Source organism: Schistocerca nitens, chromosome 1, assembly GCF_023898315.1.
Source record: "Schistocerca nitens isolate TAMUIC-IGC-003100 chromosome 1, iqSchNite1.1, whole genome shotgun sequence".
NCBI classification, from domain to species: Eukaryota; Metazoa; Arthropoda; class Insecta; order Orthoptera; family Acrididae; genus Schistocerca; species Schistocerca nitens.
The window spans coordinates 590,432,445-590,504,533 of record NC_064614.1 but is presented as its reverse complement, the minus strand read 5'-3'; the positions used below and the strand labels follow the sequence as shown (position 1 = coordinate 590,504,533).

Here is a 72,089-nt window from a genome sequence, read left to right as displayed (position 1 = left end):
TTTTTGTGAACCTTAGCACAGCCGCTAAATTGGGAAATTGGGGTGTAGAAACAGTTTTGCATGTGGCTAAGTTGAAAGTAACTGGGGATGCCAGAGCGTACATTACAAGCCATGAAGAGTTAAGGGATGTTCAGACATTTGAAGTATACAGAAAAGGGTTGCTGGAAAGGTATTGAAGGAAAAATACGTCTAAATATTATTGGGAACAATTGAATAGAATGTATCAAAGGAATGGGGAATCAATAGATGCTTTTGTAGATCGAATTCGAAAAATTAATGTTAATACCTGTGAGCTAATGGATTCCGATATGATTAATGAATCCATTCTGCAGGAAACTGAGCAGAGGGCACTAGACGCATTTTCACGGGGAATGCAACCCGAAACCCCCCACAAGATTAGGATGGAATTCCATGAAACTCTCAATGAGGCAGCCGGAATCGCTGTGGTGTTAGAGGAAGTTGAAGCAGTAACAAGGACGCAGGACAGGAATGCAGTGTTTACTGCAGAAATAAAATGTTTCAGATGTGGCCGGATGGGACACATTAGACGCGATTCCAATGAAGTGCAGTGCAGGAAACGCAGACGCTGGGGTCATCGGGAGCGTAATTGCAATGGGTCCTGGCAGAATCCTGATAGGAAACCGCAAGGTGGGCTTCACCCCCCTCAGTTAAACGGGGCAGGGGGTGGTGTGTCCACTGTGCAACACCCCCCATAAGGATTAATGCTAGTGCAGAATCAGTGGCAGACTTTTTTCTGATCGGCTTGGTGAGGGGCAGACCGTCCAAATATTTATTGGATGCCGGGTCTCAGGTATCCGTGGCGAGTAGAAATGTACTCGGTAAAGTAGAATTAAAACCACCACACTGGGTGCTAAGTGGCATGGGTAGGGGACAGGTGAAGTCACTCGGATCTGCGGTGGTAAACGTCCGTGTGGAAATGAGGAAATTCCAGGTGAAGGTAGAAGTTCTTCCAGTTCTTGGCAGCAGCTATGATGTCATACTCGTATTGGATTTCCTGGTTGCGCATCACGCAAAAGTTAACCTGGAACGGTGTACAGTAGAGCTGGACGGAATATAATTTCGCCTAGGTTCTGCCACCGAAAAACCATTACAGTCGCAAGGAACCGCCCAAACGTCGGGTGGGCCATGTAAACTGCGTACAAGGTCCCTTAGGGTTAACTTGCAGGATACTATACTGAAGGGTGCAGGGAAAATAATCTGGCAGATGTTGGAGTTAGCGTGCTGGTAAATTTGTTGTGTGTCGTTGAACCTTCGTCTGAGAATGAGCCGCTGGATAAAACGAAGTGTTTTACGCGCCGTAGGGTGTCCTATGTGTGGGAGATAGAAGGAAAAAAGGTTGTGCCTGTAAGTAAGTAATTTTGGCCTTGAAGAGGTGCAGTTAGCGCCAGGCACCATAATAGCGAATCTGGAGATAATAGGGGAAGATGAACTGGATAAGGATTTTGCAGCAGATTACACAATGCCGGGAGAGTCTGTCAACTGGTCCGCACTGAGGGGTAAAGTACCACATTTAGAAGGGCAGGACAGAGAAGTCATGGACAACCTTTTGACGGAATATAAAGACTTATTTAATTCTCATGGTCCACTGCCCGCCACACCATTAGTTCAGCATTACATCCCCAACTAGGAATGAAGCACCGGTGTATAAATGTTCATATCGTGTTCCAAAAAGTTTACAGCCTGTCATGGAAGAATTTATTAATCAACAGCTTAGGGATAGGATAATAGAAACCAGTAGTAGTCCCTGGTCCGCTCCTGTCGTAATTACAATATAAAAAATCACAGTCTGAACTTTCCTCATAATCACTCTTGTTAGTATAGGATGCTTGATCCTTCTTTTTTCCATTTATCTCCAGGCCCTTTCCTTTCTTTTTTGAATTCTTAATCTTATTCTCTTTTGCAAATAGTTTTTTCTTTACTCTTTCTTCTTTGGCAAAGTTCTTTTCCTCTTTTTCCTTAATAATGGCTTCTAATTCTTTTTTGTGCGGCGAATCAGTTGAAACAATGGTCTTCCCTCTCTTCCGATTCGCCGTTTTCGTGCTTTCGTTAACTTTTGGCAAGGACCTCAGAGTTTGAGGTGAAATATGAAATGAGGAGGCCATGTTGTCAGTTGTCATCCAAGAGACCCAGGACTAGAACAATTAGCCTCAATAACTTTGTCATTCTTAGGCGGCATTCATTGTTACAATTCGCTGAAACCTCGCCAGCTTAATCAACCAACCCATTGGTGTCGTCTTTTTTCTGGTGTGCTAGGTGAAGGTAATTTCAGTTGTTCAGCTCCAGACATAATAACCTCTTTATCTGACAATCTATCAAGTCCGATGTCAATTGTGTCTGCCGGGAGGAAATCTGCATCGGTGAATATGGATGGGTCCGTGGGCCACATTCCAGTAGCTTTCTAAACCTTTAATAACGGTTTTCATTGTTGCACTTTTTATGAAAACTAAACGAAAAAGTGTTGAAATTTGAAAGAGAGTTACGACTTTCTCTGGGTTGCTTCGTAGCCATTTTCGAAGCTCATCACTATAATGAAGACTTAAAGGCTTCATAAAAGAAACATCAAGCGGTTCAAGTCTGTGTGAGCAATGTGGTGGTAAACATAGCAACGAAACGCCACTGTCCCCGCGTAGTCTATAAAGTCAATGTTCTTGGTATGTCTTGAGTGGCCATCTAATATAAAAAGAACTGGGAAGTCTTTTGATACTTTAGAAAATTCCACAAATTTTCGAAACTATACAAAGAATGGTCATCCATCTGGTGCTGTGGATCCCAGCCCAACCTCCTGGTGGCAGTACTAACTCAAATTATTTCTGCTTCTTCTTTCGTAGAAAAATAAGCATTGGAGGCATGTAAGCTCCGCTTGTTGACATACAAATGAGGCAGATTACAGTTTCGCCCCTTTCTGCAGATGTTAACGATCCTACTTGACGTTTCCCCTTCAAGCTATGATTTTTGATTGTTTTTTAGGGTTAACCGAAACGTCTGTTTCATCACAATTAAATATTTAAGAAGCCATTAGTTTGTGTTTGTCAATTACATTTGTTTGTAACGAAAAAGCCTATCGACAGCTACTTTATTAAAACCCATGGCTCTTGCACCAGATGTTGCTTCAGGTTTGCGAACAGAAAAAGTAGGATGTCTTTTAAGGAATTCGTTGGCCCAATCTTCGCCTGCAATTTCATTTTTAAATCTGTGAACAATGGTATTTTTTACAGCCAACTAATAAGCTAGGTTACGCAAGTCTTTGATTGTTAAGTCGAATAATGTAGCCTCCATCTCCACACTTTTTAAGTACTTAACGACCTCAAGTTCCTGTTCTTCTGTAAATACGTTTTTAAACTTTCCGGCCATTTTATCAATTTCGTAGTGAGGGTTTTCCCTTCTTTTTTTAACATACCTTTCCAGAGTAGTCTGTGGAACGTCAAATTGGTTTGAAGCCCTAAAAATACCCATAATGGCCAGAATTAACTGCCTCATGGCCTCAGTAGACCATGGCTGCCTATTTGTTTTTCTCTTATATACATGAACCATCTGAAATCTAAAGCAAAATAGATGCTCACCCTGCAGGACCTCTGGACAGTGACACACATTTTCTGTCACCTTGCTGAGCTCTTCACCCATCCCACCTTTGCCCAGCACTCATCTATCAGAATAATTTGGGATGTACACCATTATATTATGTCTAAGCATCGCACTTCATACCATCGTCACAAATTGACCCACAAGGTGGCCATGTCGCCATCACCCATAGAAAGACGCACTGTTCACACCCAGGCCAGTGTTTTAACTTCTGACATCATCAAAGATGTCAGTCCTTCAACGATAACCACCAGGGAAGCATCAGTTGCTACCACAACACACCAACTGCCAATAACTATGAACCAATGTGACAAAGAGCCCTTATTCTAGTGCAGATTGATGCAACCAAATGCCTCCAGACATTTACTAATGCCTAGGTAGCAGTTGCTGAACTACCAAAAACTATTGCATCATAGTTGAAGCAACGTTCTGAAGTTTCACTACTTCTACCAGCTCCAATATGCAGTTTGAACATAGGCAAAATTAGACATCTACCTGATATGGTAGATATGGTACTCCGATATGGATACTGAAGGCATCTGCCATCAACTGCTAGAATTCCGACAACTCTTGTATGACAAGAATGTCGATATGGCAACCAAGACCATCCCCTCATTACAAGACTGACCACCAAAAGGACAGACTGGCAGGTTTTTCACCACCATGTGATGGACCACCTAAATGAGATACAGCCTGATAAAAATATTAATGTGATAATATAGCAAACGCCTTCAGGAATACAGTCACTAATGCACTGTCATCACCAATGCCACTGCCAAGATCTGAGTGGCTTCCAGTAGGACAACCTTCGAAAATCCTGGCCATGGTATGTAATAGGCATCACATGCAGTCCAGTTCTCAAGATACATGTGAAACTTTTGAAAACACAAATTAAGGCTGCACACACTTATTCTTGCACCCAGTGCTGGCAGCGCAAGTCCTCTTCTATAACAAGATGCAACAACGTTAAGGGACATGTGAATTTTCTCCTGCACCTGGTCTCAGTTGTTTCTGCCTAAAACTACTGCAGGGCACATATGAATACTGAAAGAGGAAGCTAACAGCTTGCTGATGTTTTCAAAAGGCATTTATGTCCCACTGAAGGTCCTCAAATTCGCCAACATATGGACCAAACAGAAGAGAGAGCTGCAATCTACTTCGCTGCTGATGCATATGTAGCAGATGAGCCTCATGTAGATCTAGTAATTGAAGAGGAGCTCCGCTCCTGTATCATACACATACATAAAACATGATGACATCAGAAGCACAACATTCCAGGACATAACTCAAGAAACAACAAAAATAACAGCTGGTATTTTCAACAGAACAATGACCAACAGGACACTAACAAATTCGTGGAAGCATCCGTTTGCTGTTGCAATCATGCAAGAATAGGGTCAAATCAAAGAACTCATCAGCCCATATTCTTCCTTCTGACACTCAGTAATGTCTTAGAAAGAGTCTTTGTGGATGGAATTTGGCTCCTGTTTACTGAGGTTAATGCATTGCCTAAAAAATAATCTGGATTTCGCAAAGGCCACTCAAGTTCACAGCAGCTACTCAGAGTAGCCAAAGAAATCATGACAGCCTACAATAACAGAGAATACTACAGAACCATCTTTTTGGACATAACAAAAGTATTTTATGGTGCTTGGAGTCAACGACTGCTGTATAAACTATACATGTTAGGGATCTCAAGGTCTTAAATGAATTTAATAGTAAACTATCATCAGGAATGGACAGTCATCGTTAGAATGGGTTAGTCAACTTCCTCCATCAGAAGAATATCAGCTGGAGTGCCACAAGGTTCAGCGCTTATCCTCATTCTGAATTCCACTTGTATGGGTGACCTACCACTGATGCCAAGAGGAATGACAGCCATTTATACAAACAAAATAGATCTTCTCCCAAAAGAAGGTCGCCACCACCATCTGAAAAACACCTTGTTGGGAACTAGAGATGGTCAACTCGGTGGTGAATCAGCTTTCAGGGTAAAAGAAGCCAAGTCATCGTATTTACCAAAATGCTATGGCCAGACCTTTTGGCTATCCAACTATTTGGATAGCCCATATAATGGAAGGGACTGCCAAATGCCTTGGCACTATCCTAAACAGCAAGTTGACTTGGCATGAAGTAGTGCTAGAAGTCTGTTGAACAGGACAATCATTAGGAACATTTTATCCATTATTCAATAGGATACAATTGGGCCTGACGAGTTTTTTACTTTAAATTTGCCCTGTCAAGGATTTTGGAAGTGCAGAGTGGGGCAATTTGGACAACGCACATTTGCAGAGGCAATGACCCTTATCATGGTCCCAGAATTTTCTTGCCTAGTACCTACATGAATCTGCAGAAACACACAATGAATATGGACGAAATGGAACCGAACAAAGATGTAAAAACAATCAAAGATAATATTCACATGGCTAACCACATATCGATATCATTAAATGGGTTTCACTAGCTTAATACCCCCACTTCAAAACATTTAAATGATTTTCTTAAAAACTACCTAGACCGTACAGTTCAGTAAATGTTTTTCTTTTCTTAATCTTTTTGTCATTATATCTGCAGGGATATCAGCTGCATGTAAGTAAAGAGTTTTTACAACTTCATTGGGCACACCTTCCCCTATATAATGATGTCAGACATCAATGTGCTTCGACCTTTAATGATTTGGAGGATCAACAGGCAAATTCATGGCACTCTGATTATCATTAAACAATGTGATACACTTAGTATGGCTTTTCAGTTCACGTAACAAGTTCCTTAAATAAATGTCCTCCTGATAGGATTCAAGAAGAGCCATATACTTAGTCCCTGTGTTAGAAAGAGCAACAGTCTTTTGCTTAGCACTCTGCCATGACACTACAGAATCACATAGCTTAAAAATAAAACCAGTGTATGCTTTTCTGTCTAAAGGACAATTTGATCTGCATCTATATAAGACATAATTCTAAATCTTCATTCCTAAACTTTAGAACATATTTCTTAGTTTCCTTCAGATGTTTCAAAATTCACTTAGCACATATCCAATGATTCAATGTTTTTTAGTATAACGACTATTGAACTGGTTTAAGTAGCTCACACTGAAAGAGACATTAGGTCTTGTATGTACTGATAAATACATTAAGCTGCCTATTAGGGCTTGACAAAGTACATCATCAGTTTTGGTTTCTTTTTCATTTAGAAAATCAAGTTTAGTTTCAATAGGAGTGTTTACAGTTTTGCAGTATTAAACCTTCTCAATAATTGATCAATATAGTTCTCTTGACTTAAAGCTAACACTCCTTTAACTTTATCATATTTGATTTCCATCCCCCAACAATTTTTAGCCTTCCATAAATCCTTTACTTCAAACACTGAATGTAACTTACTTTTCAAAAATTCAGTGTCACTTGCGTCATTTGAAAAAATATAAAAGCCATCAACATGCAAAACTCTCATAGTAACTAAGCCTTTATCTTTATGTTTTGTAAACGAGCAAGGGTGTAAGTCAGATCTTTTGTAACATGATTTACTCTTTGATTCCACACTCCGGATCATTGCTTTAAACCATACATAGCCCTTTTTAACTTCAAAACTTTCCTTTTATCATTACAAAGATTTAATCCTTAGGGTTGTTGTAGGAAAATATCCTCTTTGAGAATACCATTTAAAAAAGCAGTCTTAACATCAAGATATGTTGTTTTCAACTCTAGTTCAATGGACCAAGCTGTTAGAAGGCTAAGTGTTGAAGGCCTTACCACAGGAGAAAAGGTCTCGTCATAATCAACTTCAGGTTTCTGAGTGTTCCTCTTGCCACTAGTCTGGCACAATGCTGCACTTCACCTTCACTGTTGACTGAACGCCCACTTAAACTGCACTATACTTGCACTTTCTGGAAGATTTACCTCTCCACAAGCATTGTTGTCTTTAAAAGTTTGTATCTCTTCACCCATAGCACGTTTCCATTCTTCTGCATCAGGTCTGCTAAGGCCCTCCTGCATAGTTGTTGGGTCCTCAACTTGATCTGAAGTTCCAGCAGAAAAATAAATCTCATCACCATCAATTCTTTTATTTGGTTTGAGCTGCCTTTGTGATCTTCTAATACTTTTTACTTCATCTTCTTGTGTAACACATTTTTTATCTCTAAGGTAACTGCTTCTTTTGAGACATCATGCTAGTCCTTTCTTAGTACAGTATCAGACATCTCATTTTCTTCATCATCCCCCACCGAAATGGTGATTTCTTCAGGACTCTTATTTAAGTTTTTGCATCATTAATATTTTCTATTATAGTCACATCTCAACTTATCATTACATAATTTGTTTCAGGGTCATATAGTCTATAGCCTTTGTAGTATTGCTATATCTCACTAAGATCATTTCTTTTACCTGTTTATCCAATTTGTTCTCTTGAATTTGAGAATATGCACCATGGCCGCTTCCAATCTGAGACGATTAATGTTGGGTTTTTGCCAGTCCTTAGTTCATAGGGTGCGCTATTCCCTAAATTTGAACTCATATTTTGCAAATATACTGTACTATTTTATCAAGTTTACCATCAAATTCAAATAGTAAACATCTTGCCTTTTCTACAACAGTTCTATTCAGCCTTTCTGCCAAACCGTTTTGTTCTGGTGTATAGCTGTTGGATAACTGATGTAGAATAGCATGTTTTTTCAACAAACTGTCGAAATTCACACAACAGAATTCTTTTCCATTATCTGTTCTTACTGTTTTGATTTTCCTTTCTTGCTGATTCTCCACGGTTTTCTGATATTCTTGAAATTTTCCTTAAATTTCGTTCTTTGTCTTCAGAAAATACACAAAACCCATTCGGGTGTAATCATCTTCCAAAACGAGAAAAAACTTTGCCCCACCTACTGAGATAATTTCCATTGGTCCATACAGGTCTGAATGTACTACTTCAACTGATTTAGAGGCTCTAGTGCCTCCAAGTAGAAAAGGCTGTCTTATTTGATTCATTCATTGCTACTACACAGTTTTGCTTGCTAATGTTAATGTTAACGTCTTCACATATCATTTCTTCTACAGCACCGTTTTTCCTCATTTTAATTATATCCTTTGAATTTAGGTGACCTTATCTTCTATGCCAATCAGACGGTATAATCATTCACAAAAAATGACTTCTTCTGTCAATAGATAGCTTGTACACACAGTTAATCAGATCTAAAGTTGAAACTAGTTCATTATGCTTGTTATAAATATTACACTGATCACTATTAAATTCAACAAAATTTCCTTGTTCAATCAACCTGTCCACAGAGAGAAAATCTGTAGTTAGTTCTGAAGCACACACATTTTTACAGTAAAATCAAAAGAGTTCTTTCTGACTGCTGTTGTTAAATCAACGGCTCCAGACCACAACACTGGGATTTCTGTGTGATTTGCAGCCATCATTTTTTGCATGTTAACATCATTTACTTTGTTTTTCATCCAGTCTTCATTTTCCGTAAGATGCTCACTAGCACCCGAATCAACATACCAGTCACTCTGTCAAAAGAACCACTTATAAACACTGCACTGAAAACATTTGAAGTTTTGTTTTGCCTTGTTTCATTGTCATTGTTAGTGCACTTACTTTTAAAATGTCCTGGTTCTTTGCATTTATAGCGAACAGTGTCCTTCCTGTTTTGATTTTCCACTGTATTTCCATTTCAGTGAGAAAACTTTGGTTTACTTTGCCAACTTTTGGCTCTAAAAGCACCATCAGTCGTTGTGACCTCTTTTTCCACGTCAAGAAACTTACTTTTGATTGCATCCACTGTGAATGGAGTTCCTGAATGTTCAATTGCCATTACCAAAAGGAATATTTTTTTTTGGCAATCCTGCTGGCAATAAGGAACCAACCCATTCATCATTAATAGCAAAACCTGTTCCACGTAATTTCTGACCATTATCTACTATCTGGTTCACATAAGTCGTCAGTGAATCACATTTTCCTAGATGTGTTGATATCAGCGTTCTCAATAAATTTATGCTTCTCGCAAAACCAGAGTCATCAAACATTGATTTCAGTTTCTTCCACAAGCTCACTGTTGTTTTTGCTTCTCTTATGTGCACATTTAAAGATGGATTAATCGTAAGAATTATATTCGCTTTGGCCTTCGAATCTTCTGGTAAAACTACTTCTGAGACATATTTCGCTAATCCGAGAATATGAGTATTTTCACTGCCGAATGCCCAATCTCCATAGTTCTCATGGCCTCTCAGCTTCATCAAATTAATTAGATAATTCTTGGCCATATTTGTCGGCTCGAACAATTCTTCTCTGTGAACAGCAGCGCACACTGGACTTTGAATCACGACATGTGGGCTTTTATCAGCGGTTCCTGATAATAATATCGGTTATCTGGGTACCTTGGCCTGTAACCTGTAGAGGTTCTGTGGATGTTGAGAACATGACGAACATGCACACATTCGGTGATTTATTATAACATTGGTACACTTTACTACATGTTAGCGCACACACACAATGAATATGGACGAAATGGAACTGAACAGAACAGTGTGTAGGTACAAAGATGTAAAAACAGTCAAAGACAATACACACATAGCTCGCCACATATCAATATCATTTAAATGGGTTTGACCAGCTTAACAACATTCTGAAAAGATTCAAGAGGAATACTAGTCACTGTACCAGAGAACAAGAGGAACCAAAAATCCACTTATCCAGCTAGTAGGTTAGTCAAATGATGAAGGATACCTACCACCAGAGGTGACCACTAGTCTTGTGGTCAAGAACATAAAGCTACCACATGAATGTAAAGCTCTTTTCATCTTCATTTACCATATGACAGAAACACATGAGAATTCAATAAATGAAAAATCACCACAAGACACAAGCAAGGAATGTCACAAGGTGGAAACAGCATCCACCATTAAGAATAATAAAAAGAAAAGCCAATAACATAGATAAAAGATTTGTTACCACATAACTGTACAATTGTATGTAGGTATTTCTCTTTACGTACAGCCGAGTGTACTTAATCAGTGTATTATTGCAGATTTCTTGAAGTGTACTGGTATTTCACCTGTCTCATTTATCTTGCAATCCAAGTTGAGATGACGATGTGGTCTGTCATCCTACTTTGCATTCTCATCTCAGTATTAATAGGTTGCTACAGAAATAATGAAGGAGAGGAGTAATAAGGTAGAATCATATGTAGATGTATGCAAAATTTATTTCACTTAGTTTGGTGAAAACAGAATCGTAGTCCGATTGAAGATTCATGAAATATTTGAATTTTAATTTCGCTCGATCATCCGAATCCACATGAGCCAGCAATGAGTGTGGATAGGAACTGTCGAGGAGACAAGGCGCAGGTGCCAACAAAAACACAAGTCAACTTGACATGAAATCTAATTATGCCATCGAAAAGTTTAGAAGTCCGGCGGAGGAATGCTAACTGTGACATAAATAAAAATACTGCACAGTTTGCAGGAAGAGACACCCATTCACTATAACCTGGTGGAAGAATCAAAGGACCCAATGATAGGAAGAGGAAAACCAGCACATGGAACCCGCTCACGGTAGCTGAGTGGTCAATGCGACAGAATGTCAATCCTAAGGGCCCGGGTTCGATTCCCGGCTGGGTCGGAGATTTTCTCCACTCAGGGACTGGGTGTTTCTTAGTCCTGATCATCATAATTTCATACCCATCGACGCGCAAGACGCCGAAGTGGCTCAGATCGAAAAGACTTGCACCCCACGAGTGGTTTACGCGATGGGAGGCCCTAGTCAAACGACATTTTTAGGAAGTAGGAAGAAATTCTGGCATGCAGATAGTGCACAGCAGCACATCTGTTTACATAAGCTGGACATATTCTAAACAGCCATAGTCTAAACACAGCTGTTTAGAATACGTCAAGCTTATGTGCACAGATGTGCTACTGTGAACTGTTTTTTTGTGATATAACAGTCATCTGTGAGTGGTATATATAATAAAGGTATGTCCATGGCCGTTTGCACAAGATGTTTTATGTTTTTCAATATTTTAGTTATGATAAAATCCTTATGATGTGCTGATTTTTATCCACATGACAACTTGACGTGAGGTCCAACGTAAAATGAACACATTTCACAACAACAAAAAGATTTTTAAGACCTGAAAATGACACCAAAGTCTGTTGAAACTGGTTGCCTTAAATAAAGAAATATTTTATGCGATCCATACTGCTGAATGTTTTTAACAAGTAAAACAACAGGAATTTCAGCAAAGTGTAACACAACAACATAAGGGTATACGGCAACAGTTTACACAACAAAATCAAGAAATTAACGATTCCAAGTTCAGGTCTACAGTTCAGTGAGGTGAGTAAAACTATACGTACTGAATTATAGGGCGAACCATCCGAGAAGTTGACAGAGCTCGGTGAACAACTGAAACAAGAAATAATTACTGACATGTCCTGCAATATAAATACGGTAGCGGAAAAACTATCATCTGTAGACGAGAAACAGGAACAACTTGCAGGTGAGTTACAAAACCTTAGTGAAGCAAATTCTCAAATTCAGGAGACGGAATCCCAAGAGGATGCATTGGTAGCGGTCTTGCGGTTCCAGACTGCAGCGCCTTTAACCGCACGGCCACTTCGGCTGGCAGCAAGCTGCAAGACGTATGCCAAAGCTTACCTGCAAAAGTACAAAAGTTAAGTCGAAGCGTAGACCAGTTAAGTACAGAGTCAGAATTTGCCAGGAAACAGAGAGATGATGTAATGGAAATAACTGAAAAAGCTGAAGCTGGGATGCTGGATAAGGGCAGCATCCTTGCTGAAAAGGTAGTGTGAGAGTGCAAAATTTATGTAGATACTGTAGAAGAAGCTCTAAAAGGGAAAGAAAGTCAACGTCTAGCTAAAATAGACTAGGCTTTAAAGGAAGCAGAGGAAAGGTTATGAAGCAATATTGCTAAAACTACTGACATTTCAAAACAGCATTTGACAGAAAACAAACCCATGCTTTTAGAGAAGTTAGATACCTTCCCTGGTTACCCACAATACGGGGCTAGCCTGTCGAAGGAAAATAGCGAAGGTTGCAGAATGCAGCAACACTTGCTGACAGCTGTAGCTGTCGAAGAGCAGTTGCCATGCGCTACGCCACAAGAGAACATAAATACGCCTGTCACTGATAGCGCAGCGTGTCTGTCAACATTACTTACAGATGAGGGATTACTTAGGCAGCGACAATTTCCTGTATTTATCTCTGAGGGTAAAAGAACACACCCCGTGGCCTTTACCAGAGCATTTCGAAATGTTTTACCTCGTACCTGGACCAAAGCCCAGAAAATTAGATTTGTAGTTTGATACGCACAGGGTAACGTTCTGCTATGGGTTACAGACAAGGTGGAACGTTGCCACTATTATGAACAGTCTGAGAGAGACTTTCTGGATAAATATTGGTCTGAGGCCGTACAAGAGAGTCTCAGACGTGAAGTATTCAACCTAGCTCCGCTCAATAGTAAATATGAAAGCTTAAGAGACTGTTTTGATGAATATTTGAACAAAACTAGATACTTGACAAACCCGGTATCTCAAGTAGATGTGCTGAAAATTTTAAAGAGCCGTCTGCCTGCACACATTAGAGAAAAATTCATTACCATTCCGCACACGATAACGAATACCTTCTATCTGTACTTGACTCAATAGATTTGATGTACGAAGAGAGACCAGAACAACCCAAGCTTGTTAATACGCCGATAGCACGACAGAGATTTACGGACCAACAAGTAAACAATGGATTCGTAGTACAACATGGGTGGCAACCTTAATCCACACAGACCTATGGTATGGTAACGTTAATTACAATGACAATGGAGATAGCCTTAAATTTAAAAGCAGATATAAAAGAAACAGGAAAAAATTAGTAAAAGCAACTATAATGGGAAATCAGCATATGGCCAGAATGAAAATATGTACAGATACAAGCTACCAGCAATTATCAGCCGATCACTTGGCAAACGCAGATCAGTAACAGACAACCGAATAATCCATAGACAGCGGAATTCGGCCAGCAAAATAACGCACATATGCTGAATAACGCGCAGAGGCAAAGATAAATCCAGTCGAGAGGCTCACAGGATACTAACTGGCGTAATCAAACTCCAAAGACCCATATAGTGGAAGTTACGTCTATCTCAGACGTTAATGTCATTGCATCGCAGAAAAATTTGAACCAGTCATGGTAGGCCCCATTCTCTGACCTTGGAGGAGAGTGGTCGCACAAGCTTGATCGACACTTGTTTTATTAGAAACGATCATGGTAGTCATGTGAAAGATGATCTGTATCAAGGTAATGAAGGTAAGCAGAAAAACTTGTCAGAGGGCAAGATACAAGCTACTATTAAAGCCAAAATATTTGACCTTGATGCACCCATTGTGCTTGACACAGGTGCTACAACTAATTTGATGTCACAGGGATTCTTTCAAGAATTGAAGGAATGTGGGCATATATCCACACTGCCAATGCAAAATTTAGCAAAAACAATTACAATGTGCGATGTACAAACTGCCGCTGGACAGAAATTTAAAGGAGTCAAGATAAAGGCCTTAATTCCTGTACAATTAGGTCAGTTTTCTCCATTATGTAATTTTTTGATAGTAGAGAAATTAATAGTTGATTGTTTAATCGGTATGGATACAAATTGGCATAGGAAAAGGCAAATGTCATTCCACTGTAAATAACCAAGTATTTGTAATAGACCTAATCAGGGGAAGTACTAAAAGATGTAAAACTGAAATTACTCATGACTTTGAAATTCAGTTAGTCAATCCCATAGTTATGCTTGTCAACACATACAATAATAAACAGTCAGCAGCATAAGATGTAAATGTCGACACAGTGAGCTTGAAGGTAAGTGAATCAACGTGCTTGTGTCAAGAACAGCAAGCAGATCTTAGGGAACTGATACTTGTTTACATACATGTATTTGAAAAAAAAACAATTATCATTGTGGATTTTGTGCACAAAATGGAAGTTTATCCTCACAAAACGTTTTGTTCTATTTCATACCCTATACGATGGACAAAGAGGGAAGCAGTAAGAAAAGAGATTAAGAGGATGCTTGAATGGGGTATAATACAACCATCATTTCCCCCGTATTGTAATCCTATTTTGGTCTTGAGTAAGCCAGATAGCAAGGTGCACTTGGTCCTTGATGAATGTAACATTAATAAGATTATTGTACCAGTCTGAACACGTCCAGACAATTTAGAGGAACAGGTTATGAAATTCCATAATCGTAAAGTTTTTACTATAATCGACTTGTGGTCTTCGTATTGGCAAATAAAACTACATGAAGAAAGTCGAAAGTATACCACCTTCATACGTGGGGGCAGGAGTTTCGAATTTCAAGTATTACCGTTTGAATTGAATGTAAGTGCAGGTGAATTTACCTCTGAACTTGACAGAGTGCTAGGACCCGAATACTTGAGTAAAGTAACAGTATATGTGGATGACCTTTTCGTCTCTAGACCCACTTTGGTAGAACATTTAAGATTAATTGAACAAGTATTGACCTGCTTTTCCGAATATGGAGTAAGAGCAAATCTCAAGAAATCTAATTTCAGACAAGAAAAAGTAAAATTTATAAGGTACATAAACTCTTTGGAAGGCATACTACCTGATCCTAGAAGACATGACGCCATTAGGAACTGCCCTGTTCCGCAAAACAAGAGACAATTAAAAGCATACTTAGGACTAGTGTCACTTTTCAATAAATTCATCCCTAATCAACTTATGAACAGTGATGCTTCACTGAATCTTTTCCAGAAAAACGGACCTTGGTTGTGGGACAAACAATGTCTAACCCATTTCGAGAACATTAAGCAAGCCTTATTAAATGCTAATACACACATAAAAAAATTTTGCATCACCTCGGTTCTGAGAGTTCAGGAACCTGTACATAAAATTGGAATAGTGATGAACATAAATTTCATTTCCACCCTTTTTATCGCTCATGAAAACCACACATTGCATGTTGTACCAATACACAGTGAGACCTTCAGAGGTGGTGGTCCAGATTGCTGTACTCACCAGTACATCTACTACCCAGTAGCAAGTCCTCTTGCATTGATGCTTGCCTGTATTCATCGTGGCATACTATCCAAAAGATCATCAAGGCACTGTTGGACCAGATTTTCCCACTTCTCAACGTTGATTCGGCGCAGTTCCCTCAGAGTGGTTGGTGGATCACATCGTCCATAAACAGCCCTTTTCAATCTATCCCAGGCATGTTTGATAGGGTTCATGAGTGGAGAACATGCTGGCCACTCTAGTCGAGCGATGTCATTATCCTGAAAGAAGTCATTCACAAGATGTGCATGACGGGGGCGCGAATTGTCGTCCAAGAAGACAAATGCCTCACCAATATTCTGCCGATATGGTTGCACTATGAGTCAGTCGGAGGATGGCATTCAGATATTGTACAGCTGTTACGGCGCCTTCCATGACCACCAATGGAGTACGTAGATTCCACATAACCCAATCTCAAAACAGCAGGGAATCTCCACCTTTCTGTACCCTTTGGACAGAGTGTGTAATGCGTTCAGCCTGAACGGGTTGCCTCCAAAAACGTTTCCGATGATTGTCTGATTGAAGGAATATGTGACACTCATTGGTGAAGAGAACGTGATGCCAATCCTGAGCGATCCATTCGGCATGTTGTTGGGCCCATCTGTACAGCGCTGTATGGTGTTGTCACTGCAAAGATGAACCTCCCCATGGATGTTGGGAGTGAAGTTGTGCATCATACAGCCTACTGTGCACATGTCATAACACAACGTCCTGTGGCTACACGAAAAGCATAATTCAACATGGTGTTGTTGCTGTCAGCGTTCCTCTAAGCCCTAATCAGTAGCTAGCGGTCATCCACTGCAGTAGCAGCCTGAGCGAGGCATGTCATCGACAACTATTGTCTCTCTATATCTCCTCCATGTCCGAACAACATCGCTTTGGTTCACTCTGAGACACCTGGACACTTCCCTTATTGAGAGCCCTCCCTGGCACAAAGTAACAATGCGGACGCGATCGAACCGCGGTATTGGTCTAGCCACAGTTGAACTACAGACAACATGAGGCGTGTACCCCCTCCCTGGTGGAATGACTGGAACTGATCGGCTGTCGGATCGCCTCCGTGTAATAAGCGCTGCTCAAGCATGATTTTTACATCTTTGGGCGGGTTTAGTGACATCTCTGAACAGTCAAAGGGACTGTGTCTGTTGTACAATACCCATCGGTGTTCTGGGAACTTGGGTGACCCAAAACTTTTTTTGATGTGTGTATTTTTATCTCAGCCAGACATGAAGAAGGATTTTTGTTTATGCACTGACACGTCTTCTCACGGCCTGGGTGCACGCTTTTTTCAAATGGTAGAAGAAGGGGGAAATCTCATCACGAAAGTAATTAACTTCACCAGCGGCACGTTATCCACAGCTGAACGTTCATATTCAGTTATGGAGTAGGACGGTTTGGCTGTAATTTGGTCCTTTAAAAAGTTTGAATATTTCCTTGGGGGTAAACACACAAAAGTATACTGTGACCATCAATTCCTATCGTTTTTGTTAACTTGTAAATTGCTGCACCGACGAATAGCTAGGTGGCGTATGTATCTTCTAGAATTCAATTTCGAAATAGCATACATAAAAGGAAATCGTAACATAATAGCTGATGCTCTTTCTCGATTACCACAAGTCTTTTAGAGCAGGAAGGTGAAATAAGAGAGTGTTGATGGAGGACAAAACACTTCGCCCATACTATGTCCACATGTGTAAATACATGGAGCAATTAAAGCAGGAAGACACACACTGAGTAAGGTAAGAGTGAACCTTGCGCATGACGGTGATGAAAAGTTAAAAAGGTTTTTCGCTATTCACAAAGCTGTTCTGTTCCATAGGAATCATCCTGAACAAGAACAATGGTGCACGTGTTTGCCACAGGAATATGTGGAAGATTTTGTCTTATGCACACATAATACTTGGCGCCATTATGGCACTGCAAAATGCACTGAAAAAATAGGTAAATATCGTCATTTCTCCAGCCTTACACGAAGAGTACTACAGGTGGTAAGAAAGTGTATTGTTTGCTAGAAAGCAAAACATTCTAACGTCTCCAAACAGATAGAACTACATCCCATTGTGGCTAAGAAACCTCTAGTAAATGTATCGTTAGATGTGGCTGGACCCTATCCCAGAATAAAGGGGGGAGTAACTTGTACCTAGTAGGCCTGTATGATACTTTCACAAAATATGTAAAACTATATGCTGTACAGATCATTACAGCCAGTTCAATTATAAGACAAATTAAAGGGGATTACTTTAGAAGAGTAGGAAAACCAGAAGTCATGTTAACAGATAATGCCTCATATTTGGTTGGATGTAAATGGAAAGAGTTTCTAGATCCCAACCAAATCAAACACATTTTAATATCCAAATTTCATCGTAAAGCATCCCCCATAGAAAAAGTTTATAAGGAACTCAACAGGTTTGTGGGGTCCTATACAGGGTGTTACAAAAAGGTACGGCCAAACTTTCAGGAAATATTCCTCACACACAAATAAAGAAAAGATGTTATGTGGACATGTGTCCGGAAACGCTTACATTCCATGTTAGAGCTCATTTTATTACTTCTCTTCAAATCACATTAATCATGGAATGGAAATACACAGCAACAGAACGTACCAACGTGACTTCAAACACTTTGTTACAGGAAATGTTCAAAATGTCCTCCGTTAGCGAGGATACATGCATCCACCCTCCGTCGTATGGAATTCCTGATGCGCTGATGCAGCCCTGGATAATGGCGTATTGTATCACAGCCGTCCACAATACGAGCACGAAGAGTCTCTACATTTGGTACCGGGGCTGCGTAGACAAGAGCTTTCAAATGCCCCCATAAAAGAAAGTCAAGAGGGTTGAGGTCAGGAGAGCGTGGAGGCCATGGAATTGGTCCGCCTCTACCAATCCACCGGTCACCACTTCCGTTGTTGAGAAGCGTACTAACACTTCGACTGAAATGTGCAGGAGCTCCATTGTGCATGAACCACATGTTGTGTCGTACGTGTGCATCCCGTATGAAATCCTGATAATGTGTTCCATTGAGCGGAGGAAGTGGAAGAACATGGGGCCCAATCAAGACATCTCCAACAATGCCTGCCCAAACGTTTACAGAAAATCTGTGTTGATGACGTGATTGCACAATTGCGTGCGGATTCTCGTCAGCCCACACATGTTGATAGTGAAAATTTACAATTTGATCACGTTGGAATGAAGCCTCATCCGTAAAGAGAACATTTGCACTGAAATGAGGATTGACACATTGTTGGATGAACCATTCGCAGAAATGTACCCGTGGAAGCCAATCAGCTGCTGATAGTGCCTGCACACGCTGTACAGGGTACGGAAACAACTGGTTCTCCCGTGGCACTCTCCGTACAGTGGCGTGGTAAACGTTACCTTGTACAGCAGCAACTTCTCTGACGCTGACATTAGGGTTATCGTCAACTGCACGAAGAATTGCCTCGTCCATTGCAGGTGTCCTCGTCGTTCTAGGTCTTCCCCAGTCGCGAGTCATAGGCTGGAATGTTCCGTGCTCCCTAAGACGCCAATCAATTGCTTCGAATGTCTTCCTGTCGAAACGCCTTCGTTCTGGAAATCTGTCTCGATACAAACGTACCGCGCCACGGCTATTTGCCCCGTGCTAATCCATACATCAAATGGGCATCTGCCAACTCCGTATTTGTAAACATTGCACTGACTGCAAAACCACGTTCGTGATGAGCATTAACCTGTTGATAACCTGTTGATGCTACGTACTGATGTGCTTGATGCTAGTACTGTAGAGCAATGAGTCGCATGTCAACACAAGCACCGAAGTCAACATTACTTTCCTTCAATTGGGCCAACTGGCGGTGAATCGAGGAAGTACAGTACATACTGACGAAACTAAAATGAGCTCTAACATGGAAATTAAGCGTTTCTGGACACATGTCCACATAACATCTTTTCTTTATTTGTGTGTGAGGAATGTTTCCTGAAAGTTTGGCCGTACCTTCTTGTAACACCCTGTATACCTCATCAACATACCAAGTGGACTGAATATGTCACTCCTTTCTTACTAGTTGTTAAAAACCTTCCCCATACATCAACCTTTGCCCCGGATATTGATACCGGAATTATCACTAGATGACAAAATATGGCAAGCAGTTCTCAGCCTTGAAATCTGGGTTGAATATAGGAAAGAAATCTATGACAGAAAGCCGAAACATACAACACAATTTTATATAGAACAAAAGGTGTTACTTAGAACACATCCCAAATCAACAAAAATTGGAAAACTGAAGCATAAGTGGCAGCTACTATACACTGGACCATATATAATTACTAAAATCCCCTCGCTGGGAGCATACAGATTGGTTCACATGAACACAGGTAAAGACAAAGGGCCTTTACCCACACAAAGACTTGAGAACGTTTACATATTGAAGAAGGGCTGCAGACCCTCTAAGTTTTATATATTTAGGATGCTAGAAAATCACATTCCAGAATTTATGTTGTTAGTTGATAAGGAAAACTGTTGTTTGTGTTTTTTCTTATATGTCAAACGTATATATGATAAGATGAGTGGATGTAACAGGGAAGAATTTTACTTTTGTGTGTCTAGAGGCGACGATACTTTAAATACAGCGCTTTGCCTTGTGCGTAGCCCAGTTATAAACAAATAAACAAACTTGTGAAAAGCACAATATTGTGCAATGCAATAAACAACTCTTCACAAAGTCGGTGGTATCAGAGCGACGCAGTGCATGTGCATGTGCGAGCAAGCTAGTCAACAAACTGCAAGCATGTGCACACCAGACAGACACAGCTGAAAGTGTCGGAGCACCCAAAACAAACAAACGCTATGAGCTACAGCCTGCACTACCATCTGTAGCCTACTGCATAAACTGGAACATCGATAATTAAGTGAGGGTCTATACTACCACTACGATCATCTACACGATACACACAAACAAAGATGAGGTAAGGGGTTATATACACGGAAAGGGACCCTAAACTACGAAATATTTACTTAAGTTACCCTACCACAGACATCACATTTATATATGTACAATATTCACAAATTTAAGTATTGAAAGTACATGCATTAACTATATTTCATGGGCCAGAAAGGTCTTGCTGCAGGTAAACAAGCGAGTACAATATAAGTGGCAAACTGAATAAGTGGACGCCCCACGCCTGTAATACACTTTATCTTTTGGATTTTTAAGGTACGTAGAGACGCACACATGACATTAAATGAGTTTGTGATAGCATGACTGCACACTGAATTGAAAGAATACATGGTTGAATATATGAAAGAGGTATTCGCAGCCATTGAGCCACTGTACACTTATCTATGAAGATTTAGTTTTCAGTTAGTATTACGTTTCTCTTCCAGGGAACTATGAATCGACACATCGTAAAGTGAAGGAAGATGAATGCTTGTAAAGTGTTCGGTACCATATAAAAATAAGAGAGCGCCAAGTGACCGCTTGGTTTATGGCGCCATGTAACGGATTGCGAGGCCCCTCCCCCTCGAGGTTCTAGCCCTCCCTCAGGCCTGGGTGTGTTTGTTGTTCTTAGCGTAAGTTAGTTTAAGCAGTGTATAAGTCTATGGACTGATGACCTCAGCAGTTTGGTTCCTTAGGATTCACACACATTCAAGCATTTTTTTGAAAAATAAGGACCACACCACAAGCAATTACAGTTATAGGTTTACAATACGTATGAATGTGATAGAGTGAAAGTATTTGAAGAGGAAAACAGTTGCAGTACGTCACATATCAGGATGCTGAACTAAGGTGGAGCACTGCCAAATAATCAATGGGTTGAAACCAAAGTACTGTGAGCATCGACTACCCATGAACGCGTCAAACACCTAATTTACATTGAAATTCATTTTTTCCCCGTTTGTTACTTATTTAAAAACTGTTTTACATTCATTGCACATAACGTATAGAATTGATGATACAACTCTGTATACCTCAGCATATCAAATGGTTATCCTTTACACAATGAACATAACTACTAAATACTGAGCTACACTTTAAACACTAAGTTTTCAATATGATTGGTGTCGTCAGATTTATGTTGTGTTTATAAACAACCAACAATTTTATTCCTGGGAACACAGTTAAGACCAGCAACAAGACGTGACTGAGCTCATAAATGCCTTTCCATGAAATTTCCTCAACCCTGTAGTGTGTAGATACTTCCTAGAGAATGATAGAGAGGTGAGGCCACACATAGTTATTTAGGCAGCGTGTAGAATCTATTGTAGTGACTATTGTTTACTTCTTTTATTATTTGACATTGATTATCTTGCTCCAACAAGAAGTCACTGTGAATTGGAATGAAACATATGTCAATTTATGTCATAAAGAAAAAACGAATCTATTATTGTATGAATGTTATGTAAAGAATGTAAAACCAAATGAGAGTAAAAAGTGTACTTATATCATTGGAATTGAACAATATAACGAAATTATAATTTAACAAAATGTACTAAAACGTAATGACAATCAGACTACAATGTATATAAGTAGCAAAAATGGCATGTCAGCAAATGAATAGGATAAGTTTATTCTTGAAGTTGTATTTTTTTATGTGTGTAGTATGTGGAAAGGACACTACAGACATTTAGTGTAATGAAACGGTGTGAAATATGCTCAAAAACAAAGTGCAAAAACATAGGAAACCTGTGTGCAAAGTGTTAAGTGTGCATGTGAGATATTTGGGTGTGCATGCGATAAACTAAAGATGACAATACTTCGTGTAACACGAATTTTCTGTGCTCGACAACGTCATAAAAACATGAATTTTCTGTGCTCAACAACAATGTAAAAACATGAATTTTCTGTGCTCGACAACGTCGTAAAAGCGGCAAGAAACTAATCATGTCAACGGATGTCGGATGTGTGGCTGGTGTCCCCACTGAATAAGTGGGAGCGACGAGGTGAAATAAATTCCTCAGGCCGCTGACATGGAAACCAGTTGTCACAGCATTGAAGATTTCATAAAGGATCAAGCTGTTGCAAACGACCGTCACGAATTTGTGCAGTGAATGCTACTGTGAATGCACAACACTGACTTTGTATTAAACATGTGAAAGTGAGCAAGGATGGTAACAGACGTCGAACTGCATGCTGATGCTCGCAAGCTAATCACTGGGCAGATACTTACTGACAATAATGGGACTATGCGGTTGCAGGAAGCGCGAATTGTTATGAAAGAAAACTTATGTATACATGTGTTAAGGGAAGCTAACATGCCCATATAAATTGATAACCATGTAGAATAACTTCAATGGCCGAAAAATAAAGGTTATGCCCATACTGACCAGGGCTACCAACCCTAAAAAATGGAAATAAGCTCAGACATTGTGCACCTCCATATGACGTCAGTGCACAGTGGGTGGGGGGCAATTGTAATGGATAATATTAGCATTATTTTTTTCTTTTTCATTCTTTTATTTTTACACATGTAAGACATCTAAAACCTACAATAAAATAATAAGTTATTTTCAACCAGTGATAACGTTGGGATACAAACCAAAAAAAGTAGAGATACACTATTCAACTGATTAATTTCTGTATCTTCACCTGTTTGTCTCTAAAAGTGGTAATGGGTGGACCTATGATGAATTCTGATGTGTTTGTAGTGTTGAAAAAAAAAATATATATATGTATATATATATATATATATAATCTATCTGATACCTTTTAGTATCTCAGGGATTCTTCCATGTATACAACCTTCTTTTATGATTCTTATATATATATATATATATATATATATATATATATATATATATATATATATATATATATATATATGTGTGTGTGTGTGTGTGTGTGTGTGTGTGTGTGTGTCATATATATATATATATATATATATATATATATATATATATATATATATATAAGAATCATAAAAGAAGGTTGTATACATGGAAGAATCCCGGAGATACTAAACGGTATCAGATAGACTGTATAATGGTAAGACAGAGATTTGGGAACCAGGTTTTACATTGTAAAACATTTCCAGGGGCAGATGTGGACTCTGACCACAATCTATTGGTTATGAACTGCAGATTAAAATTGAAGAAACTGCAAAAAGGTGGGAATTTAAGGAGATGGGACCTGGATAAACTGACTAAACCATAGGTTGTACAGAATTTCAGGGAGACCATAAGGGAACAATTGACAGCAGTGGGGGAAAGAAGTACAGTAGAAGAAGAATGGGTAGCTCTGAGGGATGAAGTAGTGAAGGCAGCAGAGGATCAACATTATAGAAATGGAAGAGAATGTAGATGAAGATGAAAAGGGAGATACGATACTGCGTGAAGAGTTTGACAGAGCACTGAAAGACCTGAGTCGAAACAAGGCCCCGGGAGTAGGCAACATTCCATTAGAACTACTGATGGCCTTGGGAGAGCCAGTCCTGACAAAACTCTACCATCTGGTGAGAAATATGTATGAGACAGGCAAAGTACCCTCAGACTTCAAGAAGAATATAATAATTCCAATCCCAAAGAAAGCAGGTGTTGACAGATGTGAAAATTACCAAACCATCAGTTAAATAAGTCACAGCTGCAAAATACTAACACAAATTCTTTACAGACAAATGGAAAAACTGGTAGAAGACGAAATCAGGGAAGATCAGTTTGGATTCCGTAGAAATATTGGAACACGTGAGGCAATACTGACCTTACGACTTATCTTAGAAGAAAGATTAAGGAAAGGCAAACCTACGTTTCTAGCATTTGTAGACTTAGAGAAATATTTTGACAATGTTGACTGGAATACTCTCTTCCAAATTCTAAAGGTGGCAGGGGTAAAGTACAGGGAGCGAAAGGCTATTTACAATTTGTACAGAAACCAGATGGCAGTTATAAGAGTCGAGGGGCATGAAAGGGAAGCAGTGGTTGGGAAGGAAGTGAGACAGGGTTGTAGCCTCTCCCCAATGTTACTCAATCTGTATATTGAGCAAGCAGTAAAGGAAACAAAAGAACAATTCGGAGTAGGTATTAAAATCCATGGAGAAGAAATAAAAACTTTGAGGTTCGCCGATGACACTGTAATTCTGTCTGAGACAGCAAAGGACTTGGAAGGGCAGTTGAATGGAATGGACAGTGTCTTGAAAGGAGGATATAAGATGAACATCAACAAAAGCAAAACGAGGATAATGGAATGTAGTCGAATCGGGTGATGCTGAGGGAATTAGATTAGGAAATGAGACACTTAAAGTAGTAAAGGAGATTTGCTATTTGGGGAGCAAAATAACTGATGATGGTCGAAGTAGAGAGAATATAAAATGTAGACTGGCAATGGCAAGGAAAGCGTTTCTGAAGGAGAGAAATTTGTTAACATCGAGTATAGATTTAAGTGTAACGAAGTCATTTCTGAAACTATTTGTATGGAGTGTAGCCATGTATGGAAGTGAAACGTGGACGACAAATAGTTTAGACAAGAAGAGAATAGAAGCTTTTGAAATGTGGTGCTACAGAAGAATGCTGAAGATTAGATGGGTAGATCACATAACTAATGAGGAGGTATTGAATAGAATTGGGGAGAAGAGGAATTCGTGGCACAACTTGACGAGAAGAAGGGACCGGTTGGTAGGACATGTTCTGGGGCATCAAGGGACCACAAATTTAGCATTGGAGGGCAGCGTGGAGGGTAAAAATCGCAGAGGGAGACCAAGAGATGAATACACTAAGCAGATTCAGAAGGATGTAGGTTGCAGTAGGTACTGGGAGATGAAGAAACTTGCACAGGATAGGGTAGCATGGAGAGATGCATCAAACCAGTCTCAGGACTGAAGACCACAACAACACACACACACACACACACACACACACACACACACAAACACACACACATATATATAGCACTGATATGAACTAAGCCAATTGGACTCCAGACCTAGTGACGATCACGTGTTTGAAATTGGTTAAATAATAAAGACAAGTACTTTTTACCGCCATTTTCTTTGCTTAGTAGAGAGAAGTGTGGTGTGATGCATTATCATGTTGGAATTTGAACTTCGCGCCATTTTTCTGGGGGAGGAGGGGTGTGGTACTTTCCTGCCAAAATTCAAACTTCCTGCCAAAATCCGCCATCTTGATTGACGTCACAGCCTCCATCTTGGATGACGTCATCGCCGCCATCATGGATAATGGTACTTTGGACTGAAGTTCGCCTTGTTCCAATACTCACCACTGGTCAGAATGACATCAAATTGCAATGGAATATTATTGGAGAAGGGAAAAAACGTATGGCAGAAGAAAAATAAATAGTTACAAAATGTAGCAATTGTCCTAAGACCCAAAAACGCATAAAAAGCATCACTCTCATCTGAGGCCAAAAACTGCATAAAACCGTCAATCAAATTGGTTTTCAATTGTCCTGAGGCCAAAAACCGCATAAAAAGCATCCATGATAATCAAATCGAACTATCAGTTTCCATGTGACTGGCAAAAACATGTTCAACATAAAGTCCACTGTTTTCTGGAACAAGCTGAAATCGAGAAACAGCATGTTCCACAACTGATCAAAGTGACCCCATAGGTACTTTCAGTATGTGATATGCAATGCATGCCTTCAATGCAGCCAAGTTCGCAATCGGAACACTGAACATAACATCTTTCAGATAGCCCCACAGCCAGAACTCACATGAATTAAGATCAGGTTATCGGGACGGTGGGTGATAATTCTATCATTTCCGAATTGGCGCTTCAGCAGCTGCTTAACTGGATTTTCAATGTGCGAAGGAGCGCCATCTTGCATAAAAATGATCACATCCACACTATTGGAGAGCTGGAGTGATGTGGTTACACAAAAGACACACATAACGCTTACAACTGACGGTACAGGTAACAGGACCTGAAGAACCTGTCTCCTCGAAAAAATATGGCCCTATGGTAAATGATGCCATAAACCGCACTACACAGTGACCTTTTCAGGATGAAGTGGTACAACTTGGTTTGCGTGTGGATTTTCCCTTGCCAGTATTCGACAATTCTGTGTACTGACATATCCTCTCAGATGGAAGTGGGCTTCGTCTGTCCACAAAATCTTCCTTGGCCAGTCATTGTCCACTTCCATGTCAGCAAGAAATTCTAAAGCAAAGGTCTCTCTTGCTGGCAGGTCAACAGGAAGCAACTCGTGCACATGGGTAATTTTGAATGGATAGCAAAGAAGGATGTTTTGTAGGATTTTACTCACCGTACTCACAGGTATGTCCAATATTCGGGCAATTCTCCGTGCACCATATGTTTGCACACCACCACTCCTCTCTTACTGCATTGCTGTGGCCACTGCTTCCACTGACGTCGAATCAATTTGGCTCTAAGCACTATGGGACTTAACATCTGAGGTCATCAGTCACCTAGACCTAGAACTACTTAAACCTAACCAATCTAAGGACATCACAACATTCATGCCCGAGGCAGGATTCGAACCTACGACCGTAGCAGCAGGGCGGTTCCAGACTGAAGCACCTAGAACCGCTCCGCCACAGTAGCCGGCTCGAATCAATTTGTTTCCTCCCTCTACAGTAAAAGAACCCATCTTTTAGAATTTCCGAATTATTTTCTCCAGACCTACAGCAGTCATTGGACCAATGCATTTTTTCGAACACTTCAGTGTCTGGAACTTCTGCAGAGTCTTACAAGCACAGCGCGATCCTGCATTGAGACAGTCATGGCGAACGTCGCAGACGCGAAAGGAGGAAAAGCCATGTATCTGGCGTGTTTATAGCATTTTCAAAGAGCTGTGCTCATGACAGGTGTTTCCATTTACGTATTCTGACACATATAGCGCCATCTATTGATCAATTTTCACACTATTTTTTCTTCTACCACACGTTTTTCCCCCTTCTCCAATAATATTCCGTTGCAATTTGACGTCATTCTGACCAGTGGTGTTATTTCCACAGCGTTTTGAAAGGTTAACTTTAATTATAAACACGCAGTATATACATAAACCCCATCTATTCATCACTTCACCTGTGCAGAGAATCGTGCGCAAGAGGATCAAAGCAGACAAGAAGAATTTGCGTGAGTCGTGATCCAGAAACAGAATTTTCATAACCAGCTCTATGCACAATGGACTATTTCAAAAGAGGTACATAAATTTAAATGACGAATCTTGATCTAAAAATTAGTGCCAGCTAAAGTTCACTCAGGAACCTTCCAATTTCTTTCAGTTATTCTTTCCAATTTTTTAAATTATTCAAGCAGCAATTATTAGTTATCATTACATTATATTATTTATTCCCCCCCCCCTTATCTATTCTGCCACTATTCAACTTCAACCAAAACATGCCTTAATCTGGTTGCCCACTCTTCTTACCCAAAAAGATAGTGCTAAAACACTCTTTAGGAAACTTTGAGAGTATTCCCGTAGAAATAAACTGTTAAATCTCTCCTGTAGTTATTGTGATCACTTACTGCCTTATACTAGGTTGTTGTTTTAGAGCTGTTCAATGAGGACAACACCAACATGCGTTTTTCTCTGCCCGTAGTAACTCTTAATACTCATGGCCCTATAAATGTATCTTGTGTACTGAATTATTCCTAGTGCACTCTTGCTACTGTGAATGTAACTCATGTAAGTCATTGTCCATCCAAATAATCATATAGTTGATCTCGGTAACTGTTATAGCAGATTATCTCATCACATGTTTACAACACCTACAGGTTCTAGTGCGCGTCATTCCCTGTCTAATTTGTGACTGACCTAACATGCTATAACAATGTCCTATACAATAAACCTTGTCCTAATGTCAGTAAAACAAAAAAAGAAATAGAAAAATCTGATTTAAAGATAATACAGTAGTCAGAGAGGAACTAACAGCTCTAGATAACACATCAAACATACTTAGACCATAAATTATTCTGTAGATATGAATTTTTTAAAACATTTCTGTATTATATAGGCCATTCTCCTGTCTTGTAATGGGGTTGACTAGGAATTATGCTTTCAGCTGGGGTACAGTGTGTACCCTAAAGAGTCCACTATAGCAAGGAAAAAATTTGATGTTTTTTTCTGTAGGTCATAACTTCGATGAAAATCTTTAATCAACACTAGATCTCCAATTTAAAAGATGGTGTAATTACTATCTTGTTATACCTACAGAGTCTCTTTGCTGTTTTTATGTAAACTGTTGCATATTTCCTTATTATGCTTGTTTGGTCTACCTCTTATATTATATTTAAACATTTTAAGCAGTGGCTCTCCTATAAATGTCCCAGTCATAATTTCTACAAGGGAGAGCTCCATTGATATATGTGTTAAATGATTTGGAATAGTCTGGAACTCTGGAGTCATATGAGCCCACGAGGTTTGCCTTTTAGAACAGTATGTTTGATATAAACGACATTTCTTTCATTACTGTCTTGCACACGTCTAACTCCTTCCCATTCCAGGAACAGTCTGAAACTAAGACTTAGAAATTGTGATTCATTGACCATTAATTATCTTTGTGGTTTACCTATGCCATTAAAATAATTCTTTAGACAGTTGATTGTTGTAGCTGTTTGGACTTGCTTGATTTGAAAAAGTTTTAACGTATTTTGAACAACATTCTCTCAGTACAAATACATATGTAACCTCTCCTATACTAATGGGTAGTTGTCCAAAAAAATCTGCTTCTGTGGAATCACGTAATCCTTCAGGAATTATTTGTTATATCTTACATGCTATTATTCTCTTTAACCTTTTGGCATCTCTTACAAGTAAACAAGGTTTTTACTAGTTTCCTACTCAGGTTCTTGAAATAATAAAAAATTTATTCACATGTTGTATACATTTGCATGAGCCAAAATGTCCACATCTATTATGAATAAGCCACACTAGATCTTCCTCAAGTGTTTTGAATGAAAATTCTCCAGTATTGGCTAGTACTATTTAGTCTTCTAAATAACATTCCTTCATTAACAGACCATAACAGTCTTGCGTTATCTGATAATAATGCTTTCTATCACTGCTGTAGATTGGTACTAAAATATTCATCGTTTTAATTCTTCTCTTATTTTTCTCGCCAGTGTTCTTATCTCATTATCTCATTATAAGTGTAATGTCGCATCAAGAAGTATATCGCATAAATCACACTGGGAGTGCCAGTTTGAGTTCATTCATACCTTATGGCAGCCTTGACAGTGCTCACATACTTGATTCTGCGCCCCTTTGATGTATCTCCATTTGAAATTCTTGCAAGAACAGTACCCTGTCTTTTAGACATTTGTGTAGCAACTTACTTTCCATGAGGAATGCCAACACTTGAGAGTCTGCATGTATAACAATCTGTGAACCACAAATTGGTATTCCGAATTTCTGGATACTCCAGACAATCGCCAACAACTCCGTTTTGGTAGCTGAATAGTTTATTTTATGTTTATTTAAACTATGACTTGTAAAAGTTATAGATCTATGATTTCCTAGTTCATGATCCCACTCTTCCTGAAACAGTTCTGCTGCAATGCTGGATTCTGAAACGTCTGTGGGGAATTTAAACGGTTCATTCTTAACAGGGCGTTGTAATAAAGGTGCTTCCACTGAGGTATTCTTAACATTAACACGCTACTGACGTTTCCTCATGCCATACCCATCTCGACCTATGCAACAATACTAATAACAAACTTGGATAGTTCATTACTTACCACCTTTTACACACACACACACACACACACACACACACACACATATATATATATATATATATATATATATATATATATATATATATATATATATATATATATATATAACCCACCTAATCCTAAGATAGCACATTATGTGATTCTGGGCAATCCTTTATAGTTTTGAACCAGTCATGATCCAGTTTTATTCCCTTCATTCCGATAGTATGCCCCACAAACTTCAACTTGTCTCTGTCAAAAACAGACTTCGATAATTTGATTGTAATAATTTTCTAACTAAACTGCTCTGACGTTTTACCATGAGCTGACAGTGATGCTCTCTTGTTTTTGACACCAATAAACTATTGTTTTACAATTAAGTACTGGAGTAAATCTGTCCTCATTCCTTATCTAGACCTTGAATGAATACAGAGACAAAGATATTTAAAATTGGTTCGATTTACCATTGAACAGCAACACTTTATATTGTCCTGAGTTTATATGGTGATTTATCTCCCAATATCTCAATGTCAAATCCATCGAAGTGAAATAATTCGTTTGTTCAGATTTGTTTAACAACTTTTTGATACACAAGAGGTAGATCTCTCTCTCTCCATTTCAGTAGGTTTGTTAAGGTTTGAGCGTCTAAAACTAAGCAAACACCTCCTGTGGCTTGACAACAAGTATAGTATTGTTGTAGACACTTAAACTATTCTTCGATGACCCCATTTTCCGACATTTTATTTATTTTGTCTTGTAAAGCTGATCAAAAACTCAAGGGGATACAGTACAGCCTGCAAAAGAATATAGAATCGTCTTTCATTTTAAACTGATGTATGTAATTTCCTATTTCACCTGGTTTATCTGAGCATACTCGATTTTTTTAATGAAATATTAAACAACTATTTCTTTTGTTCCTAGTATAAAAGGTTCGATTTGTAACAGCTAGTATGTATCTGTTCCCTAGGTTGTTCTTCTGCCATTACCGGTTCTTCCTGACTTCGCACTCAAGCAGTTGCGGCTACATGCAACATTTCAGTTCCTAATTCGTCTTGTGTAGCTTGCGCATAATCAGTTTTGAAGAGTGCTATGCACTGTAAATCCCTCTTTTACTAATATGGAACTTAGGTATTAAAACCCACTGCGACCTTATGTTTTACTAGCGAGTCAATTCCTAACAGCATCTGCACATTTACTTTTGGCATGACTAATAAAGTTTGTATCCACTTAAAATTATATATACTTAACATGTTTTATTAACATACCTTTACAACCTGTGATCCCCACAGCACATACACTGGTAACGTGGGATAGTGTCCTTTGACTCTAATAGTTTGTAAGAACTCTTGAGAAATCAACGAAACTTCACTCCCTAGTCTACAAATACACCCATATTTTGTTCACATAACTCACCTGTCATTATTGGTCCCATAAGTGGTTCTTTATTATCAGTATCTTCTTCTAATAGCCGTTCTTGTGTAGATACTGCGTGATTTAACACACTTACACTTTTTACAAGATGGCGTGAGCCGCGGATGTTTTCAATTTAGAGGTTCGCGAAAATAATGTTATTTAGTATCAATCTTGCAAAAAGTGCGCAAAACCTGTTAAAAGTGGCTTAGTTTGCGTTCAATGTAATCAAATGTTTCACTTTCGGTGCGGCAAGACCGACCCTTCAATGAGATGTGACGATAATCGTGAGGCTGTGTGGAACTGTGTAGATTGCAGCGACTGTTAATGGTAAAGAAATGTGTACTTGTGGGGCATCTAGGACGATCGACAGTATCAAAGAGGAAAACCGGTATCGTTTATTTCAGTTATTAGAGTCTTGCAGGACGAAATTAAAGAACTGTCCGCCCCTGGTAGCTGAGTGGTCAGCGCAACAGATTGTCATACCTACTGGCCCGGGTTCGATTCCCGGCTGGGTCGGAGATTTTCTCCATTCAGGGACTAGTTGTTGTGTTGTCCTTATCTTCATCATTTCATCCCCATCGACATGCAAGTCACCGAAGTGGCGTCAGATCGAAAGACTTGCACCAGGCGAACGATCTACCCGACGGCAGGCCCTAGCCACACGACATTTCCACTTCCATAAAAAAAAAATGCACAAGAAATACGAAATAAACAGAACAATGAAAATCTGAATTGTGGATTTGTCAGTGAGGGATGACAAAAAACAGCGGATGGATTGGAGATGTGGCGAGTGAAACTCTAAATTCTCGCCAAATCGGATCTCTTGCAGGAAAGAAGAAACAACAATCACAGATCGGTTGCAAAAAGTAGAGGACCACTTATAGTTGGCAATAAGGAAACAGACGTGTAAGATACATTTTCCTCAATAATAACCACAACAGTGAAGCTAACAGCGTCCATTATTTGCAGCAAAAGTGCGATGTACTGAAGAAAAGGCACAAGCAAGCAGAAAACGCATGCCTCACTTCTTCATCTGCGCTATCTAAAAGCCCAGCCAAAGATTCATACTGTGAAGCAACTATTAGCAGAGGCAAGACATCCAACAAAGATCTAAATAGTAATGATCAAGCGTCAAGAAAAAAACTCCTTATTTACGCTGATAGCCACGGAATAGGCTTCTCCGTTTCCCTTTGTGAAAATATGAACTTGCATTTTCGGTGTTTGCTCAACTAAGACGTCTACATTGTGATTGTAAGTGGCGTCAATGATGTCTACAGAAATGAAAGCAAGTCAGCACTGAGAACTTACAGAAAGTTATTGCCACAGTTACACCATACCAACGTTATCTTAACAAATGTACCAGTACGATATGACCTTCCAGAGTGGTCTTGTGTTAATAGAGAAATATAAATTCACAATTCAGTGCTACAAAAACTGAGAAAAATTTAGCTACGTAAAAGTAATAGATATTAGCAAAATGAACAGAGATAAACACACCCAACATGAACTAGACGTGAACGGGAAGGGAAAATTACGGTTACTGAATGAAATAAAAGTTCTCTGTGCCCCATTCACCAACAAGAAGGAACCAATACCACTAGGTTATGATCCCGAAGCTGTTTTAGAGAAAAGAACCACCAGACAAACCTAATGTACATGAACCCTGTGCACTCATTGTAATCAAACATGTACAAAATACATACAACAGCGAAGAAAATCTTGGTTCTAATCTCACAGAACTCTACAACATCCACATACATATAAGTACAGAAGAAACGCAAGCATCACTTAGTGTAGTATCTTAGAAAGAAACTCAGTATACTACTGGTATTTGTAAATGAGCATTCACCACAAGTGCTAGCATTAATGGAACATGGAATAAAATGTTATGAAATTAACTATTATAAACTTGGTGTTTATGTACTGGTAAACAGTGAAGCAGCATGAGGGTGGAGGTGTGGGCAGTCGTTATGAGAGAACATATTCAGTCTAAGAAAATTACATTTATTGAGCACTATAGTGAAGATGGTATATTAGAAGACAGTGATGTTGCAATTCAACTAAAAGAGCATGGAGCCAATGTAGAAAACATAAACTGATATTAATATACAGACCACCTTGTGTAGATGTAGTCCATTTTCTCGACAGCTTCAATATCACTTCAAAGGCCTTACTATACTCGGAGACAACATTAATGCAAACTCCAACAACATTGCTAACATTACACTTCTAGATGCATTAACTTCATATAATCTTACAAATATAATCATGGATACCTGGGTCCCAGATCGTAATTCTACCAGGATATATTAAGCAATAATCAACAAAACTGCTGAAGACGCTGTTAAGTAGAGTAACATAGACGTTCATTACTCAGACCACCTAGCACACTAGGTATAATATAAAAAAACAACTCCTAAAATACTACCAAAAACTTTTGAAAAGGAACGAGCTATGAGCAACAGTGACATAAACTCTCTGGAAATTAAACTAGCTGTGCAAAGTAGGGTAGAATCTACCAAGGGGAAAATCAGATAACAAATGGGGAGAGTTTTATAACATCTTAGTGAGACACTTTGATTCCTGTTGTCCCACCAAAGAAATGCAGACAGTGCCAACACACAGAGCCAGCTTTGTTGAATTCAGGCAAAATATTTTTGATAATTGAAAAGCCATGATCGCTTCAATCGTTTATTAGATGACCAGTTTCAGCACTCAGAAGGTGCCATCATCAGATCTGTGAAGGTATAACATAACAGGTTTGAGGGAGGGCTTACATGAATTAACTATATACATTAGAATTATTACTGAAACACATACCTGAAATGTGGATTAATATTTATACAATCCATATGGACATCATGGCATATGAGGCAGACCATCTGATAAAATCATTGTCACAACCAATAAAAAATAATAAAAAAACTGCTCTCATGGTTGTTCTTTCCATAAATTATAAAACTGAAGTCACCAGATGAAACTACAACTGCTCGCCTAACACTGGTCGGCTTCATCACTGCCCTATTTCGCGCAGGCTTACCTGCTGTGATTCTAGCGGTTCACAACCAGCCACCAGATAGCGCTGTCCAAGCAGCGCACACACAGTCCCACGGTATAACCATTCATTACTACTAAAGCACAGCTTTACTATAACTGCTTGTCACATACTGATGCAAAGCCCACATTTGCGCATACATTTCCTGTACATACTACAATCACTATAACGTATGTCAATTAAATGGTAAAAGCATCTGAGGCACATTATCCATTAGTGCCTTACAAAACTACATATTATAATTTACCTTTATTCATATAAGGACGTCAGGAATATGCACACAGAAAGCTGTTCATAACACGACTTAGGTACAATGTGATGAGCGATTAAAACCTGTATGCTGGGCTTTACCTGTCTAGGCACTGTGGTCTTAGGTATTGTAAGTGCTAAAAAAGAACATATTCACTTGCTACAAAGTTTCTCACCATCTATACATTTGTTATGAGCAAGGTACGTATCAACTACGACAACCTGCATAGCCACATGTAATTAAGGAATGCCAGGTCAGAAGCAAACCAAAGGGCACAAGAACAGGGGGGAAAATGACATGCGGACCAAGATGCACAGTGACTCCACGTATGCTCCCATCGGCATTGCACTCGTTTCGTCCATGGGCCTCACCGATTGGGGAATAATGACAAACTATATTACTATGATAGCAAAACCACAAGCGTTCTAGCTTCATACACAAATATATCTGTAAAATATAAAAATAAATAAAATAAGAACATAACGAAGAGACACTTGGCGGGCAATGGTAATCATCGAGTAAAGTTTTAGTGTCGAATCTGTCCAACTACACTTCAAGCCTTATAACAAGTATTTACTTTACCAAGGTAGGCCCTCCTAAAAAACATATAAATAACATTAGCAGTATTCTATAGGTGGCTTTCCGAGCATAATAGATACACAGCACCCATCACAATGTGTGAATAGGTTGCATAGGGTCTCTAGAGCACCACATCAAATATGTCAAAGAAATTATGATCCGCCGATTCTAACTGATAGTTCAACAATTTGCTCGGAAACCTCTTTCTGTTTTTGTAAATTTCGATGTTTTCCAAAACGTCGAGTTTGCTTCCTTTCGGTGCTTTATGCAAGATTTTCATACCTTGCTGCATATCAGTAATTTTATGGTTAGAATCCCGCAGATGGTCACCCAAAGCCGATTTATTGTGAGCACTCATGTGCTCACGAAAACGCGTAAAAAACAATCTCCCTGTCTGCCCCACATAAACGCCTTCACACCCACCACATTGTAATCTGTATACCCCTGTGTTCTAAGTTTCGAGTGCAAACTATTTTTCGTGCTAAATGCCAAGACCAGGAATCACACCCCTCAAGCAGGGAGTTTTGAATCTGATGAGGCTAAAAAAATGACATAAGAAAGATAATACTCACATTAAGGAACAAGTACTCAGCTGGATGGGATGATATGTCGAGTGTAGTAGTTAAAAAAATACATAAAATAAATAGTTGAACCACTAATACATCTCATAACTGTAGTATTAGAGAAAGCACTTATCCTAGTAGTCTAAAAATAAGCATTGTTAAACCAGTGTGTAAGAAGGACAGAACAAACGAGATTTCAAACTACTGCCCAATATAATTGATCCCTACCTTTAGTCAGGTTTTTGAAATGGTTATCCTTTCTCAGCCCTCTGCTTATTTCACAAAGAACAAATTGTTCACAGGAACACAGCACAGCTTCAGGAAAGATGGGTGCTCAACTACTGCAGTTGCTGAATTTCTCCAAGAAGTGTACACCCTTCTAGATCAAGGTATGAAGACAGCGGGTATACTCTTAGATCTTTCCAAAGCCTTCAACTCTGTTAAACACGAGTTGCTCATTAAGAAATTGAAGGCTTACAACATCAATGACTCATCTATGCAATTACTGACCACATACTTGACAAATCGCAAACAGTGTATTAAACTTTCGTGTAAAATAGATAATAAGGTAATAGATTTCCAGTATTCTTCTCTTCTTGGTTTATGTCAATGACATGGCAGAACCTTTCAGGTGACATCTAATGACCTATGCTGATGACACTTCCCTCTTATTTTATGAAAAAGGCTAGGAGACACTACATTTGGGTACAGCTAAAGGTGTGATGGAAGTTTTCTACACCAGGGTCTAAATACCACCATCAGCATGTCCCAGTTACTAACATTTAAATCAACTAGTCCTCATGAGGCTGAAATAAACAATACTTGTGGTATTCTATCAGCAGAAGTAGATAAAGTTAAATTTCTTGGTGTTCACCTGGACAAAAGTCACTATTGGGTAAACCATATTACTCCTAAGAGTGAGAAAATCAGCAGTAGCATGTATCTGATAAATCAGCTGACAGAAATAGACCCAAGTCAAACACTAAAAATTGTCACTATGGAACAGTTTATCCATTTCTTAATTATGGTATTGAACTGCAGGTTTGTGCAGCAGAGCTGCACTTGAATAGAACATTAGTATTGAGGAAAGAGCCATTATGTTAATGCCTGGACTAAAGTCCAGGGAGTCCTGTTCTGAAACCTATGTCCAATATATCTTAACAGTATATTCACTGTATTTGTATAAACTTGTTATATTTTCCTGAATAGTAAAAACAAAATAATTAAGTGTAGTGATACACATAATTATGATACTAGAAGTAAGGGTAACTACTTCAGGCAGAGGACAAAATTAAAAGTAACTGACAACAGTCCTTATATTAATGGACATATCTGGTTCAACAAGCTGCCACAAGCTTCGAAAATGTGTGAACCGAAGCTGTTCCACATGGAGTTAAAAGCCTTCTTAGCAAATAAATGTTTATATTCACTCACTGAATTCTAATCTACTTATCCTCTGTTGTAACATGTAATATAATTAGAATATTAAATGAATGTATGCACAACTACTGTATGTAAGTGTTATCTGTAGTAATATACTCAACCGATTTATGACACTTGCAAAAGACGTCAACTTGATGGCCTAAACGCAAAAAATTGAAGTATATAAATAAATAAATAGTTTTTTCACAGGTGGATCTATCATTGTATCAACACATCCTGGCTCCTGACAGGTACCAAGATGTCTCTCGTTTCCCACTGTTACTATCAGATAATTGGACTTGGTTGAATCTTGATTCAGCAATGAAACATTCCCTGGCATTATATTATCTGTACCACTTCCCTTGTTCAAAAAGAAGACTCAGGAGAGAATGTTCTTATGGTTCCCATCAGAAACATTCTTGTGCTGCTTATTTTGTATTTTCTCTTGACGATGATAAGTTTCCTTTTTTTGACGAGCTTTAGACTTCTCTGTTATCTCCTTGTATACAGGGTGCTCATTTTAACTGAAGACATTTGAATATCTCTAAAACTCCACATCGGATCAAAAAAAGTTATAATTCCAATGTGTTTGTCTTGGAGGAGGGAATCCAATGATACCTCACTCAACCCACCACCCAACCCCATGCGTGGTTGGTGAGGAGCAACTTTGAATCTTTCAGTGGGAATCCCCATTTTTTATCGTGCATTATGAGTCTACAGCAAAACATACATAGGTTTTGTCTGAAGCATTTTACTTTTGCCCACAGACGGTGATGTAATTAGGGAACAAGTAATGAGTACTCAATCTTAATTTATGGCATGTTTCTTAATGGCTCTTTAATATCCAATGGCACGTGTGACCCCATCCCCATGATTGATATAACAAGTATGATTTCTAAAATTGCTGTTCAAATTTAGTATCGAAATTCTACTTGAGAAATGTGACTTGAGAATATTTGATACAAAACAAATTGATATCTCGTTAATTAAAACAGTTATTTTAATGCTAACTTATTTTTAAGTACTTTACACTATGCGGAAACAGATTTTGAGGCTCAAATTTTACATAATAATCTCGTTTCGACCAAATTATTGAAATAATAGTTTGTTTATCACAGAAAGTTCGAGAACTTGTGATTACAGAATTAATTACAATGAATCTGATTTGAGTTTTCATCAAAACATAATCTCTTGAGAGTGAACTAACATTCATAGCATCAGTTACCCAGAAATCCACCCAAAACATTAATTTTCACATTTTATGAAATAATCGAATTTTGAGCATTTCCCATTTAATAACTCAACTGGTTTTAACATTAAAATTTCTAGATGATTATTGCCTGGTAGTTACTCATATAAAATAATTAGTTTTTCTGTAAATTACGTAAAATTTATTACAAAAAGGTACTATTCTATTAATTAAAATTTTCTGTTAATTGCATTTAAGGATACAGGGTACTTTCCTAGCTCAAAAAAAAAATAAAAATAAAAAAAATGGTTCAAATGGCTCTGAGCACTATGGGACTTAACTACTGAAGTCATCAGTCCCCTAGAACTTGGAACTACTTAAACTTAACTAACCGAAGGACATCACACACATCCACGCCCGAGGCAGGATTCGTACCTGCATCTTCAGGGGTCACGTGGTTCCAGACTGTAGCGCCTAGAACTGCTCGGTCTTTTCAGGCTCAATATTATGTAAAAATCAACACCAATTTCTTTCAGGCACTGTTTATAATATATATGTTTTACAGATTTTTTTGTTGATAAGAGCATATTTTCTAAACCAATTAGAAGTATTTTGGATATTTTTGAAACTGCTTAGGGTAATTAAAAAAACTACCAAGAAATTGATGAATTTTTTTCCAAAATGATTCCTCAAATTGAGGTACCATTTAAACCAATGTTATACATTTGAAGGAGACCAAATTTTTACCAGATATGCATGACATGATGGCTGAGGTACTAGACCTATATAATTCCACCAATTACACACATATATTACAAAGATAACAAAATATCACATCTCACATTTTAATTTTTGTAATTTTTTTCCTAATAAAAACGTTATTTTTCCATAATTTAGTTGATTCTGCAATAAGGCTTAGGTCTACTTCGTAAGTATGGACTATTGCAAGTTACAGAAAAAAAATTAGAGCAATGCTTTATAAACTTTAGGAAATATTTGTATCTGAATTCTGAAAAATACAGCTTGTGGGAAATTGCGAATGAAGATATGAGTCCAATTAAACTGTGCCTCAGAACATTCCTGAAGCATAGTCTTCATCCTGCACCATTTCTTCATCTTCAAGCTTCCTCTTGACATTCCTTTTAGCACTACTTGTTTCTTTGGTAACTTGAAGAGCAAATCTTTCAGCTTCATGCACCCATTGTCTGTCACACACAAGCAACTGATCTTCCATATTAGGGCCACATTTTATGCCTAAATTTCTCAGGACTTCCAACCTTCCTATCACTCCATCACTGAAACATATCACTACGTCTGGTACACAAACTTTTAATGTATTTAGTCCTACAAAAACATTATTGGGTAATCTTCCCCATATGCAATGGTTGAAACTTTCATTTGTATTCTGGGTGCCCCATGAAGACATTTACTAAGCAAAACAGGGTCACTCAGGTGTCTAAAAATTGGTTTTATTTCATTCATAACAGGCTCAGGAAGAGAATGCTTATCATGGTATATTTGACCACTTGCTTTTGCTTTTTCGTAATCACACCAAGAATCTGCTCCTTCAGGGCAAAGTCCATGAACAGGGGGGTCATCTGTGAACAACTTATGAAAGTAGTTGGCCCATGCAGCTTTTCTCATTGTTGCATCATCATTCAGAAGTGCAGTTCGTCTAATGGCCAGTCCGTAATAACTCTGAAGGAGGTCTATTTCAGTTTCTGTCAAACTGCCTCGGCCAGACAGAGATTTTCCATCAGATAGTAACTTTTCTTTCATTTATCTTTGTAGCTTCCTCAATATAGCACCCATCCTCTTTTGTATATGTCTACAACACTGCAGTTTTGTTACCAATGTATCACCATAAACATTGAACTCATTAGTTTTATTGAAAGCTTTAGAGTTCCCATTACCTAGGTACTTCGTATATCTAATGTTATAAACAGGCACCAACCTCTGAAATATTTTTAGAGCTCCATCACACTCCATGCCTCCACTGTAACCATCATAATTCTTAGAACACTGATGTTCAGTATGTCCCTCAGTGTTATCATGGCAGGTGTGGCAGTACTTAGATAAGCACTCAACAACTTTTCCATTCTCCAGAGAAGTAGCACTTTCAACTCCATTCAAGGAATGATGTCCTCAACGTTGCCATGACCCATCAAGTGCAACAGCAATGTCCCTGGTTCCACTAATATTTAAAGTTTCTTCTACTGCATGTTTCATAGAGGCTGTAGACAAAACCGTCAATGCATCTAAAATATTTTTATGTACTTGCTGAACATACTGGGAGGTGGAGGAAGGTCCATCAAACCACAAAACGTTTGAGCAGCATTTTTTTCCTTTTCCTAGTGCATGCACTGCATACACTAACTTCAAATTCACATCAAATGAATTATGCACGTTCGAAGTCATTTTCGAGGTAGATTTATTGAAGGATCTACAAAGACCAACTAATTTTGACGCTAAGCCCTTCCTGCTATTTTGTTGTTCAGTTATTTCGAGACAGCCTACACCGTCACACTGTGTACATTTCGCCACTTCCTTTATCAGAGAAGATGAGATGCCCACATCAACAACAACAAATCCACTATGATGCGTGGCATAGTTCGTATTTATTGCACACTGAAGGATATGTACTTCCACAACCATTCACAAACATTCAGTAACACGTGAACAAACTGCTTCAGCGAAACGAAAGCAAATATTAGCAAAGATAATCATTTACAGACACTAGAAACCTGCACTGTTACCAACATATACAATGAATAATATGTATAATCACTGAAAACAGAAAGTTCACAGTTCTTTTCGAAATAATACTGGTTTCTATAACAGAAATAAAGGTGGCGTGGTGGCATACATGACCGTAACTTTAAAAATTAATATATATGACTCATTTTTCATTTGAAACCCTAGAATGTATATATCAGCCTAATCAGGAAAGACTATAGAATTTTAAAAAAGTCATAGAAAAATACGATTTTTCCACCTTTTATAAGTACCCTGTATCCTTAAACGAACTGTAGTTGACTAAATGGGTTTGTGGCATTTTATTTATCTCGTGTAGGATCCTACTTACAATACAGCACCATAAGTTGTATTTTTAACATCTGCAATGCTGTGAAATGCATATTGTATAATACATAAAAGTGTAGTACCAAATACTTCATATAAAGTTCCCCATAGTATTTTCTATCACAACAGAGACTGCCAAATACCTCGGCATAATCCTAGACATCAAATTGGTTTGGTATGAACAGGTGCAGAGCATCAGGAAGTGTTTCCCTTTTAACGTTGTGGATATACTGTGTCAAGCAATAAATAAAAACTCTGTGAATGTTCCAATGTTCCTTTAATTTTTCCTCTAAGCAGCATGCTGCCTTTACAACTCTTAGAGGTACCCACTCCCCTTCCATTTTATTTTTTTGGCCTGTTGCAGTTAGTCATTGCCTAATGTTCTCTACGAAACAAATGGTTGCTTCAAGTTATTCTAGTCTCCTCTCTAATTTCTTACCTTTTCTCAGCTTTATTTTGCAAGTTACAACCAATAAATTATGGTCAGAGTCCACATCTACTCCTGGAGATATTCTGCAGATTAAAACCTGTTATCTACATTTGAAACCTTTCATTGTTTCCAGATGTCTTCCATATTTAAAGCAGTCATTCACAGTTCCTTAACAAAGCGACTATAATGGTTAAATCACATCTGCCTAATGGAACTAAAGAAGTTCCTGGAACACAATAAATAACGAGATACAATAGTTGCAACTTTACCACACAGATATGATCTAATGCACCACTCGTGTGTCAACAAATAAATTCGAAAAATTAAGATTAAAATAAAACAAATGTGTTCTTTGTTTGGAAAATTTGGCGTCCTTGATATGGGCAAATTGGACAGATGTCAGCATACCAGACACACAATGCATCTAAATTACAAAGGAAAAAACTTTGTGTGTAAAGTGACAAATGAAATCATTGCGAACAGGGAGAGAACAAACAGCAAAATTCCATGTACCGGTATGGGACCAGTCTCAGCAGCAGAAGGAGCTGCATTGTCAAAAGCAGCAGAATCATCAGTAGCAGGACCAACAGCTGAAAGATCAACACATGCAGCAGAAACAGTTGCCTGTCCTACACGCAACAGAAAGCAAACCCAGTGTTTTCTGTATTGAGTAACATGAGAGAAAAGGATTTAGTGTGTGAAACATCTCTCTTGTGTGTTCAGTATGAGTCTTCCACACCTCAAGGTTGGTAGGTTTGATCATCATGCGAGTGTTACAAAAATGCTTCAGGAACTCAGTTGGGAGTCTCTAGAGGAAAGGAGGTGTTATTTTCGAGTTCTTTTCGTGAATCGCTACTGAGGAAATTTAGAGAAGTATGTGCCGAAAAAGTGGGTTACGGACGGAAAAGACCCACCGTGGTTTAACATCGCAATTCGGAGAATGCTCAGGAAGCAAAGGAAGTTGCACTTGTGGTACAAGAAAGAACGGGAGAATGAGGACAGGCAAAAGTTAGTAGAGATTCGTGCTGCTGTAAAAAGAGCGATGCGCGAAGCATTCATCCACTACCACCATCATACCTTAGCAAAAGAACTTGCTGAAAACCCAAGGAAATTCTGGTCTTACGTAAAATCGGTAAGTGGGTCAAAGGCTTCCATCCAGTCACTCACTGATCAGTCTGGCCTGGCAACGGAAGACAGCAAAACGAAAGCTGAAATTTTAATTTAGCATTTGAGAAATCTTTCACGCAGGAGGATCGTACAAACATACCGCCGATTGAGTCTTGTACAGATTCCTGTATGGAGGATATAGTGATAGACATCTCTGGGGTTGTGAAGCACCTAAGTGGGTTGAAAATAAATAAATCGCCAGGTCCTGATGGGATTCCAATCGGTTTTACAGAGAGTACTCTGCTGCATTGGCTCCTTACTTAGCTTGCATTTATCGCGAATCTCTTGCCCAACGTAAAGTCCCGAGCGCCTGGAAAAAAGCGCAGGTGACGCCTGTATATAAGAAGGATAGAAGGATGGATCCTCAAAATTACAGACCAATATCCTTAACATCGGTTTGTTGCAGGATTCTTGAACATATTCTCAGTTCGAATGTAATGAATTTCCTTGAGACAGAGATATTTCTGTCCATGCATCAGCACGGCTTTAGAAAGCATCGCTCCTGCGAAACACAACTTGCCCTTTTTTCACATGATATCTTGTGAACCATGGATGAAGGGTATCAGACGGATGCCATATTCCTTGACTTCCAGAAAGCGTTTGACTCGGTGCAGACCCACTGCAGACTCCTAACTAAGGTACGAGCATATGGGATTGGTTCCCAAGTATGTGAGTGGCTCGGAGACTTCTTAAGTAATAGAACCCAGTACGTTGTCCTCGATGGTGACTGTTCGTCGGAGGTGAGGGTATCATCTGGAGTGCCCCAGGGAAGTGTGGTAGATCTGCTGTTGTTTTCTATCTACATAAATGATCTCTTGGATAGGGTGGATAGCAATGTGCGGCTGTTTTTGTGATTGGTGTAGAGAATGGCAGCTAACTTTAAATATAGATAAATGTAAATTAATGAAGATTAATAGGAAAAAGAATCCTGTAATGTTTGAATACTCCATTAGTAGTGTAGCGCTTGACACAGTCAGTAGATAGGAAATGTATGTTCTACCCCAATTACCAAAATCAGCTATTTAAACCCTATTTTATGCTATTTTTAGACCATTTTACATCGAAATCAGCTATTATTCATATTTTTACTATGATACAACCACAAAATTAGGGAAATGCATAAAGTGTCTCTTTTAGATAGTACTATATACATATATACAACATTTATAACGGTGTTGAATAATAAAAATATATACAATTATAGATGGTGTTGGTTATTCTAAATATATACATATATACAATTACAAATAAATATGTTTACATAATATATACATAATATATACAATATTTACAATAAACTATAATGTCCAAGTGGTAATGTATTTATTCCATCATTCAGAATGTGTCTTTTATCATCATTTGCACTTAGTGCTATTTTATTTAATTTTACTGTATATATTTCATGTTTATAGCTTCTAATTAAATTCATTGATCTATATAATTCACTATTATTGAATAAGCAGTCTTTATAGTCATCCATTGATATTTTATTCATTACTACTGATTTCTTAACACCTTTAGATTTTTTATTTTCTTTTTCACCAACACAATATGCATACATTTTAGCTCTCAAACCAACAAATTCAGTCATTATTTTACCATTACATTCATCTCTCATTTTACCTAATACCTTTTTGTTCATTTGTGGTATATTGTACACATTATTTGTTGCATAATCACTTGTATCAAAATGTTCAATCATATTTTTCATATCTTTATAAAAGTCATCTGTTTTTATATTGTATATATAACTATCGGTATCTTGATAACATAACTCAATATTTGTACCATATTTAGGTTTCATTACATCATAATGAAAACTATACATTAATTCTTTTGATAAATCTAATATACTCATTCCAACATAAATTGGTTTATTAAATTTAATTTCAGTTTTATTCATATGAATAGCTACCAGATTTTCATTAAATATTGTTCTATGTTTGAAATTTGGTTTAGCTATTAATTTGTCACATTTTTTACCATCTGATACTAATTTTATATTAACTCTGTTTCTTATATTTTCCATTGTTTTTCCAAACACACTATTATTCATCAGTTTAAAAAAATCTTTTTCAAAATCATTTTTAGCTTTTGTTCTCATTGTTGTATTTAAGTCTATATACTTTTTCAACCAATCACTTTGTCTGAATTTTAGAGCACGATGTATTTTTGTTAATTTCAATCCTAATTTTATACATTGTTTTAGGTTTCTATAATGTACAACATATTTATATTTATTGTTTAATGTTGTTAATAATTTATGTCCATTTTCTGGTGCTAATGGTAAATCTTTATGTTTATCATGTAATTCAATTGGATATTGTAAATCAACTTCTAATATATATCCATATTCAGATTTATCTGGAATGTTCATTACATCAATATTTAAATTATTTTCCCATTCAAATCCACCATATGGTAAATATTGTGACATTGCATATCCATATAAATTATTAGCATCTAAATACATTAAATAATTTGATTCTTTATTTTTATTGTAAACTTTCATGTATTTATTATTTGCTTTAACATATCTTTTACAACATTGTGCTATACCACCTCTAATGCCTTTTTCAACCATTAATATCATATCATAATCATGTAATAATTCAAGTGGTTGTTTAGTCATTTTTAACATTGCATCCCATGATAAACCAGGTGCTGTATAATACCATGCTGGATCTAAATCATATGATTTCATACATGTGTCTCTAAAGTTCTCAAATACATCAGCTAACAATAACACATCTGTTTTCAAATATAAATCATGGTATTCACCCATATTTTTTATATTAAATTTATTCCATACTAATTGAGCATGCTCATAATCATCATCACTTATATTACATTCATTGATCTTACTATAGAATTCATTTTTAGGTGGTAATTGTGTTTCATTAAATCTATTCCAATCATCCATATAATCATATGGGTACACACCTTTTCTAATAACTAGATCTACTTTATCTTTTTGAAAGAATAATTCAATATTTTTCATTTTATCTTTTGATAAATTAGATGATAGTTTATCTAATGATGATGCCATGAATCTAAATGTATCAATAAATCTCATTTTTAAGTTATTTGTTTGCTTACCAAAACTTATATATTTTTCTTCATTATTTGGAATCAATTCAATTTCTTTTTCATCATAACCAAGTTCTTTAATAAACAAATGTGAATCATAACCAGTTAGATTGTGTAAGAATATAGGCACAAATGTTGGTTGTTGAAGTTTAAGATTACATTCATTACATAATGGTGCTATATAATTACCAGTTAAATGATCATGATGATGTACTTTTTTATTATTTGGTGTATATGGTGATTCACACAATGTACATCTTTTAGATTGGTTATGTATTTTTATTTGTTCATGTGTTAACTGTTTCATTGGTTCTATTTGTGAATATATATGTCCTATTTGTTCAACTTCATTTTTAATCATCTCAATAAATTTAGTTTTAGCATTTGGTCCTCTATAAACAACAGGATCTTTATAATGATTATGAATGTATTTCACATAGTAACAAAATCCAGATGGTTCATGTTTTTGATATTTCATTGTGTACGATTCATTTGGATTTGGTTCACATGTGTCCATTTTCAATAATAAGCTTTCAAAATCAGCATATATAACAAATGGAACAGGCATTGTATGTTTATAATTCTTAAATGTTATGTATTCACCTTCATTTGGTACTCTAATTTTAACTGATTCATTTTTAGAACAATCTTCTTTATGTACATTTAGTTTACTTTCTGAATTAAAGTGTTGTAGACACATTTTACATAGATGAATATTTTCAGTATGTTTTGTACACTGAGATCTAATTAATCGAGATAGATTTTTAATCCAACAATAATGTGAATTATTATTATTTTTCATGTATAATAAATCAATATGTGTTGATTTTTCATCTTTAGTTATCTTTAATGGATATATTTCATATTTCTCATCATATGCATACACATTAATCGATATATTAAGTTTACATTCATATTTAGGTATATTATCAATTTTAACTGGATATTCTATTTGACCAATTTTAGTTTCTAATTGTTTGACACATTCTATATAGTTACTAGTTCTGTCTGGGTTTTTACATTTTGTAGGGTCAACTGGATTTAATGCTGATGCTATAGACCACAAGAAACATTTTTCATCATTATTCTTAACATTTATACATGCTTTTTTATCTTTTATTGTTTTTGGTAGTTCAATATATGATGAACCATTAAGTGGTGTATATTTGTTAATTCCTAATTGTAAACCAATTACACTATTTAACATCCAGCCTGATCCTCTATCTTGAAAATTTTGCATGTATGTTAATATTTGTTGCTTACCTTTTGTATAAAATTTATTTAGATCTTTTTCATTTGTGATTGTATAGTTGTATGTTGAGAATCTAAATTCTTTTATTTCATTAGTAGTATTCAATTTGAATTCACAGTACAATATTAGATTAACTTTTAATCCATTGTATATTTTAAGATTACTTTTATTAACTGACATACAATAGGTTTTGCTGATGTCATAATGTGTTGTGGATCTTTAATTTTTAAGTTGTTTTCAATATTGTATGTTTGTAATCTATTTTGAAATGCTTTTTCAATTGAATGATAAATATGAATTTTTCGTTCATTAGGATGTTCAAATATATCTGTAGCATATGGAAATAGTGTTTGAGTATTTTGAATCAACTGTAACAAATCACTTTTACATAATTTAGAATATCCACTAAGATTTAAATGTTTAGCTAATGTTTTAAGTTCATTAACATTCATTTTTGATGGATCTTTATCTTCTATATTAGCAATAGATACATTTTTAGGTGTTCTTTTTCTTTTATTAGATTCCTTACCAATATCAATTGTATGTGGAAATAATAAATCCATTAATTCACTTTTACGCATTTTAGAGTAACCTTTAATCTTTATGCTTTTAGCTATTGCTCTAAGTTCATTCATCTTCATCTCCATTATGATAGCTCTATTTATTAAGGAAGAAAACTATTATTTTTGTTGTCTGTATTTGTTGTCTATTTACTTATGTAATTATTATTCAGAATATTTGATAACTGTATTTTTACAAATAGATACAGATATATCTATTTATTAGGGATAAAAAGTAAACTATTTGTTGTCTGTATGTGTTGTCTCTTTTGTGTTTTTTTATATTACATAACTGATATTTATTAGCCTTATTTTGATAACTAGATACAGTTAGATGTATCTATTTACTTACATAATAATTATTCAGAATATTATACTCTATACAACATATGGTTATATAATTTGATAAAAAATATATTATAAGAATTAGTAGACAGTTATAGATTCTTTTTCTTTTATAAGATCAGAATGAATTAATGATTTTTCATGCTGTTTAAGTTTACATCTAGCTACAATTCTACCACATTCACATGCTACCTTTTCAAATAATTTATCTTTGTTTGCTTCATAATATCTTTTAGTATAATAACATGCACACTGGTTACATACTCTACGGTGTCCATCTTTTACAAATTTATCAAAATGAAATTCATTAATATTTTTATCTTCTTTACATCTACAACATTTCTTAGTTGTATCCATTTATTACACTTAAAAACTCTAATTTATTGTTGTCTAAATTCTAATACATGTACCTTTTTATCTGATCTATCCATCATTCCTTTATATACAATATTACAACCAATTATAGCTGTACAATCATCCCAACCAATCATTTTTGCATATCTATCTGGTAGTATTATATTAAATTCATTATTAAGTTCAATAAATGTTTTAAAACCTAATTTAGTATTTTTGATTTCTACATTTGTAATATGATACACTTTATCCACTTCAATGTCATAATTTCACCAATGGTGTATTTTTATTAACACTATTAAGTCTAGTTAATAGTTCCATTTATATAGAAGAAAAATGTTTTAATTGTTGGATTGTATTGTTTAGTACAATTATTAGTTCTGATATTAACGAAGATGATTTAATACAATCTATACCAAATAGTGATAAATCAAATATACCATACTTTACTACTTTTTTGGTGAATTCATTATATTCATAAAAGGCATCATCTCTAAAAAAGTACAACATACCATTAATGTACCTAAATACTGAATTTATACCAGTTGGTAATCCAGAATATTCTCTACTTATAATACCACGTACTTTATATTTAAAATTACATTCATCTATTTCAGCATAGAAAAAGTCATTAAAGAAAATAAATGTTCTACCAGAATAAGTGTTCACTATACCATTTAATTTGAAATTATTGCGTAAACCTGTACTAGATAGTGGTTTTGGATATCCTGATATCAATTGTAATGTATGTAAATGTATCATATATATCATATTATTGGAAAATATAACAAGTTCACCACTAGGTCTCTGATATATACCATCTATACGGTTTACATCATTTGGTAAAACTGTTAACCAATCAGTTATTAATTGTGATTTTGGTATTGTATTTTGAATTATCCACACCCATTTCTGATAAAAAACATATAAAATCCCATTCATAAATAATATGTGATCAATATGTTTAGTTTGACATAATGATATAGGTTCTGATGGTATAAGTGGTGAAATTGGTTTAATTGGTACTTGTGTTGGTTGTGTTGATTGTTTACCATATAAACTTTGAATAGCATCAATATCATCTTGAGATAATTCTAAATGAGATCCATTATAGTATGCATACATTATTGAACCATAATCATCTGAATGTCGTAGACCTAATGAATGACCAATCTCATGTATTAATACTTCAAATAGATTTGTTTGTCCTTTTGGTGTATTAGTATTCATCTCTAAATACCATATTTCATCATCATCCATATGTATTTCTACAGGATTATTATTCATATCTGGAAAAAAAGCATGACCTAAAACATTACCTTTACCATCTAAATCCTTTGAACAATGTATACTTTTATCAATTTCAAATTTGTGTTTACATCTTTTATTTGTAATTAAGATATCAGGATTATTGTTATCGTGTTTAAACTGAATATCTATTTTATCTTGCCATATTTTAAATGCTTCATCAGTTAATTGTAATACTTTTTTAGTAGCACCTTTATAATGCCATTTGATATGTTGCTTATTCCATTTATACAAACTAGTTCTATAGCTACCAAATTCATCTTTTACACCACATCTAGGCATGTTCATAAAATTTAAAGTATCATCACTTAATTCACCACTTATTTCAAGATTATATGTTAACTGAAATAACATTAATGCTTCTCTAAATGTATCATCACTAACATGAGTATTATCATTAACATTTGTAATATCTAAATATCCATAATCACTTAAATACTTTATTGCTTTACTCTTATCATTGGCATATATAATTTTAAACAACAATAAGAGTATTATTGTTTTCATTTATATAGACTTAAAAAATTCAATCTTAATATTCTCATTCTTATCACTAAAATATAAATCAATAATATGGTTATCTATAGTTGAAGAAAATTCCCAATCAGATGATGTAATTGATTCTTTAAAATTTAGAAATACCTTTTCATCATAATTATAAATAATAATTCTATAAGTCGTATACAACATTTTTTCATATTTAATATAACCAATTCTAAGATTATTATGTAAATAAAAATCAATGTTGAATTGTTCAAGTTTAGATATGACTTCTATCAGCCTCATTTATTATATAAGAAATAAACAGTTTGTTTCTTAAAATATTCATAAACAACACATATTTCCTCACCATTCAGATCATATACATAATTCCAAGATTCGTCATTTAACTGATTAATGAATATAGATACATCATCATCAGGATAACAGACAGATAGAAAAAACAGAAGTGCAAACTTCTTCATTTATATATATAAAAATTATTCACGTAATTATGTTGTCCTTACTAACCCAACTATTATGTGAATTATCAAATCCTAACCATTTAACATATACTTTATCACCTTTTGTTCTTAACACCTTTTCAATAAGATATACATCTGGATATTTTGTTTTCTGTATCTCATGTTCATAGAAATTACCTTTAATATCTTTTAATTTATATGTAATTGGATCTGAATAAATAACATCTTCAATTTCAAATAATTCTGTTGACCAATTAGCTGTATATCCTTTTTCAAATATTCCTTTTAATTTACTTATTCTAACTTGATCACCAATAGAATATTTAGCTTTATATGGATATATTACAGTAGCATTTGGTTTATAATTTTTATCATTAACATCTATTGGTTTCATATTTATTGTACTATGTTTAGTATTATTATAGTCATTTACTAGTTTTTGTAATATATCAACCCATTTATAGTTACCTTGAATATCAAATTGTTTCCACATTTTCTCTTTTAGTGTTCTATTAAATCGTTCTACAACTGATGCTTTAATTTCAGTAAATGTAGAATAGTGATTAACATTATATACTTTCTTTAGTTTATTAAAATATTTATTATAAAATTCTTTTCCATTATCTGTTTGTAAATGTTTTGGTGATCTAATTTTAAATATATTATCAAATGCATTTGCTACATTTTCACCTGATTTATCCTTAATTGGAATAGCCCATGCATATTTAGAATATACATCAATAATAGTTAACATATATTTATATCCTTTATTAATTTTTGATATACCTTTTAAATTACCTGAATCCATTTCAACTAAATCAGCCTGCCATAAATCATCTATTCCAAATGATTCTACTTTTCTTCTATTATAATTTTTTCTCATTGGTTTATGTAGTTCATTTATTATATTTTCTCTACTTACTATTAAATTTTTTTTAAAAACTTACTCTTTTTTGTTTTACATACTGAACATATGCCTTCAATTCTATTACGTCCATTTTTAGTTATTGATCTATGTAGATCATGTGTATCTGTAAATGTTTTACACTTCAAACAATATATTTGATCATTCATTTATAAGGCTTAAAATTCTTCTTCATCTATTAATTCACCAAATATAATTAACTTAACATCAACTGGAACAGTTTTAACTGCATCATTTAATGTAACAGTTAGAAAATTTGATTTGTGTACAATTATTGATTGATTACCATTATTTACTTCATATAATTTATCAGCTACACTTACTGCAATATCAAAGTCATCAAATTTCAAATCTTTGTTTATATTCTTACCAACAACAACAATTCTTTTAAGTCTGAAATCATATTCAAAGTTGTGCATTTTTTGTTCATTTCCAGTCAGAAAGGTAAATTCAATTGTTTGTTTATCACAGATTTTATTTTCAAGATTATTTATTTTATTTATGTATGGTGATAAATCTGACTTTGAGAAATAATCTGAAAAAGCTTTTTCAATCTCCTTTTTTGTGAAGAAATTCTTAAAAGTGTTGTAGTTATCTTGATGAATCTGATTAATTTTTTCATTAAATTTTGTATTGGTAACATAGTTATTAAATTGTGTTAAAATAGACATGTATTCAGGTTTGGTAACATATTCTTTTTCTAAGTATCCTTTTGTAACAGCATCATAGTCATTAACTGGGTCATTTATATTTACTAACCGTTTACCTTTAAAACTAATATATTTTTTGGTAACCTCAAAAATCTCAATCAGTTCTTTTTCAAATACATTAATTACATTTTGAATTTTTGAATCCAATATTGAGTTTAGTTTATTAATTTGTTTGTTTTTTATATTTTCTGATTTTATTTTATTTCCAAAAATGTCCATTTATTAGATTCAAAATATCACTGAATTTATAACCATCTGATAATAGCTTTAACACAAATATACATAAATGCCCACATATTACTTCATCATAATTTTGTATTCTCATTGCATTATAGTATAATTCATTTTCACCTAAATATTTAACTAGTTGATATGGTATAGTGCCACCAAATGAATCAAACACAAATTTACCATCATTATTCTTATAATAACATATCCAATGTGTACCAACATGATCAGATGTGTCTAAATTTACTATTCCACATTCATTATTTTTAGGTTTATTAGATAACTCATCTATCATAAAAACACCTTTAAAATGTTTAATTTTTAGTTTTTTAGCTATATTTTCTAAATCAAAATTACTCAATGCTTGTGGATACATTTTCATTATTTTTTGCATCGTTTTTTTAACCCTGTACCTTTTTTCTCCATTTCCATATTATGCCTCTTTAATTCAGCTAATTCAGCATCATTTTTCTTTTTATTCATAACTGAACTAGCAACAGCTGCAGCACCACCTGCTAAAGATCCCAATGCTCCTAATGCTGCAAATAGTAAAGGTAGAAAACCACCTTCATGTTGTGTTAATCCACTACCTTCTTTCTTTTTCTGTAAATATTCAATAATCTTTTTCACAACTGGAATACCTAGTGTAATAAGTAAATTACCACCAATTTTTTATCTCTTTTTCTTTTTTGAGCATTAGTTAAAAACTGATCAATACTATTTAGTTGATCATTATTGGCTTTAATTTTAAGTGCTTTTGGTTTAATTTTTCCACTAGGTAGTAAAGTATAGTCAATACTGAATGTATTCATTTATATAGATTAAAAATCCCATCTATCTCATCAAGATATAGTCCCATTCCTAATTTTCTTTTAGTATACATTATACCTCTAACAGCAGTAGAAGCTAATTTTTCACCTAATGATGCATCTGAACTATACATTCTCTCTTTTGCTACATTTTGTAATATTTTATCAGCTATATGTCTTTTTTCTATATCTTTATTATCCCTATATGCAATATCATGCTGTTTACATGCTTCATCTAATGGATTTATACCTTTATCACCTCTAGATAACCTTTCATCTAATTTTGTACCTGGTCCACAATAATTATAACCAGGTAGATGCATTTCAAATGGTAATTTATTAATTAATGTATTTATCAAGCCTTTACCATATTTTTCATTCTTCCAAAATGTATGTGGTATATTATTCAAGAACCTAATTAAATATGGAATACCTTTTGGATCATTAATTATAAAGTCATTAAATTTATTTGTTAACATTTTAGTTATTCCTACCTTTTCATTGTAATAATTATTATTACCAGCCATTTCCTCACCATGAATTACCATTAATCTATCAATTAGTTGTCTAACATCATTCATCCATATATATTCAACTGGTTTTTCACTATATTTTTTAACAAATCCTTTACCTGATTTGGTTGGGGACACATCTGAATAATCTGATGAATCTATAGTTTGTTTTCTTTTTTGGGGGAAATAAATATCAACAATTTCTTTTATCAAATTATTGTATTTAACACCTTTACTTGATTTTATTTTATTTGGATTTTTATCAGAATATAATGCATCTGATTTGTATAATATATCTGCATAATTTGATAGATCAACAGGATAAAATTCATCATTCAAATCATCCATAGAAATATGTTTTTTAGTTAAAAGGTTCATTAATCCATCTGTACCATCATATTCATGTCCACCAATGATTAGTTTATCCCCTTTGAATTCTACAGGTAATTTACCAATGTACTTAAACATTCCAACAGGTCTTAATCCAAAAACTGGATCCTCACTGTTATTGATATATTTTAACATTCTTTCACTTATATTTATAATTTTACCTTTGCTATCATCATTTTTATTAAGCATTTTTTTATTTTTTATTTCTTCATCATATTGAGTTAAAACATCTTGTATTTGAGATTCACTTAATGTAAAATCATTAATTGGTGCTATGTCATGATGGTGATGATATGGAATTATTTGTTTTTCTACCTCTCTATTTTCTTCAATAGCTTTCAGAACATTAACACCTATTTCTTCAAACCCTTGTTTTAATTGTTCTATAGCATCAATAACAGGTTGATCCTCTTTTTTATATTTTTCATATTCTGTTCTTGGTTGTTTTTTCCATGTTTTAAATTGTTCTTTTAATTTTTCTACTTTTTTCTATTACGTTTAGCTTGTTTAACTATAGCTGAATCATATTTTGTAAACATTTATTTAGAATGAAAATGTGTTTATGTTGATGTTTGATTTGACGTTTAACATTTATGTTAACGTTTATGTTTATGTTTAACATTTATGTTTATGTTAACATTTATGTTTATGTTTATGTTTATGTTTACGTTTATGTTCTTATGAAATGTTGTATTTTATTTCTATATTTTCCATCATTACATTTCCTTGTAATATCTATTGTTATAAAACCAAATTCATCATTCCAACATTTACTACATATTTCTTTAAATTCGTTAAATTTTAAATCACCACCAACAAATTCATTATAAACATGATGTAGATTTGTATCATCCTGTCTAAATATATTTAAGAAATTCAGATTATCTCTAACTGTTTAGGTATTTTTGAGTATGTTTGAGCTAAATAAAAACATTCAATTCCTTTATGTCTACCTCTAGTAAAATATTCTCTTACTATATCTTGATTTTCTAGGATAAAATCATCAAATATTACAATTGAATTATCATCACAATCATCTAATGGTACAATGTCATCATTGCTACTAATAAATGATGCTAATGAATCACCTGTTATATCTTCAATTTTATTACATTTTTTAATTAGTTGTTGATATTTTGATTGATCTAAGCTTTTAGAATAAATATATACATGGTTTATTTTATCCCAATTTAACCAACCTGGTGCTAATAAATAGTTATCAATCATTAATGTTGTTTTACCACATCCACTAGGTCCAATTATAGCACATCTAATTGAATTAGGTAACAGTTTACCATGCTTATTTTTTACCTTTTTCTCTGGTATTCTAATTTTTGGTTCCCAATCAATTTTGTTCATTTAATTAATAATAAATGAGTAGATTATTTCAATTGAGTGGTAATTCATCAGTACTTAAAAAAAGATTAAATGTACCTATTAGAGATAACTTTGATAGTGTAGCATTAGTTGGTTTTTATACAACATTTTTAACACCTAATATAACATCTAAAAATAATAAATTATATTGTGATGGTGAAACAATTGTATTTCCTATTGGTCAATATAATTTAAAAAATATAGAAAAATTTATTCATACAAAAACCCCTAATATAAATATTAAAGCAGATGAAATTTTAAATAGAGTTGTTATTGAGAGTGATAAAAAAATATATATGGATATACAAAAAGAAGATAATATAGCACCTCTGTTAGGTTTTAGTAATCAAACAATTAATCCAAAACAAAGAACTGTTGCTAATGATGTACCTAAAATTATACCATTTGAATTAATTAATATTAATTTTAATTTAGCTGATGGTATGTATATAAAGCATAATGATCATTTTCATAGAGAAACTAATATTATTGCTTCTTTTAAACCAAATGTTGAATTTGGTGCACCAATAATATATGAACCATCTCATCCATTATTTGTTCCTATTCATGATAAAATATATGATTTAGAAGTAACTATAACTGATGACAATGATAATTTAATTGATTTCAATGGGGCACAAATAACAGTTATATTGGAGATGAAATGACACATTTTTCTTCTTAATAAATGAAGAAGATTGAAAGCTATCAATTTCAATCATTTCCAGTGAATGAAAAAACAAAAAATAACCTAAATATTCCCAATAAGGATACAGAAATTAATATACATGTTGGTGATGGATGGTTGCATCCTAATATGGCTCAATTGTACATGAATTTTAGTATTATTAAAACTGATGGAACTAATTATCCAACATATGATGGAAAATCCAATAAGATGCTAATTGATAACTATGTAGCAAAACTATTTGACTTTATAACCATAAGAAAGGGTAATCATGTTTTATCTAGAATTGAACATCCATTTATTTCATCATCAGTTTTGTTACATTTAACATCATGTGTTACTGATAAAATAAGTATGGAAGGACATATAGTTAACAATGGAAAATTAAGAAAGAAGAAAAATGAAGTATTATATCCATTGGAAATGTTAGGTGGATTTTTTAATGATTACCAAGAAATGATGTTTGAAGGTGATCTTACTGTATGTTTCACATGGTCATCAAGTGCAAATGATTGTATTTTGAGATGGGCTGATTATAATAATGCTGGAGTTGAAATTAAAGATACACTTCCAAGTGAAGGTAAAATCATAGTTGAGAATATGGAAATTCGTGTACCCGTTGTTAAATTTGAACCTAATTATGAACTTGAACTACGAGAAAATATACTGAAAAATCCAAAAATACCAATATCATTTTATGAATTACAAACTGTAGAAGTAGCTGGATTAAATGGTAAGGATAAATTCGAATTAGACATCACAAATTATTATAACTCAATGGAATTTGATATGCCTTACTTTATATTTGGTGTATTTCAAACTAATCGTAAAAATAATCAATTGCTTGATTCATCATTATATGATCATGTTATGTTACAAAACCTATATCTGAAAAATGGGAGAAATGAATTATTTCCTCAAGAAATGTGGAATTTAGATCCACCATACGATTATTTGAAAGCTTATGATTCGTTTCGTGATTTTAAAAGGTTAAAACAAAATGGAGATGGAAATGTTGATGTTAATCCATATAATTATATAACAAATTATCCTATTTATGTAATCAATATGGCACATAGAAAAAATACAGTTGTTACACAAAAAACAACTATGAAGTTATGTGCTACATTTAAGGATAAAATACCTGATAATACACTAGCCTACATAGTCATGTATGGAAAGAAAAATCTCACTTATGATGCACAACACAGAATACTGACAGAGAACTTTTAATCCCATATATCAATATCTTCATCTTCATCTTCTTGTTTCTTATACTCATTTTCTTCATGTTTCTTTTTCTCATTTAAAAATTGTTCCCATATACTAATATTACGTTTTGTGTTTTGTATTTTTATTTGATGTTCAATATTTAATAGTTCAGCTATTTTTGCAATTATATATTTGTATGGTAATGCCTTACCTTTGTAAAAGTGATTAAACATCTCAAATAATTCTATAATACGATCCTTTTCATTACCAGTAAACATGTCCACTATTGCACCATTTTCTATAGTTACACGTAAGTTCATTAAATGTTTATTAAAATATTTAAATCTATATTTTTTATTATTATGAACACTTACTTTATCAGGATTACAGATATAACATCTTGTACCAACAATATTCCATTGTGAACAATTTTGACAATATTCAGGTGCATAATATTCAGATGGATAATGTATATCATCAGGTATATCAATTTGAACTGCTTTTTCGAATTGTTGAACTAGTCTACTATCATCATTTTGTATTTCATTTTGAATGTTACTAGTGTTCTTTGAATAATATCTATTTTTTCTATCTTGATTTATACATTTCTTACATATAGATCTTGGTTTACCTAATTTCATTCCATATTCTGATATATCTTTTATCATCTCACATTTAGTACATTTTTGTACTGTTTCATTTTGAATGTTACTGGTTTTCTTTGGCTGATATCTGTTTTTTCTATCTTGATTTATACATTTCTTACATATTGACCTTGGTTTACCTAATTTAAGTCCATATGCAGATATATCTTTTACCATATCACATTTGGTACACTTCTTTGATATGTTGTCCATTTATTATATAAAAAAATGTAAGTATTTGTTGTCCACTATTTGTTGTCTATGTTTTATATATGAAAATATATTGTATATTATTGTTTCATCATCATTCATTGTATATATGTATATATTATATAAACATCATTATTAGTAATTGTATATAAGTAAATAATTAGAATAACCAACACCATCTATAATTGTATGTATGTATATATGTTGTATATATTATATTTATTAATGTATGTATTCTATATATTTAGATTATTGTTTCATCATCATTCATTGTATATATTATGTAAACATAATTATTTGTAATTATATATATGTATATATTTAGATTATTGAACACCATCTATAATTTATATAGTATTATCTAAAAGAGACACTTTAAGCATTTCCCTAATTTTGTGGTTGTATCATTGTAAAAATATGAATAATAGCTGATTTCGATGTAAAATGGTCTAAAAATAGCATAAAATAGGGTTTAAATAGCTGATTTTGGTAATTGGGGTAGAAAATACATTTCCTATCTACTACAGTCACGTCGATTAAATATTTGGGCGTAACATTGCACACCGATATGAAGTGGGACAAGCATGTAATGGCAGTTGTGGGGAAGACGGATAGTCGTCTTTGGTTCATTTGTAGAATTTTGGGAAGATGTGGTTCATCTGTAAAGGAGACCGCTTATAAAACACTAATACGACCTATTCTTGAGTACTGCTCGAGCGTTTGGGATCCCTATCAGGTTGGATTGAGGAAGGACATAGAAGCGATTCAGAGGCAGCTGCTAGATTTGTTACTGGTAGGTTTGATCATCATGCAAGTGTTACAGAAATGCTTCAGGAACTCGGGTGGGAGTCTCTAGAGGAAAGGAGGCGTTCTTTTCGTGAATCGCTACTGAGGAAATTTAGAGAACCAGCATTTGAGGCTGACTGCAGTACAATTTTATTGCCGCCAACTTACATTTCGCGGAAAGACCACGAAGATAAGATAAGAGAGATTAGGGCTCGCACAGAGGCATATAGGCAGTCATTTTTCCCTTGTTCTGTTTGGGAGTGGAACAGGGAGAGAAGATGCTAGTTGTGGTACAAGGTACCCTCTGCCATGCACCGTATGGTGGATTGGAGAGTATGGATGTAGATGTAGATGTAGTGTACTGGAAAAAGCCACTTGTAAGAAACATCATGCAAATGCAGTGGTGAGCTAAAATCAAACTTCGTCTTTATTACACCAAAATATATGTAGTATCAAGAATAAAATAGACCATTTACTAATAAATTTAAAAGATGAGTGTGAAAGTGAGCCTGATGTACTGTGTTTCTCAGAACATCATGTTATGAGTGGAATCCACATGCTACAAATTAAGAACTATAGTTTAGCTGCACATTACTGTAGATCTATTATGAGAAAAGGTGGAGTTGAAATAATTGTAAAAAACAATGTAGTGTATAAATCTCTAGATTTAAGCAAATACTGTGATGAACAGCATTTTGAGGTGTTGGCAAGGAGTTAACAGCAGACAGTTCAACAGTTATTGTACTGGCTATTTACAGGGAACCTGCTGGAAATCTGAATGTATTTCTGAGACAAATAGAATCACTTCTGTCCTGCCTATGTAGGAAAACTAAATCAACCACCATTGTTATGGGTGACTTCAATGTGGACTTCTTAACAGAAAATAGAAACAAAACGGACTTTGACCACCTGATGTACTGTTACAACTTAGTACCAGTTGTGGACACTCCAACTAGAGTAACAGCCAGTTCTAGCACTTTAATAGATAATGTATTTGTAGATAAGAATATTTACAATTATTTAACTGTGAAAAATATTATAAATGGCCTCCCTGATCATGAAGGGCAATTCCACACTCTAAACCAAATAAATGTACAAAGGAAAGAAAATTTCATTTGGAAAAAACTTTAGGATTATAAACGAACACACCATTGGAAGCTTTAATCAGTAATTACAGCTAGTGGATGCTGCAGTTGATGTTAACTCAAAATTTAATATATTTATCAATGAAGTTACAAGTCTTTTTGAAGAAACCTTTCCAAAAAAGTCAGTGAGAGAAAACCTGTTTAAATCTGGAAACAATTACTAAAGGCATCAAAATTTCTTGTAAAACTAGAAGAGAACTATATGCAGCAGCCAAGAGCTCAAATGATCCCAGTAGGAGTATGCACTACAAACTCTACAATAAAGTTCTGAATAAGACCATACAAGCAGCAAAGAACATGTGCTTCAAGATAGAAATTGATTACTCAAGCAATAAAGTAAAAACTATTTGGAATTTTGTAAAGAAGAAAACAGGGGAAAAATGCAGTTTGTAGTGAAAATATCCAAATAAAAAGAGGGGGTCATCTTGTTAGCAATCCAAAAATAGTTGCAGACTCATTAAACAAACATTTTTAACAGTAACACAAAAAATAGGTTTATGAGGCTCCATAAACCAAGCCATCAGTCTTCTGAAAGACAGAGTACCTAGCTTAGTACAACACATGAAGGTAACAACAGTCACTGTTCAAGAAATTAAAAGAGTTATTAAATCTCTGAAAAGTAAAAACTGTGCCAGGAATGACAATATTTCTAACAAATTATTGAAATACTGCTGCAGCCATGTAAGTAAAGTCCACTGCCACATTTTTGATGCATTACTTAACCCATTACTGGCCAAAACTCTATGGGATCATTTTTTGCAAACTTTTATACAGAAATACGTTACACTGAGTGATTAATTGAATAAAAAGTTGTTTTGAAAATTTTCAGTTTATTAGAACAAAAACTACAGACCTTCCCATTTTTGGGACATTGGCCAAATGCGCTATCCAAATTCACAACCCTATTCTCCATGCATAATATTGTAAGAAACAACACAAACAATAAATAATGTTTTAATATTATTGAATGTCTATTCAGTATGAAATGAAGCAAAACACCTGTCGTGTACACCAACATTGCACCTATCACAAATTTTTGTTGTTTTTTTCTTGCAGTAAGCACATCTCTTCTGTGTTTTACTTGGCACAATGATCTTGTTTTCTTTGATAGGTAAAACATCACTATTCTCCGTCGGACATCCAAAAGTGAGAGCTTCTCATTAGAGTTAGCAATTTGGTATGCACGCCATGTGTTTACTACACAGATATCTATCATCTGTGTGAATAATGGTCACCACCATTTCATTGACCTTATCCTCGTCCTGTGAAGTGATATCTGCTTGTCCAGTAGATCTACGCCACCCATCTGTTATTACATCTGCATCGGGTGGAATAATCGCCAATTCTACAGCATCATCTTCATCGTCACTCTCTTGATGGTTCTCTAGTTCTTCTAGAATTTCTTCAAGTGTAAGTCAACACGGCATGTTTGTATCCTGTTGGAATCGCAAAATTCAAATAGAATATGAAAAGAAGCAGATATAAAGAACGCAAAATGTGATTCTTCTCTGTATAATACGTGTATACAGGAATAGGGCACATCAACAATAAATGATAATGTAACATGCCATTGTCCCATTGTTGGGACGCATTAAATATACCGATATTGCACTTACTTGAAAAGATCTGAAGTATACTTAATCTTACACAGACATCCATATGTTCATTACAAACACGCCCAAACAACTAAATCACAGTTCATTATCGTCCAGGAACTACCAGCAGACATACAGTGCTGCCAAGTGCGGGAACAAAAAATCAGCAAGTTTATAATTTTCCTGACATGCAGTACATAGAAAAAAGTTATTTATCTTACATTTACAGACGTTATAACAGTTAGTTGCACCAACAGGTGAAACAATAAAGGCTAAAAGCTCCATTGCTCACGTAAAAATAAGTAAAATATACATGTCCCAAAAAAGGGACAATGGCCAGTAATGGGTTAAGCAAGGAATAGTTCCTGAGAAGCTTAAGTATGCAGTTGTAAAACCGCTGCATAAGAAGGGAGATAAGACGGATGCTGCTAACTATCAGCCAATATCATTACTGACAAGTTTTTCAAAGGTTTCAGAGAAACTAATGCACGCCAGGATATTTAAGCATCTCAGGGATCAAAATATCTTCAGCTAAAGTCAGTTTGGATTTCAGAAAGGTTTGTCAACAGAAGATGTAATATTTGCATTTGCTGGCAAAGTCTTGGGTTCTATCAACAAAAAACTAAAGGCGGTTGGGATTTTTTGTGACCTAACAAAAACGTTTGACTGTGTCAGTCACCAGATTCTTTTACAAAAAGCTGCACATCTCGGTATAAGCGGTTCATCAGGGAAATGGCTTGACTTGTACCTGTCAAACAGGAAACAGAAAGTTATAGTGTATAGTCTAAATGAAGTCCCATTATCTTCATAATGGGATACCATCACATGTGGAGTGCCCCAAGGCTCAGTTTTGGTCCCCCTACTTTCTATTATCTTTATAAATGATCTGTCTCTCTCTGTACGGAATATTGTAGATTCACCATTTTTGCTGATTACACTACACTACTTATTGATAATTCAGTAGATAAAATTGAGGAAACAGCAAATAAGGTTTTAAGTGAAACAGTGCACTAAAACATACTACACTAAAACATACTACATGCAATTCCACACAACATTCAAAGACGAAGAAATAGTAGTAAAAATAGGTGAGCAGGTGATAACCAGGGTGGATACCTCAAAATACTAGGCTTACATATTGACAGGAAACTGAACTGGTCAAACCACATCCTGGATCTATGCAAAAGACTGAGTTCAGCAACTTATGCATTGCATTGCATTGAAGTATGGAAACCATGAAGTCAGCCTAATATGGTTATTTTCATGCCATTATGGCATATGGAATTATATTTTGGGGTGATCAGTTACTAGCTAAAAAAGTACTCTGTGCACAAAAAAGAGCCATAAGGATCATGTGTGTAATCCATCCTAGAGCCACATACAGGAATCTTTTTAAGAAACTTGGAATCCTTACATCCACTGCGCAGTAAATATTATCTTTGATGTGCTTCATAAGGAAAGAAAATTACATTTTAAACTGAATAGTGAGTATCATAGTCATGAGACGAGAAGAAAACATGACATCGACTATGAACAGGCAAATCTAAGTATGGTACAGAAATAAGTCCATTTCACTGGCTGTAACATTTTTAATGCCCTCCCTTCAAGAATTAAGTGTTTGGTAGAAGATGAGCTCTTGTTTTAAAAAACTTTAAGGCAATTCCTATAACAAGGATCATTTTATACAATAGAAGAGTTCCTGAGCTACAGTGTTTAGCATTTCTTGTATTGTTAAAAGCAAATGTGTGCCCACACCTACATTTGTAATCCTGACTATTGTTTATTGCAAACAAATATTTTGCAATATTTATTTTCTGTAACAATTATTATTTTGTAATATTTATTTATCTCTCAAAACTATTAGATGCACCTAAATTTTTATGCAATTTCTTTTAAAAATAATGTTTCCATCAGATAAAAACAATTCTTAGTTTATGAAACCGAACTGACCTTTAAAATGATTGAAAATCGTCATCCGAACTTTCTTCTTCTTCTTCTTCTCATATAAACTTTAAAAGGTTTATTTATTGAGACATCAAGAGGTTCCAGTTGTGAAGTAAATTCTCCCAGAACAACAACAAACTCTGCATTTCCCTGTCTCAATTTCTCTTTCACAGAATTTTTCAAATGACTACTAAACTGATCTAGCAAAAAAAGAGAACTCTTCCTCAACAAAGCTTCTTGTCTTCTTTCCCACATTCTGTTAATCCATAATTTCATACTAGCCTCATCCATCCAGTCCTTTTCATGTATATTAAAAACAACACCTGGAAGTATTTCAGGTTTTGGCATTGTTTTGTACTTGAAAGCGATCATTGGTTTAAGTTTAGTACTGTCAGCACAATATGAAAGGACAACAGTGTAGTGCATTTTTTCATGTCCACTTGTTTTATAGTTACAGTTTAGCACCGTCCATGGCAACAGTTGTATATCAGAAGAGTTTTGTCTATATTCGCTATTTGGCTTAGTTACACACTGGTTTTCTTTCAGTGTTGAATAATAAAGTGATGGAAAGATATTATTTTTCTCTTCATACTCTTGTGGCATTTTCTGAGGCGTTTTGGTTTTCATGCTAAGTCCACGACACTTCATAAACCTGTAGCACCAACCAACTACACCCTTAAAATCCGTTAAGTTCCACTGTAGTGCTACATTACAAGCAAGGATTCAAATCACATTTGTATTAATTCCATGGCCATTTTGATGGTGTCCTTGAATCCATTTCAATACGTCATCACCTAGTTTTGGCCATTTTGCATTCAATCCTCTATTTATACATTTAGCCTTCCCCATTTTTTAGTTATTCTTTACTCACCCACCAATCATGAATGGTTTTTGCTGCTGGTGGAAGGCCAAAATGTTGCTCAGCTGCTCTGCTCCATGTTCTTCTGCATATCCTATTACTTTCAATTTACAGCCCACATCATATGAATACCTTTTATTTTTTTCAATTACAGGACTAGCTACTAACAAAAATATTGTACTATTGCCGAAAACACAAGTCACTTTCAATTAAAGTTCACTGGCACCATAGATTGCAATGATGCATCATAGGCTAGACGGTGTTCTGGGTTTGTGATAGCGAGGCAGAAGGGAGACAGTTTTATCAAGCTTGTGAATCTCACAACTCATTTTCATTTATTGGTGCAGTGCTGCTGCCAGTTGAATCTGAGGGAATATGGTATAGTTGTAGGTAAACAACTAGAATTCTCTCATATACAGATTTATTCACACTTAGCTTCCACACAGATATAAGTCCGGAGGCTAACTGCCGTTAGCGTCCAACATCCTGCCCCAAAGCCCCTCTCCTCAAAGGTAGCACACTTGCGCACAGAACAAATATCGATATTTATGGCGCTCTGCGCCACATAGCCCCCCCCCCCCCCCCCGCACAGTATGGAGTACGTCCCTGTGAATGGGGGTGAGAAGTTAGGAAGGTAACGCACAGTTCTCCTGCATCAGGCAGAAGCGGTCGACTGGTAGGAGACCGGGGGGTGAAACCCGGTACGTCGACGGTGAAGTCAGCAAGCGACGCCGGTGGCTGAAGACGACGTCCCGTCCTGGAGTGGAGGTGTAGCACTTCGTCAGTCGGCAGGCGGAGAATCACCTTGCCAGAAGGCCTAACAAAGGCACGCAAATTGCCACACGCAGCTCTTCTGTTCAATTTAAAGCGGCGCACCACATGAGATTCTGCACTTCCTCCTTCAGTATTGTCACACGCGAGTACCACACACACCGTATCGCCATCTACGACAACAGATAATTTATGTGTCATCAGGGTGCACATGTGTTGTGAATTCTTGGATGGCACCTGTACGAGCAATGGTAGGGAGGCAGGGAGGTGTGGGAAAGCCATGGCAGGGGGAAGCATCTGCTAAGAGGGGGGTGGCAGGTGCACTGGTCTGCGCAGGAGACAACCTCGGGCGATCAGCTGACAGACGAGGGAGCGTGACCGAAGGCCACGAGGAGCCAGCGTGGATTGAACGGCGTGACAAAGAGCTGTCACACGAAGATGGTAACACAATGGTAGAATCCGAATGGTTGGCAGTTCGACTGCGAGGGCTGTGAGGAGTGAGGCCCCGAAAAGATTGGCCACTCGAATTAGATGAACGCGGAGAAGGAGCAGCGCTCGGCAGAGAAGCACGCTGTGGAGAATCAATACCCAAATGCATGGTGTGGGAAGATGGATGGCCGCTCGAAGCAGGAGTGGGAGAAATAGGGGTAGAATCAGGGAGGTTCACCTGAGGCTCAATGAAAGCTGGTTTCACTCGGTTGAGTGAGACCGTGGTTACAGAGTCTTTTATGAGGAGATCCATGTTATTCTCAGAGCGTTTGACGACCTTGTAAGGACCTGTGTATGGCGACTGAAGCGGGGCTTTGACTGAGTCGTCTCTGAGAAACACGTACTCACAAGAGTCTAGCGTGCGCGGTACGTATACGCGCGGAGGTGTATGAGCAGCCGGAGGTGGCGGCTGAATTTTGCTGCAGTGCAAGCGCACCCGCTCGAGAAGTAAAGGGAGTTCAGAGGGCCGTGGAAGTGGGGTCGGAGTGACTAATTCTCCAGGCAAAACCAGAGGTTGGCCATACACAAACTCGGCTACGGAACCCTTGAGGTCTTCCTTGAAAGTCGCACGAAGGCCAAGAAGCACGAAGGGCAGTGCCTCTGTTCATAGTGAGTCATGGCAAGGCAGGGCAGACTTTAAGGTGCGATGCCATCGCTCGACAAGCCCATTGCTTTGGGGGTGGTATCCAGAAGTATGAATTTTGACAATACCACACACTTTACATAAGTCAGAGAAAACTGAAGACTCGAATTGTCGCCCCTGGTCAGTGGTGAAGTAAACAGGTGAGCCAAATCTAGAGATCCACAAATCTAAGAATGCTCAACTTACTGTCTTAGAGGTAATGTTCGGAATAGGCACAGCCTCAGCCCACCGAGTCATCCTGTCAATAGCTGTAAACAAGTAACGGAAACCCTCGGAGGGGGGCAAAGGGCATACGAGGTCGACATGAACATGGTGAAACCGGGCTGGCGGTTGGGCAAAACAGCCAAGGGGTGGAGAAGTGTGCCTGGAAACTTTGTTCTGTTGACACACCATGCATGCCCTTGCCCAAGACTGACAGTCATGGCGCATGTCTCTCCAGACAAACCGTTCAGCTACCACACGAGTGGAAGCTTTGACACCGGGGTGTGCTAATGTGTGTAGTTTGTCAAAGACCTGGCGTTGAAGGGGCATAGGAATGAATGGCCGCAACGTACCAGTCGATTCATCACAGCACACTAAGTCAGATATGACAGGGAAAGTAGAGCGTGCCAGTTGGAGAGAGGAGCTGTGGTCTGAAATTAACTGCATGATATTGGGGTCTGCCGATTGCAACCGAGGTAGGTCTGTTAAGTCAGTTAAGGTTGTGACAGCACCAACACACGAGAGAAAATCAGTGACCACATTGTCCGCTCCTCGGATGTAGCGAATGTCATTTGTAAATTGCAAGATGTAATCGATGTGACGAAAGCGTCGTGGGGGCGGATCAGCCGCAGGATTTTTTATGGCAGGAACCAACGGCTTGTGATCAGTGAGCACATAGAAATCTCGTCCCTCAACATCAGTTCTGAAGTGTCTTATGGCCTCGTAAACTGCAAGTAATTCTCTGTCGAATACTGAGTATTTCTTCTGCGCGTTGTTTAGCTTTTTTGAGAAAAACTGCAGGGGGGTCGTAACATCGTTGTATGTCTGACTCAGTACTGCGCCGATAGCATTGTCACTAGCGTCAGTAGTGATAAACATTGTGGCGTTCGCCCGTGGGTGAGCAATAGTGACAGCGGAGGCCAACAACTGTTTGAGTTCATTAAATGCCTTGTCCATGTCTGGTGTCCATGGTACCTGGCGGGTGCCAGAAGTTTGTGGGCCAGCGAGAGCATCTGTGAGAGAAGCCTGCACCGCAGAAGCGGCTGGCAAATGTTTCCGGTAATAATTAACTGTTCCGATGAACCTGCGTAATTTCATAAAGGTCTGAGGGCGTAGCATCTCGAGAACAGGCTTGATCTTGTCCTGTGGTAGTGTCAGACCGTCCGATGACACAACATAACTTAGGAATGTGACGGATGACTGGTGCAATTGAGTCTTTTTATTGTTCATTCAATACCAGCGGCCGCTAAAATCTCTGTCACGACTTGAACACGCTCCTCACTCTGTTCCAAAGTAGAAGCAAAAACCAATATGTCATCCATGTATACAAAACAAAAGTCTGGATTGGATAAAGTTTGATTGATGAAACGCTGCCACATTTGGGGGGCGTTTTTCAACCCAAACGGCATAAATTTGTATTGGAACAGCCCGAAGGGAGTGGTTATGGCAGTCTTCTCAATGTCCTCCGGAGCCATAGGAATCTGATGAAATGCATGCTTACAGTCCAAAACAGAGAAGTACTTTGCGCCTGCGAGCGCATGACTGAAGTCTGCGATGTGTGGGACCGGATATTTATCAATGATGGTGCAGGCATTTAAACGCCTATAGTCTCCGACCATACGCCAAGTACCGTCTTTCTTTTGGTCAAACAGGATAGGACTAGCCCAGCAACCGGAAGAAGGTTCAATTATTCCCTTTTGTAACAGATCGTCCAATTGTTCTTTTGCAATTTTCATAAATTCTGGCTTGAGGTGGCGTGGACGTTGCGATATGGGCGGCCCATCGGTTAGACGTAACCAATGAACTGTGGCGTTAGTGACTACTGCAATACGTGGCGCGGCACGACAGTCAGATGTCCATGAAGCAGAGCAGTCAGTGGCGGATGGGCCAAGCTGTGGCGCTGAGGGCACGGAAGTACAGGTGTGCCACCCGCTCGTAGGCTGCGTAAAGGCCGCACACGTGTTAACATGGGCGAGGTTGGTACACTGGTTCTTGGTAGCAGGCCGTGCCGCTACGAGCGCTGTAGGCACGAGTGGGCGTGGTCGGACAGCAGATGGCCGTAGTTCATTGCCGCGAGCTTGGCAAGTTAATTGCCCATTCGGAACGCGAGGAGCATGAGCACTCGGGCATACCCTATCATTACAAAAGGGGGTGCTGACACAGTTTACAGAGTTCACAACATTGTCGTTAACGTGCGCGGGCACAGGAACACCAGATTGGCACGGACTGACCTTGTCTGTAGCCGACGAGTCGTCTGCTTGTAGTGCCGCGAGGCGTTGTTGTGTGGAGGCCCACTCGTGGTGTATGTCGCGGAGATGCAGCAGCATTTCCATACGTTACATCCGCAACTTCAAAGACTTGGCGCACTCCACTAGCCACTTGTTTGTCCAAGATTGCAGCTCCAAGGATAGGTTTACACACTTCTTAGCACAGCACACATATTTGGTGTTAGCCGAACTGTCACTCGGCGAAGCGAAAGGAATATGTTTGTTAAGGGCGGGGTAAAACACAGTATTTTGCACAAAATCTAGTGACAACTGATAGTGCTTGAGGAAATGAATTCCGAGAATAGGTTCTTCAATTGTTGACACTAGAAACGTCCACTCCAGCTTGCACTCGGGCGAAAGTTTCACTGTATACAAAGTGGAACCCGAACACTGTAGGGTAGACAAGTTCACTGCACGAAGTACTGTTTTGTGTGGTTGCACTTTATTGGTTGCTAGGCGAACCGGCAGCAAAGAGACGTCTGCGCCAGTGTCTACCAGAAAACATACACCTGATCGTAAATCACGAACATAGACTCGACCACATTTACTGTTATTGTCCGAAACGGAGTGCAATGTGGGATGGTGCCCGTTGTTTACATCGCAGGAGGTTGCACCGTAGCCTACCTGCGGTTGGAGTTTGGGTAAGAACACGGTGACTGGCATTTGCGAGCTTGCTCCCCGAATCTCGCGTGGAAGAAACAGTAAGGTTGGGCGGGCCTGTGTTCCTGTGGGTAGTTGCTAGGTGACGGAGTATGTGCCCCAGAGTCTCCCACAGAGGCCGATGCACTGTCGTTGTGAGGAGTTGAAGGTGCAGGCCGGGCGGCTAGTTTAACAAACTTGTTATTAGCAGCACCAGACAAGGGTGTGGCGTCAGAAAGCGTCTTAGTGCGGTCACGTCCAGAATGCAGTGCACGGAGCTCACGTTGCCTGGCGGAGTATGCTCTGTCGGCGGCGCGTAAACGTTCATTTACTGGCCTATCTTCATACGCAGAGATTGCAGTCTGGACAGGCAAAGGCAGCTTTTCAGTCCAGATTTCTGCGAGCGTGCCTTCAGGCATAACTTGCTCATCAACGAGAAGACGGATGCACCGCCACAGCTGGGACGGAGACCTGTCGCCGAGACGCTCTTCGTAGATGAGCTGTCGCACATTTTCTCTCCTGGTTTTAGAGACGCGCTCCAGTATCGTCTGTTTCGCCACAGCATACTTCCCTGCTGGGGGGGCGGGGGGGGGGTGCTTTGACCAGATCGTAAATTAAATCGACGCGGTCGTGAAGATGGTTCATGAGGTAGGCAAAGCGTGCGTCGTCGTCCAAAGCACAGACATTGAATGTTTGCTCAACCAGGTTAAACCAGAACTCTGGGTGAGCGGGTTTGAAGTCTGGTAATTTCGGCAGATTCGGCACTGCAGTCACTGCGGAGGTGCGCCTATTACTTCGGACGGAAGTGAGCATGCAGAAGATTGCGAGTCCGAATTATTGGCGTCCCGTAATGCGGGAATCGCGAAATTCACTTGACGCCGGGGGCGGCTGAAAAGCGGCGGACGCTCGAACGGTGTGAGGATCGTAGTCAAAATGTGCATTCTCATTGACATGGTAGCTTGGAGAGAAGCCACAAGTGCTTAAGTACGCCGGTGAATGGCCGTTATGCACACAGTATTCACTCGACTGTGGGTGGTGGGGCTGGTTGTAGATGTTGGAGTAATTACTGTCCAGCACAGAATTGTTGACTTGATTAGAAGCATCACGAGGATCCCACACACGTCCACTAGGATGCACACTCGGTGTGATATTTGCTGTTTGGCGAGCATTGAACACCTGTTGACTAGCCGGCGCGGAAGGATACACACGTGGCGGGAACTGATTCGAGTTTGAATTTACTACTGGATTTTCCAAAGTAGCAAAACCTCGCTCGACGCCACGAACTGTATTGAATTGTGTGTTCGACACAGGAGTAGGAATGTTCCGACCAACACGCTGTGGAGAACACGTGGGAAGGTCCATGCTAACAAAGCCAGAGTCCACGACCGTTGGCGGTTGGAAGATACTGGCGACACACGATGAATTCCACTGCATGTTCTTGCTGAAGGATTCCGAAGATTCTTGCGGCATGTCCACTACGACGGCAGGAGTGCTGGAGAGATGTTGCTGGAATCCGGGCGGCGGTGAATGCTGAAAGGCTATTGTCTGGAGCTGAACAAAGGCCCTCGCGATCGCGGAGAAACCCGACGCGGTAGGCGCGTAAATAACCTTTGGGCGGTAACTCGGACGCGTATTACACAAAAACGGGGTCACCAGTGAGGGAATATGGTATAGTTGTAGGTAAACAACTAGAATTCTCTCATATACAGATTTATTTAATGCTTCAGTGGTTCTGCA

The 72,089-nt window shown here is 36.7% G+C and overlaps 2 protein-coding genes across 2 annotated transcripts; both read right to left on the bottom strand.

Annotated features, from left to right (window-relative positions):
- Nucleotides 1–7,433: 7,433 nt before the first annotated feature.
- Nucleotides 7,434–8,570, bottom strand: LOC126261740 (uncharacterized). The gene is made up of 4 exons (XM_049958569.1): nucleotides 8,465–8,570; nucleotides 8,172–8,377; nucleotides 7,903–8,033; nucleotides 7,434–7,746 (listed from the first exon to the last, which is right to left on the bottom strand). Exons 1-4 carry the CDS (start codon nucleotides 8,568–8,570, stop codon nucleotides 7,434–7,436), a joined length of 756 nt encoding a protein of 251 aa, XP_049814526.1.
- A 40,491-nt stretch (nucleotides 8,571–49,061) lies between these two features.
- On the bottom strand, nucleotides 49,062–50,850 carry LOC126261583 (matrix metalloproteinase-18-like). The gene is made up of 2 exons (XM_049958556.1): nucleotides 49,452–50,850; nucleotides 49,062–49,288 (listed from the first exon to the last, which is right to left on the bottom strand). The coding sequence occupies exons 1-2, from the start codon at nucleotides 50,848–50,850 to the stop codon at nucleotides 49,062–49,064; spliced, it is 1,626 nt and encodes a 541-aa protein (XP_049814513.1).
- Nucleotides 50,851–72,089: the final 21,239 nt, after the last annotated feature.

What these genes read in the sequence shown, in the direction of transcription:
- LOC126261740 (XM_049958569.1), bottom strand. Translation starts at nt 8,570, where the DNA reads ATGAATCAAATAAGACAGCCTTTTCTACTTGGAGGCACTAGAGCCTCT. An exon ending in AATGGAAATTATCTCAGTAG is followed by an intron (nt 8,378 to 8,464) that starts GTGGGGCAAAGT and finishes ACGAAATTTAAG; the next exon opens with GAAAATTTCAAGAATATCAG. An exon ending in ATAGAACTGTTGTAGAAAAG is followed by an intron (nt 8,034 to 8,171) that starts GCAAGATGTTTA and finishes TAATCGTCTCAG; the next exon opens with ATTGGAAGCGGCCATGGTGC.
- LOC126261583 (XM_049958556.1), bottom strand. Translation starts at nt 50,850, where the DNA reads ATGAAAACAATAATACTCTTATTGTTGTTTAAAATTATATATGCCAAT. An exon ending in ATTTGATTTATCACTATTTG is followed by an intron (nt 49,289 to 49,451) that starts GTATAGATTGTA and finishes ATGACATTGAAG; the next exon opens with TGGATAAAGTGTATCATATT.